The sequence below is a fragment of the Hypanus sabinus genome, chromosome 9 (genome assembly GCF_030144855.1).
Source record: "Hypanus sabinus isolate sHypSab1 chromosome 9, sHypSab1.hap1, whole genome shotgun sequence".
Taxonomy (NCBI): domain Eukaryota; kingdom Metazoa; phylum Chordata; class Chondrichthyes; order Myliobatiformes; family Dasyatidae; genus Hypanus; species Hypanus sabinus.
This window is the reverse complement of record NC_082714.1, coordinates 101,262,352-101,334,440: the sequence shown is the minus strand read 5'-3', so window position 1 is coordinate 101,334,440 and position 72,089 is coordinate 101,262,352. Positions and strand designations below refer to the sequence as shown.

Here is a 72,089-nt window from a genome sequence, read left to right as displayed (position 1 = left end):
TAAGGTGCAGAGCATAGAAGATTACACCACAGGAATAGCCTCTTCAGCCCATGATGTTTGTGCTGACCATGATGCTAGGTTAAACTACACACCTGCCTAATGTGGCCTGCGTCCATTCCTGCTCATGGGTTTGACTGAACACCTCATAAAAATTATGTGTTTGATTGTTGAATGCAATTAAATGCATTATTTGTTATTTTCTGCTTCCCGTGCTCTGGGGAATTTGGAGGATGGTACAAGTGGACTGGGGAAAATGGAGAGTGTTATTCCCTTGTTCAACTAAGGATGTGGTCAGCATTTACAGGCAGTCAGCTCTAAGTGTGAGAAAGCTTTCAGATACATTGCATTGATGAAGGTCCATGAAAGATTTATGATAAAAAGGTTCATGGGATAAGGGACACAAAGATTAATTAGATACTCCGAGACCAATGGAAAACTGAGTAGGGATTTGATAAGTGCTTAAAATGATGAGTGTCTGAATAGAAATGATAGTGGGAAGAAGCTTCCTTTGTTAGAGATCACAAGCGTAAAATGAGGGGGAAGAAAATTAACGGTGATATGAACATATTTCATTGCATGTGTTTGGAGTCTGGTGGAGATGGTAGAGACAGGAATTGTGCTCTTCTCAAAGGAAATGGATAAACGTGATAAAGGAAGAAAATGTAAAGAAATGGAGGAAGAGGTTGAGGTAGAACACGTCGGTCTGGGAGATAGCTAGAGTGAACTCAATAGGCTACGTGGCCTCCTTCTCTGCTATAACCAATGTTTAATACTCTGAGCCCAATTTGTGCAGTTTTTGTGCTTAATCTGTACTTCCCAGTGTTTGGTGATTCATTGCAAATTCACACCTGAGTTACATTAGGTGAGCAGGTGGTCAGAACAGAGACTGAGATTAACAAATAGACCTGTCAAATCTTTGTTGAGTTCAGTATATAGCATAGCTACACAAGACCATATGTTAAAAAATACAATGAAATGATTAATAAGCAAATTGATCCAATGGTACATACATATTTAATAAAGATATTTAGTCAATATAAATGCTTAATTGTTAATTGTTCTGCACATGTGGTTAACTCAATGGCCTTTAGAAAACAAGATATCCAAAAATACTCCAAAAGGTACTTTTGCCGAATAGAAGGGGACTTTTGGAGCATTCATGGAGAAGGTTATGGTTGCTCAAAAGATAAGGGAAACAAGTGGTGATGTTTTGGGGATATTCATTTTACCAGGGAATACATATTTTTAGCCTTACAGAGTGTTAGAAACATAGAAACATAGAAAACCTGCAGCAAATACAGGCCCTTCAGCCCACAAAGCTGTACCGAACATGTCCCTACCTTAGAACTACCTAGGCTTTACCTATAGCCCTCTATTTTTCTAAGCTCCATGCAGCCATCCAAGAGTCTCTTAAAATAAACTATAGTTTCTGCCTCCACCACTTTCACTGGCAGCCCATTCCACACACTCACCACTCTCAGCGTAAAAAACTTACCCCTGACATCTCCTCTGTACCTACATCCAAACGCCTTAAAACTGTAAACACGAGGAAATGTGCAGATGCTGGAAATTCAAACAACACACACAAAATGCTGGTGGAACACAGCAGGCCAGGCAACATCTGTAGGCCTGAAACGTTGACAGTGCTTCTTCCTATAAATGTTGCCTGGCCTGCTGTGTTCCACCAGCATTTTGTGTGTGTTGTTACCTTAAAATTGTGCCCTCTCATGCTAGCCATTTCAGCCCTGGCAATAAGCCTCTGGTTATCCACACGATCAATGCCTCTGTATGCCTTCTGAACCACAGAGTCAACCTGCGTAGCAGCTTTGAGTGTCTTATGGACGCGAACCCCAAGATCCCTCTGATCCTCCACACTGCCTAGAGTCTTGCCATTAGTGTTATACTCTGCCATCATACTTGACCTACCAAAATGAACCACATCACACTTTTCTGGGTTGAACTCCATCTGCCACTCTCAAACCACTTTTGCATCCTATCAATATCCCATTGTAGCCTCTGACAGCCCGCCACACTATCCATAACACCCCCAACATTTATGTTATCAGCAAATTTACTAACCCATCCCTCCACTTCCTCATCCAGGTCATTTATAAAAATCACAAAGATGAGGGAAGCAAATCTCCCCAGGGCTTGACGGAGTGCATCCCTGGAGTTTGTGTGAGGCTAGAGAGAAAATTGTGAAAATATCTTCTTCATCATTAACTCCGGCAAAGTTCCTGAAGACTGGAGGGTGGTTAATGTCCCATTGCTTTATAAAGGTAGCAATGGCAAGCAGGAAGTTACAAGGCAGTTAGCCTGACAGCAGTGGTGAGCAAGTTAATGGAGGGAATTCTGAAGGACAGGATACCAGTGTTGGGATAGCCAGAGTCTGATTAGGAGGAATCAGCTTTGCTTTGTGCAAGAGAAGTCATGCTTGTTTTTTTTTAAAGTTAACTGTAAAGGTAGATAACATAGGCAGTGAATGTTGTCTATTTGGACTTTAGTAAGGCCTTTGACAGGATGTCACATGGTAGGTTGTTCTGAAAGGTAGGTTACATGGAATCCAGGGAGAACTAGTAAAGTTGATTCAAAATTGTCCCAGAAGTAGGAAGTAGAGGGTGGTGGTTAAAAGTCATTTCTCAAATTGGGGGCAGGTGACTGGTGGTGTGTCATAGGGGCTAATGTTAGAACCTAAACATTCATAGTTTATATAAATTATCTGGCTGCACATACTCAAGACTTGATCAGTAAGTATGTAGGTAACACAAAATTAGGAGGTGTGTTAATGATGAAGGAAAGTTATCATAGGTTACAAGTGGGTTCTTGGTCAGTTAGGCAGTAAGCCAAGAAGTGGTAAATCAAGATTAATGTGATGTGGGGCATTTTAGAAAGTTAAATCAGAGCAGGCTTTGCCTATAAGTAGTAGGACAATTTTGGAGTGGAATGGAAGAGAGGAGTACAAGTGCATAGTTCATTGAAAGTGGCGTCACAGGGTGGGATTCAAAGGGTTATGTGCTGAATGTGGGAAATTGGGACTAGCTGGGTGAGCACAGTGATTAACATGGACTTAGGATCTCTATTCCTGACAACATCCTTATAAACCTATGTGGACCTGTCCATTTCTGTCCGTTGATGCTTCCTGGCTCAGCAGGTCATGTTGCACCCCTAAAGAGAATTGAACAGCAATTTTTTTGGATCAAGATATTCAACTATCCGTTTCCCTTTTTCAATGTTTAATGACCCATTGAGTTCCTTTAGCTCTTTTTTTGGTTGCTCCAGATTCCAGAATCTGTAGTCCCTTGTGACTACAGTAAGAACACACTGAATCCCACACCACAACAAAGCAACCAATACCACAGTACAAGATCATTATGAACATTCACCCTGTTGGTACCACACTGCAGGTTTCAAATTGACTTGTGTAAGTTGTTTTCCTTCCTTGCTGCCAGTAACTCCATGTCATTGCCATCTTCACAAAGCTCTCAAGGAGAAGGTGCTCAGTGTCCTTTTGGTGAAGTTACTTCCGTTGGGAGAGGGAGTTCCAAGGCTCAGACTCAGGGATGGTGAAGGAACAGTGATGGAGGTCTTGGGGTTTCAGTGACACTGAAGCCCTTTTCCTTCTTTGGTGATAGTGTCTCTAGCAAAGGGAGGTGCAGGAACTGCATAAATCAGTAGGTGAGTAATTGTTGTTTGTTTTCTAGACGAGATACAATTCAGTTATTCTGTACTGATGGTGGAAGGAACGACTGTTTAGAACCCTTGATGAAATGCCAATTAAATGGGCCTCTTCACCCTGAGTGCATTCATCTTCTTGGGAGATGTTGAAGTTGCATTCATTCGGGCAAGTGGGAATTCTTCCATCATGCTTCTGCCCTGCAATTTTTGAATTTGAAACTACTTGCTGTGACAAAGTGCTGGCTGGGTGTGGCTGCATGCAGAGACAGTTACACTTGTTGAGAAGTTGCAAGTAAAAATGAATATTCTGCAGTCTTTAGAGAACTTCCTGATTTTATGATGGAGTAAAAAAGTCAACAATTGAAATGACAGGTCATTAACTTGAAACTAACTCTTTTTCTCTCTCCAGAGATGCTGCCTGACAGTGAGTATTTCTAGGATTTTATGCCTGTGTTTCAGGTTTCCAGCAGTGCTTTATTACTGAATTATTGTCGGCTCATGTATTTTTTTAGCTGGCTTTGTGATACGAAGGCTTTGTTTTATAACTAGATTGATTTCCAGAGGCCAGATAAATTTAGTTTCATCCCCATAATGCCAGGTGTTTTTGTTTTATAGTTCACTTAATTAAACTATTATGCAATTGAAAAAAACACTGAGCATGAAATTACTGGATTGTCATAAAAACAAAATTACAGATTCACAGATGTTTTGTGCTTGTCGGGGGGAAGGGGATTCTGTCAACTTCATCTTTATGTTGAGTCACAGAATCAACAGAGCTATACACAGAAACAGGCCCTTCAGCCCAACTCATCTGTGCCAGCCAAGCTGCCTAACTGGCCTAGCCCCATTGCCCTGAGTTTGTCCCATGTCCCCTAAGCCTTTCCTATCCATGTACCATCCTCTTTTGAATGTGACTCCAGAGCAACCATCTCCGCTTTAGTAACACATGCAGAAAGAAGGAAGATCTCAGCAGGTCAGGCAGTATCTACAGAGGGTAATGAGTAGTTGACATTTTGCGCCAGGATCTTTCATCCAGACTCATTTGGGTATTGACTGCATTCTGAAGAAGTCTATTTACCTACACAGGGCAACTTGAAATGGACATAAATTCTAGCTGAGCCAATGATGCCCACAATGCATGAATGAATAAGTTGTGTTTACTTAAAATAAACCCTATATCTTTCTCTGTCATTTCTTAGATGTGTTACATACCCCGTAACTGGGTGTCTTACCAGCAAAGATAGAAGTGTCCGTTGGAGTCTGGTGATACTATTTTCAACAATATTTATTAGCAAAATATACAAAATAATATCAATGCGAATATACAGAGAATATACATTAGCAATACTAAACCTAAAAGTGCAGGTATAATAATAATCACTAATGAAACAATTGTCAGATGGAAATATAAAGTTCAATTCAGTTCATGCAGGCTGCGGCAGATGTTTGTTGATGTGTTGCAGTTGTTGGAGAGAGAGAGAGAGAGAGAGAGAGAGAGAGAATGTGTGAACAGTAACATTGATTATCTTGCCAACCTTCCTTTACGATGTTGATCCATCGATGCATTGTTGTTGTGGCCATTCACGTATGACCCCTCCGTCCTTTAGCTAGACCGTTCTTCCGTGGTGGACTCATCACCCAGGCAAGGGTGGACACACACACAAGCCCCCACCAGTCTTGCTACAAAACACTATGAGTTAAAATGTACCGACTCTTCGTTCGGTCTCCAATTTCCCACCCTGTCTCGTGAGGGTTCTGATGCTACTAGCATTTCTCCTGGTGTGTCTGAGGGGTGTTACCCCACACCACACTTTTAGCCCCACTCATGGGGTGTAGTGTTCTCACTCGGCATGTAAGATAACGCTGAACTAAACACCGAGGTAAACCGTTGTTAATGAAGACAGGGTCACAGTAAGATTAACTGTTTATTGCTCACTCTTCCACATTAACGTACAGTGAAAACTGTTGATAAAACAATACAAGATTTGTACAGCATTTGTTTCCTTCTTGATATTACATTTACATCATAAATACTTGCAAAAGTAAAACTACAACTTCTACATTACATTAAAGTGCAGCATACAGTCAGAATCTACCTACGCTATTGACTGCTTTAAATACACTTCAACACAAACTATCCGCAACTCTTTAACTAACGAAAACATAAACCTTATCGACTGTCGTTACTTTTAACGGAATCGGTGTTAACATTTTAATTCAACATTTTGACTATCTCATGAACTTACGGCGTTGTCTCACTATGTTTCTAATGCGTAGAAGACAACTTTTCTTGTGCTCGCACATTTCAGCCCCCACCTTCCCGTTTCTCCAAACCGGTATTTTCCCACAGGACGCGGCAAAACCAGATGTGACGTCATCACTTGCCTTGATATATCACAGACAACGGATTTATTTTAAACAATCCTAACTTTAACTAGAATGCTAACAAACGACTTACTAAGCGAAAATATTATAAACTAAATAACTGCCATAAAGGCAACACATGGGGTTTCAGGTGTCAATCAGGTTGGGATGATGTAACCCATCAAACTAGCACACTCTGGTTGCCCCCTGAGGAGTTTCAATGAATAGAACAGTACTAAGTAAACAATCCTTCTCCACAAGACAATAGCAGTACATCAATGGCTTTTGTTTGTAGGAGAAGTTCCACCTTAGCTGTGTCTCTCTCTCATTCTCTTTCATGAGCTGTTATCAACAACAACTGCCCTGGCAGATTTCCTTTGTCTCTCTTACTTCCTTGATAACAGCATCAAAATAGTAGCGATTTGCGATTCTCCAAAGGGGGGGGGGGGCATGGGCGATTCTGCACCCTTCTGCACATCAGAGTTGTTCATCCTTTGTAACACCCCCATCCTTCTAAGAATTTTCACCAAAGGGGAAAATTAACTAATACGGAGTCTTACAGAATTACAGAATCTAGCACAATACAAAAGAGTTTTTAACTACAGAGTAATACAGATATACATTCAACTTAGCATCTAAACAGTTAGCGATTACATTGTCATTTCCTTTAATATCTTAATATCTTGTACCTTAATAAATTCCTGTAGTATCAGACTCCAATTTGATAACCACCTATTTTTATTCCTTTTCTTCAGCAAAAACAAAACTAAAGGGTCGTGACCTTAAGTATATATTACAAAATGTGAACCAATACATGTGTGATTATTCTGTAGTACATTACAAAAGTTTATGCAAATACTAATCTTTATTTTACTTTTAATCTCAACAGTCAATCTTCCATGGTGTTGTCTTTATTATTTACATGCTTTGTCGAAATCCCTCAAAACCAGATCCTGTTATTTAAAGTGGCATTTTGTCAACCTTTGCCTCTTTTCCACTTAACTCTCACGTGGTTAGATTGCTCACCAGTGTGGAATAGGCTTTCACACACTCCTTTCATAGGAGTTATTTTATCAACAATGTTTTCCAAACTTAGCCCATCTTCTGAACTTCCACATAATTCTTTATTTTTAAGCAAGTCATTAGTTTTATCTTCAGGACCCTTCATTCTATTAGTTTTCAGTTTAACATCTGCAAGTTGTTTACCTTTAAATTCCAAAACAAACTGTACTTGATTCACAGGCACCTTGTTAACAAGCCATTTTTCCTTCAGCCTGGTTACTGCTTCTGAAACCAATCCGGACTTTAAATTTTCTTTATTCAATTTAGGAACTACACTTTTCCCTTCTCCTTTAATAATAATAATATTCACATCACCAGCCCCCATATCCTCACTAACTTTTAACACACCTTCCAACACAAACAACTGGGATTTCTCACTTTCCACTGGTACCAAGGTTAACCCTTTCTTCACTGAACCAAGTCCATCTGACCCAAAAGGACTGCATTCCTTTTCAACTAAATCAGATACCTCAGACCTTTCCTGAGTTTCATTACTAGGTTCAGTACCATGTGCATCCACATCTTGAACACATTCAAATGGGACATCTGTCTCTTCCAGGCTTTCAATACCCGTACCCTTTTCAAATTCTAAGTTCCCCTGATCCTCTCAGTTACTCTCTGGGCAACTCCCATCCAGAGTAAACTCAACCCTATGGGTTAAAACAATTTCATCTCTAACCCAGCAGACTCCTTCAAGGTAACGGCATCCTTTTCATCTAGGACTGCCCTTATATCATTATCGGGAACACATTTCAATTTTTCAACTTCTTCAAACAGTTCCGTCAAGCCAGACAGATCATCCATGTCCAACCCTGGACCCTCTAACTGCCTTATCTGTTTCTCATCTTTACTCCGTTCCTCTATACATTACCTCCTGGTTAAGGGTCGGTCTACCTCCTCTCCTTTACTCTTTTTCACCTCCCTATTCTCCGTTTTACCATCCCCTAACCCCTCTTGGTACAGGGTTGGTAAAAACGTCTCAGCCAAATTGACACTGGACTGATTTAAACTGGTCTCTTTCTCAGCTGCCTTTCTCGACATGCTGTGAGTGATCACACATGCGGTATAGGTCTTGGAATCTAGGGGCGGGTCCTCAACACTTACAGGCTTGCTCTTCAGCTTCACAGCTGAACACACGTCACTACCTGCTAAAACATTACCAAGAAGGACGTCCACGCTGTCTCTGGGTAATTCTGACCGTACCCCTATTTCAACTGGTCCAGATACCAGGTCACAATTTATAATGATCCCATGCAAAGGTACAGCTTCTATCCCTTTTCCTATTCCTCTCAAAACTACCTCTCTAGTCTCAGGACCAAAATCTAGTACCTTACTGAGAATCAATGACTGCTCAGCTCCAGTGTCTCTCCAGATCCGCACTGGAACTGGGGTTCCTCTCTCTTTCACAGACATGCTCCCTTCTGAAATAAATTTCTCACGCTCCTCTCGTATTTTATCTACCTGGGCCTTTCTTGTCGATTTGCTGATCGACACAATACACCCTGTAGGGACTGCTGCTTTCCCTTTTCCTGTCTCCTTCCTCGGAGCAAAGCACTTAGATGCAATATGACCAACCTTTCCACAATTAAAACAGGTCAAGCCAGGAACCCTCCTGCCAGCCTGCCTTTCTTCCTCCTTACCTTTACCACTAGCTCCTGGCTTATTTTCTACCTCAGCCGGTGGGCTTTCTCTACTGTCCTTATGCTCTTTCAGGTAACTCTTATTCAAGGAAAAGGGTCAGGGCATATTCATCTGCGAACCTGGCAAAAATTCGGATATCATCCGAAACACAACCTTTAACTTCCTCAATCAGAATTAACTCTCTGAAACGATGGAAATCCTCCTCCACCCTTTCTGCTGCACTCCAACGATCCAAGAGCACACCCTTCTCATAGGCAAACTCTGCATACGTCTGATTCCACACTTACTTTAAATCTCTGAACTTCTGTCTATGTCCCTCAGGTACCAACTCGTAGGCCTGAAGGATAGCCTGTTTTACTTCCTTGTAATTCTCAGACTTCTCCACAGACAACGCCACATATGCCCTTTGTGCCTTCCCTTTTAACACACTTTGTAACAATGCCACCCACTGATTCACTGCCACCTTTTCAAAATGCAAGAAATAACTATCAACATCTGTCTCCTTGAACGGAGGTACTAACCTAAACCTACTAACATTAAACTTCTCCTCTTGGTCTGCCCCTGGGACTCTTCTCTCTTGCTTTAACTTCTCCATTTCCAGCTCATGCTGCCTCTGTTTCTCCTTCTCCTTTTCAGCTCTTTCTTTCTCCTTTTCCTCTGCTTCCAGCTGTTTTAACCTAAATTCATGCTCCCTCTGTTTCTCTTTCTCCTGTACCTGGAGCTCATACACCCTTTTCTTCTGTTCCAACCTTAATTTTTCCCACGCTAACTGAGCCGTCCCAGTAGCTGTTATCTTTTCAGGGATATGTCCGAATACCTCAGCCAAAAACACATCCTTCTCAATATAATACTGAGTTATGGCCCTCCGCATCTCCCACTTTTTCATTGACGACTTCACGTTTGTGAGATTTAATCCTTTCGCAATATTTACCAAGTCCGTCTTTGTGGCATCCTCTAGCGCCTTCAAAGTCGGGTTTTGTGTAAATTCGTCTACGTCCATCTTTGCTGGTTTCCCGTCTGGTTACCCATGTAACCAGATCAGCCCTCCGTCCTTTACCTAGACCATTCTTCTGTGGTGGACTCGTCACCCAAGCAAGGGTGGACACACACACGCCCCCACCGGTCTCGCTACAAAACACTGTGAGTTAAAATTAACCGACCCTTCATTCGGTCTCCGATCGCCCACCCTGTCTCGTGGGGGTTCTGATGCTCACTAGCATTTTTCCTGGTGCGTCTGAGGGGTGTTACCCCAGACCTCAGTTTTATCCCCACTCATGGGGTCTCAGGTGTCAATCAGTTTGGGATGATGTAACCCATCAAACTAGCCCACTCTGGTTGCCCCCTGAGGGGTTTCAATGAATAGAACAGTACCAAGTAAACAATCCTTCTCCACAAGACAATAGCAGTAAATCAATGGCTTTTGTCAGTAGGAGACATTCCATCTTAGCTGTGTCTCTCTCTCATTCTCTTTCATGATCTGTTATCAACAACAACTGCCCTGGAAGATTTCCTTTGTCTCTCTTACTTCCTTGATAACAGCGTCGAAATAGTAGCGATTTGCAATTCTCCAAAAGGGGGGGGGGGGCATGGGCGATTCTGCACCCTTCTGCCCATCAGAGCTGTTCATCCTTTGTAACAGGTGCAAAACCATACAAACTTTTAGCTAGCTGCAACATGCAGACATTTCAAGTTGTTAAATGAATGCCAGTGGCAATTTCAATTGATCTTCAAGTTTTAAAATATTTCTGGACTATCAAATATATTCCTGTTTAGTTAGTGAACTTAAGCCTTCTAAAAGGCAAATGAAACATAGAAACAAAGAAATATAGAAAACCTACAGCACCTACAGCTTTTTCCCCACAAAGCTGTGCCGAACATGTCCCTGCCTTAGAACTTCCTAGCCTTTACCCATAGCCCTCTATTTCTCTAAGCTCCATGTATCCATCCAGGAATCTCTCAAAAGACCCTATAGTTTCACCTCCACCACCACCGCCAGCAGCCCATTCCATGCACTCACCGCTCTCTGCGTAAAAAAAACCTACCCTAACATCTCCTTTGTACCTATTTCAAAGCACCTTAAAACTATGACCTCTTGTGCTAGCCGTTTCAGCCCTGGGGAAAAGTCTCTGACTATCCACACAATCAATGCCTCTCATTATCTTGTACACCTCTATCAGGTCACCTCTCATCCTCGTTGCTCTGAGGACAAAAGGCTGAGTTTACTTAATCTATTCTCATAAGGCATGCTCCCCAATCCAGGCAACATCCTTGTAAATCTCTTCTGCACCCTTTCTACTGTTTCCACGTCCTTCCTGTAGTGAGGTTACCAGAATTGAGCACAGTACACCAAGTGGGGTCTGACCAGTGGCCTATATAGCTGTAACATTACCTCTCAGTTCCTAAACTCAATCCCACAATTGCTGAAGGCCAATGCACCATATGCCTTCTTAACCACACAGTCAACCTGCGTAGCAACTTTGAGCCTCCTATGGACTCAAACCCCAAGATCCCTCTGATCCTCCACACTGCCAAGAGTCTTACCATTAATATTATATTCTGCCATCATATTTGACCTACCGAAATGACATAAGAAGTCACCCACAATTTAGGACACTGAAATGATTGAATATGCACTACCTGTTTTTAATTATTCTTGTTCAGAAAGATAAGTCCAGTTAATATTACAAGGCAAATAATTATCCATGAGTCACCACCTCATCTTGCTAAGTCAACTTGGTGACCTATCTGCTTAGCATAATAATAGCATTCTGGGGCTGTTATCTCAGCAAGGGATATTTAAAATATTGATTCAAAAATGTGTCTAAAACAGATGGAGCTCCCTTTATTTTTGTCTAAGCAATGTGCTTTTTAATGATGCTCACATACCGTGCAGCCAACTTGTTCTACTAGCTCTGTATAGAAAGTGAATGATGTCCCCTTATTTACAAGTGAGGAAGCAGGTTTCATCTGTATTAAACATAACAAAGGTAGAAATAATTCTTCAACCATACAGGCACAAATTGATCGCACTCCAACATGTATGGATGGATAGCATCGATGGACTATTTAAAATCTGTAGCCTTTAATAAAAGTATTACATTTACAATTCCCAAGCTGAATTGCTTTTCTTGTGTCTGATGCATAGAAGTCACTCCCCATATTATTGGTTGGATGAAAGTTCAAATTCCTTGGGAGAAGGGGATTAAGTAGAAGATTGAGGAACAATTAATTAAACTGTCCATTAACTAATTCGATTGTAGCTACAATCCCATAAAACAACAACCTAATTGTGAATTATTAACTTTGTAATTAGAGCATACTTTATCTGAAGATCTTTGTTATGATACTAATTAACATTTGCTACTTAACGTAGTTCAAATAGTACATTGATTACAGACTACACTGGTTAACAGTAATGCAATATTGCTACATGATAATAACTAATAAATAAAATTATACCAGGAATTTGCAACTTATCTTACTGCAGAGGAAGCAGAAACAATATTTTCTTCCACCACCAGCCCACCAAGGATGGCCAAGAAAACAGGTAAAGGAAGCACGTCCTTCAGTAGTGCTCATTGTGTAGACTGCCAGCATTCTCGACTTCTCACATCCATGGGCACTGTTCTAACCTGTGTCATCTTATGTAATGGGATGTCAGATCATTATAGTCCGTTGCAGCTTCGCATTGGGAAGGCTGACAAACATATCGGTCAACAGAACTTCCTGCAGATTAGTCTAAATGCAATGACCCTTGGTACAGAACCAATTCTCCTGACTTTGGAAGCATAATTTTTGGTAGCTGAACTGGGATATCATTGTATTTGGCAACAGCTCTTGTCATGGGCTGGGTTGATCAGACCCAACAATTCAAGAGTCCAGAAGACATGGTAATAAGTGTACAAATACAACATAAGCTTAATTTATTATTATGAAAATAGAAAACACAAATAAACCACACTAAATACTATGTAGGAATGTCACAAAAGGTTTCTACAAAGATCTTAGGGCTCAACATTCTCGGTCACCCCTTGATTGCTGCCATTGTTGGGAAAACTCCAAATTCTGACTCACTCATAAAACCACCCCTTGGTCCAAGGCACTGGTCACAATTTTTGGTCCAGGTGAAGCCCAATGAACCCAGGGAAGGTACACCAATGAATGCAAGTTCCACAAGTGCATAGAAACACACAGAGACTCGTGCTATTAGTTCAACCTGGTTTCTTCCATTTAAACAACACATGTTCATTAACACAGTGTTCAGTATACCCTTCTAAATCAATTAGACTTTACAGTGGTTACTCAGCCATTAATCCACCACTGTTTTCAACACAACATTCCTTTAAACTTATAAAGAACATTAAAGTTACATACGAGGAGGTGATTGATAAGTTTGTGGCCTAAGCTAGAAGGAGTCAGTTTTAGAAAACCTAGCACATTTATTTTTCAACATAGTCCCCTACTACATTTACACACTTAGTCCAGTAGTTGTGGAACATAGGGATCCTGGACCTCCAGAAAGTGTTCACAGGTGGATGATTGATAAGTTTGTGGCCTAAGGTAGAAGGAGACGAGTTATACAGCTCTCATTACATGCACATGCAGTTCAACTCTTTGAGTGATTATGCAGAAAGTGTGAAGTTAATAACTCATCAGGGGTGATTGATAAGTTCATGGCCTAAGGTAGGAGTTATTAACTTATCAAAGGTGTAGCCATGGGCACCTGCATGGGTCCCAGTTACGCCTGCCTTTTTGTTGGCTTTGTGGAACAGTCCATGTTCCAAGCCTATCCGTCCCCTTCTTTTCCTTCGCTACATCGACAACTGCATTGGTGCTGCCTCCTGCACGCGTGCTGAGCTCGTTGACTTCATTAACTTTGCCTCCAACTTTCACCCTGCCCTCAAATTTACCTGGTCCATTTCTGACACCTCCCTCCCACTTCTTGATCTTTCTGTCTCCACCTCCGGAGACAGCCTAACTACTGATATCTACTATAAGCCTACAGACTCTCACAGCTACCTGGACTATTCCTCTTCCCACCCTGTCTCTTGCAAAAATGCTATTCCCTTCTCACAATTCCTCTGTCTCCACCGCATCTGCTCTCAGGATGAGGCTTTTCATTCCAGGACGAAGGAGATGTTTGCTTTTTTTAAACAAAGGGGCTTCCCTTCTTCCACCATTAGCTCTGCTCTCAAATGCATCTCTCCCATTTCCCGTACATCTGCCCCCACCCATCCGCCCACTGCCCACTCGGGATAAGGTCCCCCTTGTCCTCACCTACTACACCACCAGCCTCCAGGTCCAACGTATAATTCTCCATAACTTCCGCCACCTCCAACGGGATCCCACTACCAAGCACATCTTTCCCTCCCTCCCCTTTTTCTGCTTTCAGCAGGGATCGCTCCCTATGTGACTCCCTTGTCCACTCGTCCCCCCATCACTTCCCACTGATCTCCCTCGTGGCACTTATCTTTGTAAATGGAACAAGTGCTACACCTGCCCTTACACTTCCTCCCTCACCACCATTCAGGGCCCCAGACAGTCCTTCCAGGTGAGGCGACACTTCACCTGTGAGTCGGCTGGTGTGGTATACTGCGTCCGGTGCTCCCAATGTGGCCTTTTATATATTGGTGAAACCCAACGCAGACTGGGAGACCATTTCACTGAACACCTATGCTCTGTCCGCCAGAGAAAGCAGGATCTCCCAGTGGCCACATAATTTAATTCCAGGTCCCATTCCCATTCTGATATGTCTATCTACGGCCTCCTCTACTGTCAAGATGAAGCCACACTCAGGTTGGAGGAACAACACCTTATATACTGGCTGGGTAGCCTCCAACCTGATGGCATGAACACTGACTTCTCTAACTTCTGTTAATGCCCCCCCCTCCCCTTCTTATCCCATCCCTGATATATTTAGATTTTTTCCCCCCTCCCTTTTTTTCTTTCTCTCTCTGCCCATCACTCTGCCTGTACACCATCTCCCTCTGGAGATCCCCTCCCCCTTTCTTTCTCCCTCAGCCTTCCGTCCCATGATCCTTTCCCTTCTCTAGCTCTGTATCCCTTTTGCCAATCAACTGTCAGCTTCACCCCCCCCCCCACCCCGGTCTTCTCCTATCATTTTGCATTTTCCCTACCCCCTCCTACTTTCAAATCTCTTACTATCTTTTCTTTCAGTTAGTCCTGACGAAGGGTCTCAGCCCGAAACGTCGACAGTGCTTCTCCCTATAGATACTGCCTGGCCTGCTGTGTTCCACCAGCATTTTGTGTGTGTATAACTCATCTCCTTCTACCTTAGGCCACAAACTTATCAATCACCCATCTGTGGACACTTTCTGGAGGTCCAAGATCCGTGTGCTCCATGACCACTGGACTAAGGGTGTATATACAGAAAAAATAAATGAGCTAAGTTTTCTAAAATTGACTCCTTCTACCTTAGACCACAAAGTTATTAATCACTGCTCGTATAAGAGAGCAGCCCGAGTGCAAAAAGGAATCCATCAAGCCAACTTGATAGATAATAGAAAGATTTTATTAAGCTAGTTCTCAAAGTGGCCAATAGTCATCAATAGACATCCTCACATTAATGGTGTCTGAGTTTATGAAAGTATCCACCTGCTATCAACAAACATTAGACCTTAACTAACAAACACTATTTACATTGTACAGAAACTTTACATACTGCGAGCCCAAAAAGAGTTAAATTATCTTTTTGAACCATTCAGACATTCATTCAATGTTTTACGACATTTAATTGTAATGCCCTTGTTAAGACTTTTAGTCACTATGTTGTAGGTATCTCATTTTAGCAGTTCTGTAAGGGCAGTCTGTTCTGCTTTTAGCCTGTTTGGGTTTGAGCTGAGATAAGTGGCTCTGTTGTTCAACTTCTGAATGTGGTGTGAGTCAGTCAATGTGGTGGAATTTGGAAGAAGGTTCTAGAAAATGTTGGACGGGGAGTTTTTGTGAGGGATACTGGTGTGAATCGAGGTCTTTGCTGGTGGGAGCTGGGAGAAGACGGGGAAAAGATGGCTGAGGATGCCGTTCCTGTTGCACAAGGTGCTTTGTGCAGATGAATAGCTTCAGGGAAGAAGAAGCAATACTGCCGTAGGAGAGCCCATTTGTTTGAGGTGGATTTCAAGCGACCTTTGGAAGGTGCAATGTGTATGTCGAAAACAACAGATTCTGGAAGATTTGAGCTCCACTGTGCAGATGTGACTGTTTAAGTATAATGTTTTTTTCTCTTTCCTTTAAAACAGATTGCTTAAGTGAACATGCTTAAATGTACTCTTTATAATTGTGTGCAGTGAACAATCTGTTATTTTTTACTGATGGGCGATTGCTGGGGGCAGAAAATAACACAGCATTCACACAAACTGGGGTTTAGGTGGGTTAGACATTCCAACCTCACGGGTTCAGCAGGACCAAAGTTGTATACGCCCTAGATGTACAAAGCCTAAGAAAGATGGGTTTCTCGCCGTGGAGTCCTGTGGCTGGTAGCGAGTTGTATTTGCAGAGACACCCAGTAGAATGGGGTTTCCTAATATAACAACTCTGTTCCCCGCATGAAAGTCTCGGCCTTTCTCATGCTGCCATTTGTCTGCCAACCTTCAGGCAGGTAAATTCATAGTCCTCTTGACTGGCCTGCGTTTTTACTCAGGTTTATATTATCTAAACATACAGGCTTTAAAAAAAGGCTGAAAGGGTTTAGTCGTAATAAACTGAGCTTGTCTGTTTCTTTTAGGTTGAGAAGCGGCATCCTGATTGTCCGTGCTGAACTTATTAACTCTTCATGAACCACTTTCCCTAACATAAATGTGAAGGATTTGGTGATTTGTTAAGAAAAGCAATGATATATGCTCTGCATTCAATACATTTGAGGTATGGTTACTGTTGTGTTTGTAACAGTACAGGCTATCCCTATATTATCAATGTTTGATTTAAGGAAGACTGTACAAGTGAACAAGATCCAGTAATATTATCAGAAGTCTGATATACAGCATTTATGTGTTCCTATAAATGGCAGAATTTGTTACCTCTCTGTTTCGGTACTTTTACCAATTGCTTTTTGTATCTATCTGTTGTGCTTTTGATGCCATTCATCACATTACTATGGTTACTGTTTTGGGTGTATTATGGGTATTTTCCAACTTAAGGATAAAATGGACTTATAGACAACTGTAGAATGGTGCCCATTTGTTACCGGAGGATGGTCTGTTTTGCTATTTGATGCACTGTTAAGTCCCATTCAACACCTAGTTTTATTAACATTTTATATAGTTTCATTGAACCTTCTGCACTCAACAGAGGTGATAGATGGGGCTCATCTTAATGTCTCTTTGGTAAAAACAACAGTACTATCCCCTTGCTCTCTCAGTACTGAACTGGAAGGTCAACCCAAATAGGATCCATAAATAACACAACACATCACATTTAGTTCATCATTAAACCCAAAATGCAGCAGAGTCACATCCCATCAGCATTTCTCAAACTAAATTTGCTAATTCCAAATTGGATGGGCTATAACCACAGGTGATTCAAATCATTCAAAATATTTGCAATAAATTGTGAATGATCTGATGGACAGACAAATCTATGCTTATAGATTTTTGTAAAACGATTGATACATTTTGCTCTATTCAGTCTGACAGTGGCTTAATGTGTTGTGGAGATGGGTTAGCATGGGTGTCGTGGAAATATGTCTTTTGTAAAAATATAAACTTTAATGTCCAAACTCGCGAATGGTCCACAAACTCAGCAAGGAATATTTTACTTTTAGAAGCTATCTAAAATTGCAAAAAGACCTAGTTTGATAAAAACCACAACAAATGAAGTCTTCTAGTTTCAAAACACTCTGACTAAGCCTTTTTCATGATCTATTTGTTTAATTACTTCATTGGATGCAAAGCTCTGTGTTGAGGTATATTATCTTACATAAGGCACCTCCTTACCAAAGTAGCTCTACATGATGGGAAACTGGAATATCAGGAAGAGAATGGAACACTTAATGGTTCAAACCTACTGAACTGATCAATCAGCTGACAGCTGATCACTCAATTCCACAAACTTACTAAACATGCTTTCTCTCTGCCTACCTTTCAAACTTAGTTTTTATCTATAGGTCTAAATGATCTCTCCCATTCTAAGACAGACTTCTTCCTGATTCTGCTTCTGAACAGCCGAACTGTAAATTTAAGGTAATGCTCTTAATGCACCCACTAGCAGAAGCAGCGTTTCTCTAAACATTCTAATGGATCCACTTCTGCAGAGAAATAAAATCTATGAAGTTAAATATAAATAATATGAAACAGTCCATCAAACTAAGTGATTTTCAAAAAGGCTTATTAGTGGTGAAAACTACTTTATGGAGATGAGTTGTTTTACAAACTGCTGTGACTGTATATTATAACATTGAATTATCCTCTAAATTCATTTTGAATGTATGCTGTCTTCCTCCATCTATCACCCACTTTCTGCTTGCTAGCATTCATTGTCGTCAAGTGACAGCAGAAGATTGATCCTTGCCATTCATTGATGTCAATTCACCCTCCAATGACCTCCATAACAACATAAAGGGAGAGGTATGAGTTATCACTATGAGTAATAATTGCTGATGATTTTCTCTTCCAATGTTAGTTAGGCTACAGTTGGAGTTTCATGTAAATTTCTGGTGTCCGCAATATAAAAAGATTACGTTAGATGGAGCACATAGGAGATTTGCCAAAATGTTGCCTGAATTGGAGGACTTCAGTGCTAGGGAGAGGCTGGGATTTTTTTCTCTGGAGTATGAGGGCTGACTAGGCAGAGATATATGAAATTACTAGAGGCATTGGTATGATAGGTAGTCCAAATCTTGTTCCCATGGTAGGAATATTAAAAACAGGAGGGCATAGGGTTAATGTGAAAGGACGGAGTTTTAACGGTGGTTTGAGGGGAAAGGTTTGTTTTACACAGAGAGTGGCTGAGACCTGGAACTTGATGCAGAAAGAAGTACTGGTATCAGATAGAATAGTTACTTTTAATGGAGATTTAGACAGACATTTAAGCAGGTAAGTCATAGAAGAAAATGAGCAAACATTGACATGATGGGCTAAAGGGCTAATTTCTGAGGTACGACTTTATGCCTCTATACTTTGCTTTGTTAATTTTTCATTCATATAAATAAAGAGACATAAACTTTGCCAGTCTGCTTCTGATGAAGACCTTGCTGGTGACCTCTAGCACTGTGTCAGGTGTGCAGTAAATCCCACCTGGTAATGCTATTTTTATGATAACATGAGCCTCATGAGAGCCTGCCCATTAGCTGAAGTGCCCTATTGAATCATCTTAACACATTGCTATCACTGGAGGGAAAGGCAAAGAAGAGATTTTCAGAGTTCAACTGCAAGTACAGAAACTACGAGTCAGAAAACAGTCAAAATCACTGACACATTGTAGAATGACAATAGTAGAAAAGGTGTCCATTTGGCCTATCATGTCTGTTCTAAGTCAAAAGAGCTGATTCTGACAAATCTATCCAAATATTGATTGAAATTTGTCTTTTACGAGTTATACTTAAATTTGCTTAATTTCCTCATGTAGGAAAAGGTAAATCACACCAGAAATTAGGTCAGGAAAACAAAGGGCAGCCTTTGGTCAACACCAGCAGTGAAAGACTGCCTTTATATACTGCCTATACCATAAAATCCCCCAAGTTGTGATACTGAAGGCGAAAAATTCATGGTACCCAGGAAGAGAAGTTAGGAGAACTGGGAGTCAACAATTTGGTCAGATGTAAAGTTGAAGGAGTTCCTTAAAGGAGGAGACTGAGGAAGAGAGGAGCCTGCTTATTATAGATCAAAGTCACAGTTCCCTTGCTAGCATGCTTCTGAGGGAACTTTGCAACTTTTTTCTGTGTTTAAAGTTCTATACAAGTGCTATTGTAGTTAACCAGCAAAGTTTCTGTCTCCTTATTTATAGGAATGAAAAATTTATGGGAATGATAAACGCAAGGTGATGAAGGCAAGGGTTAAGTGGTGATAACAAACCAACAATTTTGGAATGTGGGTCATACAGGACACAGATATAACTTGACTTTGAAACAGAATAGAGACCTTGTAACAGCTGCATAAAGTCAACAGCCTTGTTGGAATTTTAGCCTCAAGGTAAATCAGAGGTAATGGTGAGATTTTATGGAACATTTGTTTCACTTTCCTTGAACACTATGAATTCATTACTTCTTCTTGCTGCAATGGAATATCTTGGCACTGGAGAGGACAGAGTGTTCTGAGGACTGCACTTTGGAGCTTTGCAATTGAATCTGGGGGGTGGAGGAAGCCAGAATCACCTTCAAGTGTAGATACCACCCATGTGAAGCTGATCCTTTCATTTCACCAGGGAGAACTGACCCACCATTCAAAAGTTCCAAGAATGTACAGAAAAAAAGAGCACTGCTTGTTGTGACACTGTCATGCAATTGGGGTCACTTATTCCAGTTATTACTCAGTTGTTCAGAATGTTATCATGAGTCTGCCATGTGGAAACATGATCAAATTTTTCCCGGAATTTCAAATATGACCCAACTTAAATATGACTATGACTCTCTCTCTCTGTCTGTCACTAATGTCCTTGGGCCTTTGGTAATGAAGATTATTGCATTAAATAATTCAATAAAAAGGCAGCAAAAAATGTCAGATGTTATTATTAGCCAAAACAAATGAACCACAACTAACCATCAAGCATTTAATGATCTCTACAAACAATGTTGGTGGAGGTGAGGTGGAGGGAGGGATTTGACTTGAGTGGGGAATGGGCATACAAGGAATTATTTGCCACAAAGTTCAGTGGTGGCCAGGTCACTGGGTATTTAAGGCAGAAGTTGATAGGTTCTAAACTGGTGATCGGGTTAAGGGTTATGTTAGGAGAAGGTTGGATGGCAGACCAAATGAAAGTGCTAAGTGGACTGTGCTCCAAGGTCATATGGTCTTATGGTGAGGAAGGAAGAAGGGGGAGGTGGCAGTTTCTTCCTGCTTTTGAAAGTATACCTAGCTTAATTTTAAAAAGAGGGCATTAGCTGAGATGCTCATCTGAAAATGGCAATTCTCATATCAAATTATTCTGCTTCTGGGTTATTCTCCGGTTCCTTTAATCAGAATCTGTCAGGCCTCTGGCATTATACTCCTTTTTGCCTATTTCAAATATCGGAATTGGAATTGGTAATTGATTCATTATTGTATCGAAATACAGGGAAAAGCGTAGTTTTGCTTGTCATCCATTGAACATTTCAGAACTTAAGTACTTTGAAATCAAACACATGAAAGCCAATAATGGAATGCACAATATAATATGAAATAGTGTGACACAAGATATAGTTCTGATGCAGGGTTTTGACCCAAAACATTGGCAATCCTTTTCACTCATTGGTGCTTCTTGTTCCACTGAAGTCCACCATCAGATGCCTTGTTCTTCAAAGGTTTCACTGGTTTCAAAAGTACATTTAATGTCAGAAAAATGTATACAATATACAGTACATCCTGGAACTCTTTTCCTTGGCAACCATCCACAAAAACAGAGGAGTGCCCCAAAGAATGAATGACAGTTAAATCTTAGAACCCCAAAGCCCCCCACGTGTAAGCAGCAACAAAGCACTGATACACCCTCCTCCACAAGCAAATAAAGCATCGCACCCCCCCCCCACCAAGCACTCAAGTGTGCAGCAAACCATCAATAAAGACACAGACTTGCAGTACCCCAAAGGCTACTCATTCACACGGTAATTCGACATTCCACAGGCTCTCTCTCCCTCCCTAATAAGGGAAAAAGAGGTGTCCCTGTTTCACAGTAAGAGGGGAAGCATAATAAACAACTCACTGATTTATGATGTTAATAGTCTGTTGAATCGCTTTTTCTGAGCTGCGTGCCCAAAGAACTCGGGTCTCTGGGCACACAGCCAGCAGCCAGCTCACTGCTTTCGATCATCCGTGCACTCCCACAACACACAAAATGGCGGCACCGACCTCGAGTCTGCCCGCCTCCAGAGCCACGAAATCCCAGAATCCTGAAGGTGCGCTAGTCTTCTTAGCCGTGTCCTTGGTATATCGAATAGCAGCCAGTCGTGAGACACTGAGAGCCGGTCCCATTCCCGCGAAGAACCAAAGTCAGCACAGCGTATCATAGAGCAGATACAGTACAGCATATTTATACAGCCATCCCATGACAGGATAACATAAAACTAAGAAACAGAAAAAAAACTTCTAATTTAAATTTAAATTAACATACAACCAAAATTGATCTCATGCATCTTGCACTTCTCACTGTTAATTCTTCCCAACAAAAGGCAGTGAGATGTGTCAACAGAGTTCATCTAGAGAAGGCTGGTTTCCCCAATGGACTGAGCTGTGTCCACAACTCTCCATTTTCTTGCAGTCACGGGCAGAGCATTTGACATACCAATCTGTGCTATACCCGGGCAGTATACTTTCTATGGTGCATCTATCAGTGTTGGCGAGGGTCAATGGGCACATTCTGTATTTTCTTAGCCCTCTGAGAAATTAGAGGAGCTGATAAGTTTTCTTGTCCACGATGTCTAAGTGCAATTGGTGATGGTCGCATCTAGGAACTTGAAGCTCTCAACCATTTCTACCTCAGCACCATTGATGCATGTGCTGTGCTCTGCTTCTTGAAGTCCCATACCATGACTTGTCACTTTCCCGATGTGATTCAGTATAAATATATATAATCATTATGGACCAGGGGTTTATTTGCTACCTCTCACATTCTACCTTAAATATAATTATCTCCATTTATAATTCCTCCTTCTAATTTTACCTTCTATGTCAGCTACCGGATAGTCCAAAATAACTCAACTTAAACTATTAGTAAAACGATGTGACTTAGTACCAGAGCTGACATGGTCAATACCAACCAGACATTGATGGTAATGTTACAAACAGAAGGACCAGCATTGATATGAGATTAACTCTTTTAAGCAGCATTGGTAGTAAGAAACTGGAATGCACTGACAGATCATACAGAGTTTTCAAATTCCATAACCTAAGTCAGAAGGAATTGGATAAATATTCGGAGGGGTGAAAACTTCAGCAATATGGGGAAAATAGATTTATTTTGAAGGAGATGATGCAGATTTGAACAAGTGCAGTACAAATCTGGATCCCATCCCACAAATGCTAATAAAACAAGACCAATAAAATTGCAAGCAAATATTAATATATCCCTTCAAAAAAAAGGTTATTTTGGGTCTTGGAGCAAAATGGAGGGAATTCTCATTGTTACCATCAGGAAGGATGTACAGAAGCCTAAAGGCACACACTCAGTAATTCAGGAACAGCTTCTTTACCTCTGCCATCCTATTTCTAAATGGATATTAAACTTATGAACACTACCTCACTACTTTTATATTTGTTTTATTTGTACCACTTATTTTAACATAATTATTTTATACATATTTACTATAATATAGTTTTTTCTCTATATTTTTTATGATTGTATGGCTGCCATAAGTTTAACTAAATTTCAGGACATATGCTAGTGATATTAAACCTGATTCTGATAATTCAATGCCAGATGGGCCACAAAAGGCTGAGAGTTTGCTTTTCGACATTTGTAGTAACTGTACAATGACGTTAAGATGGGAGATGAATGCTAAATCCCTTCACGGATTTCAACCGGCTCATACTATATTTCTGGCAATGTGGCTTGCGTATCAAAGATGTGTTGACTATGCTGCTGGAATGGTCAAAAAAGTAATCAGTGATCAAAGAACAAACTGGCAATCATCCACTTTCTGTTGTTATATGGCTTGAATTCTGTTCAGCCAAGGGTGTCCAGCACAGAACCAACAGGGTATTGAAAATTAATGACTTGCTGATGTTGGCTGAATTGATTCTTCTTATCTTCAAATGTCAAGTGGCAAAGATTCCAACACGATACATACACACACAGTGAAAGTATAATCTTCTAATCAAAATACTTTGAAATGCTGGTTTAGAAAAACAGGAGCTACTGCTTCACAGCATTACTCAGTCTTGATCTTTTAAATACAAAGTGCATTTCATAGTAAACTGTGTATGAATTTGAATTTACTGGAAACTTTCCTTTCATTTACCATGATCATATATCTATCCTGCCAGTCAAGAAAGGACAAATGTTGTGTGGTGGTGCAAAACAACGACAATGTATTGATCTAACTGCCAATAGAATGTTGCTGAAGTGTGTAATTTGTTCGGTGAAGAGCAGACCGTGACCGTCATTTGACTGAACAATACAAGTCAGTTAATTGATGTATGGTTCAGTAGTTTGATGGTTTTCTAGTCAAATGATTATTGCTGAGCGCACAACTTATGTTTAGAGAGATAGAACAGATATGACAGTTTCAAACCCTGTGTTTTTTGAAAACTATTGATAGTGAATGATTGTCAGAATTCTTATGTCCATTTGAAAGCTAGAACAACCTGGTCCAACATAATTGCATCCTGTTTCTATTTTCTTCAATCAAAACTAACTCTTGAATTACATATCATACAATCAGGAGATTAACAGCTATGGGTATTTTGTTTCAAATATTTCCTGTAATGTATATATTTATCTCTTTTAGAGCAATTACCCCCCCACACCCCTTTGCACTACGTATTGACCTGCTGTCTACATATGTGCAGTGTTTTTTTTCTCTCTCTCTCTCTCTCTCTCTCTCTCTCTCTCTGCAATGTGAATACAGCAATTATAGCTAACTTTCGTGTGCATGTACTGATCTAATATATATGTAGTTGGCAACAAGGACAAACTTGAATATCAGTAATTATCACTAACTGCACTGACAGTTACGGGTCAAGATAGCTAGAGTTACACAGCACAAGAAAGCCTTCGCGGATAGTACCAAAGGAATATGAAAGTAACAATGGAAGGCACACTTAATTTAAAGTGAAAATTTACATGGTGATGGCTTCAGTCAGGAAAATTGATGAATTTGTTAGCACTAATAAAGGCTGGGAGTCATATATTAAGGGTTGAACTGTATTGTAACGTGAACAATGTGGAGAAACAAAAGAAAGCCCCTACACTTATTAGCTTAATGGGTGCAAGAACGTATTGTCACTTATGCAACCTTGTAACCCCTGAAAACCCAGCAAACATGATGTTCAATGAAATTGTTACACTTCTACAAAAATCACTTGAGCACTAAACCACTGGCAATAGCTGAGGTATTTAGATTTTACAAAAGGAACCAGTCAAAAGATGAAAGCATTTCTGAACACATTGCAGAACTCTGCAAACTTTCCCAATACTGTGACATTCGAAATGGACTTTCTGAAGTATTAAGTGATAAGCTTGTATGTGGCATGCATAATCAAAGCACTCACAAGAAGCTACTGTCCAAAAGAGACCTAACCTTAGAATGGGCATTAATCATTGCAATATCATTAGAGGCTGCACCAAAGGATGCAGCAGAACTACTAAAAAGGAGGTTAGAATGCGAAATGCACAAAATGTCCTAGAATGGTGCAAAAAGCCAGAAATGTTATCGATGTGGCAAATTTTCCAATGATGCAAATGACTGTTGGTTCAATGAAAAAGTTTGCAGGATGTGTCACAGACAAGATCACATAGAGAAAGTGTGCAAGTCAGACAAAAAGCACAACCAAAGAGAGAAAAAACACACACAAAACTAAGCAAATGTATAAAGTGACTGAATGTGAAGCAGATGACACATAGTCTGATGGGAGTGTGCTGCAAAGCCCAGAATTCCATAGTATTGCTGTAGTATATCAGAGTAGATGAGTCCAGTGTAAGACTGAAAATGGGGCTGGATACAGGGTCAGCTTTGTTCATAATTCCAGAGGCTGACTACAACAGACTGTTTTCTAAGATATCATTAGAGAAGACCTTAGTATTGCTAAAGACTTACACAGGCGAGCAAGTGTCTCCCAAAGGCAAACCGAAAGTAAATGCAACATATAGAGGCAAAACACAACAGTTAGAGTTTTATGTATTTGAAGGTGGCGAGCCAGCACTTTTTGGAGGTGAATGAATGAGCAAAATCCAACTAGACTGGCACTCAGTCAAAGCTCTCAGTGTGACATCAACAGACAAAGGCCGCTGAAATGGGAGAACTAACCAGAGACTGGCACAGCTGCTTAATGCTAATGGGAAGGTGTTTGAGAAGGGATCAGTAAACTCAAAGGCAGGAAGGCCAGAATTGAACTGGGTGAAACAGAAACACCAAGTTTCCATGATGTGCACCCAGTGCTTTACGCACTACTTCCTAAAGTGGACGCTGAACTGCAGAGCTTGGAGGCATGTGGAATTCTTTCCAAGGTTGTGTGGAGTGATTGGGCCATGCCCATTGTCCCGGTAATCAGAAAAGGGATAGCCAGAGCTTTCGCCATGTGGGGATTTCAAAGTGAGCATCAACCCAGGACAATATCTGAGTAGTTTTAAGGGTGCTTTTGGTCTCTTTTTATTATTTATTCCATAGTGGGATTGTATCAATGGTTCAAAACAGGCTACTAGTCTGGTAACCTAATCAACCTGCTACCATACCTGCTTAAATCCGTTCTTAGTGTTGATCTCTGAACAATGCTGGGACCTCACCAGCGAGATTCTGTTAGAAGAAAAGTGTAATCCAGAACAAGCTTGATCCTTTGCTAAAGAGCTCTATACCTGGAAAGGTCCTCCCCTATCTTATTGGGATCTTGGGTTGAGAAGGGAATCCGAAAAACAGCACAGAATGGCTGAAAATCTTTGACAACTAGTTATCAACAACAATCAGAAAATGAACCCAGTATCTTTAAAATTAAAGTAAAAACAAAATTCTCACTAACCAAACTGCTCAAAACAATTAAAAATCAAAATACAGTGGATTCCAGTTAATTCAATCATCAGTTCATCAGGGCAATTACTTATTGGGGACTACTCTTAAAGAACAAAAACTGAAGGAGAAAATAGCCAGGATTTCCTTAGTTTATTTGGGCACTGTGCCACTTAATTGGGACAGGGGACTGTTGGCAAAGTTTCTATGCTCTTCATAATCTTATAAACATTTAGAAGGCATTCCTCAGCCTCTTTTGCTGCATGAAATCTAGTCCCAAACTATGTAGTCTGTCCTTAAAACTCAAGCCCCTCAATCTCAGCAGCATACCTGTGGATCCTTTCTGCATAGTTTTATCTTAGTCACATCCTTTCTGTAGCTGGATGACCAGAACTGAACACAACACTCCAAGTGTGGCCCAGCCACTGTCATGTACAACTGTATATGAGGTCTCATGCAGCAGCCTGCATTTACAGGTTACTGCCTGCCAGTGAATAGTGGTGTTCCAAAAGGTTCATTATTGAGTCTGCTTCTTTTCACATAGTATACCAATGATTCGAATGATGAAACTGATGGCTTTGTGGCCAGGTTTGCAGACTATACACAGATAGGTGGAGGGGCAGGTAGTGATGGGGAAGAAGGGAGTCTCTGGATGGACTTAGACAGATTAGGAGAATGGATAAAGAAGTGGTGGAAGGAATATAGTTTAAGGAAGAGTAAGGCCACGCACTTGGGAGAAAAAATAAAGGCCTAGGTTTTTTTATAAAATGGGAGAAAGTTCAAAAATCGGAGGTGCAGATAGGCTTGTCCTTGTGCAGAATTCCCTAAAGGTTAACTTGCTGGTTGAGTGAGTGGTAAGGAAGGTAAATGCAATGCTACATTTATTTTGAAAGGAGTAGAACATGAGCTAGGATGTGATGCCAAGGCTTTATAAGGCATTGCTCATGAAGTCTTGTGAACAGTTTTGGGTCCCTTATACAAGAAAAGATCTGCTGGCATTGGAGAGGGGGCAGACAAAATTCATGAGATTGAATCCAGGAATGAAAGGGTTAACTGGTGAGTGGGCCTCTACTGGTTGCAGATTAGAAGAATGATGGGAGGGAGTGAGGATCTCATTGGAATATTTTGAATATTGAAAAGCTTAGAATAGATGTGGAGAGGGTGTTTCCTTTAGTTGGTGAGTTTAGAGCCACAGAGCACAGCCTCAGAATAGTGGGATGTCCATTTAGAACAGAAATAAGGACGAATTTCTTAGTCAGAGGGTGATGATTCTGTCGAATCCATTACCATGGAGGGCTATGGAGGCTAAGTCATTGAGTATGTTTAAAGTGGATGTTGATATGTTCTTGATTAGTCAGGGTGTCAAAGGTTACTGGAAGAAGGCAGGAAATTGGGGTTGAGAGGAATATTAAATCAGCCATGCTGGAGTTGTGGTAAACTATGTATACCTGTCTGGACACGGCCCCCCCCCCCCCCACCACCCGCTGACTGCTCCTGTGGAATGCTATCCAGAAGCCATGGTGACCCGCTGGCTTAACAGCTGTGTCACGAGTCCGCAGCATTGCACTGTGTCCGGGTGAATAAAACTCTAAGTGCTGCCTGTGTCAAACAGGCAGCTAGTCCTGTGCCCCTCCACCAGGATGTCCATCATTGACCTTGCGAGCTGGTGTGGTGCGCTTTGGTCAAGGGTCACGGAGGCCAGAGTTGCATCGCTGTCTTGGTGCCCGCTAAGCACCCATGGGTTGGAGGCGAGGCGAGGTGGCGCCGACAAAGATGGCCGCCTCTATGCCTCGCACGCGGCGGGCAAGCAAGATGGCAGCAACCCCCATGCCTCGCACACAGCGGGCAGGTAAGATGGAGGCAACCAAGATGCTGACCTCCATGCCTTGCACACGGCGCTGCTTGACCCCGCTCGTGGTTTGGACTTACAGGACTTGGCGAAGTGGCCCTTCTTTCCGCAGCTGTAGCAGGTCACTTCTCGGGTCGGGCAGTGTTTTCGGGGGTGTTTTTCGAGTCTGCAGAAGTAACACTGCGCAGACTTGTGACTGGCAGCAGCTGAGGTCGATTCGCCGGTGGGTTGTGGGGACTTCACGGACTCGCGACTGGCAGCAGCCGAGGCCGATTCGCCGGTGGGTTGCGGGGTCTGCGGCGTCCACGAAGCTGGCGGGAGATTGCGCGCCTGGACAGTGTCAGTGTTGCGCAGAGCAGCCTCCAGCGTGTCGCCCAGCTCGATCACCAAATGTAAGGTAAGATTGGCGTGTTCCAGCAGCCGCTGGCATACGTACACTGACCTGATCCCCGTAACAAAGGCATCTCTTACTAGCAGCTCTGCATGCTGTTCCGCCGTCAGTCCCCTGCAGTCGCAGGCCCGTATGAGTGTCTGTAGGGCCTGGACAAACTCAGCGCTCGACTCTCCCGCCCGCTGCTGCCATGTTGCTAAGTGATGTCTTGTTTTATCAGTGTTCACCGGCCGCAGGTATTGTCTTTTGAGGGCGTCCAGTGCCCCTTGGTAGGTCGGCAGGTTCCTGATCAGGGAGTAGATCCGCGGACTGACCCTGGAGAAGAGAACTCTGTGCATCGTGGCAGACTCGGTCACTCAAATCTCCTCCAGGTACGATTCGAAGCATGCCAGCCAGTTCAAAAGCGACGCCAGCTTCTGGAGATTGAGGGTCAATATCCAATCTGTCAGGTCATAAAACTTGTTCCATGTTTTAAATCTCTGTTAATAAAATTGATGCACCATCAATAACTCCAGGAGACTGGAAGAGAACGATAGGCTTTTATTAACAGCGAAAAAGGGACCACGACCATGTCGAGACTGAAGGAGGAGCACTGCCCCCAATCGCCTTTATACAGGGGTCTGTGGGAGGAGCCACAGGAGCAGTCAGTGGGTGGTGGGGCGTGTCCATACAGGTGTACATTGTTTACCATTGAAAGGTTTCACCTACTTCATGCGAACCCCCAGTATGCCTACGTGATCTTACCCGATGGGCGGGAGGACACTATCTCCATCCGCGACCTGGCACCAGCAGGAGCACCAGACCCCTACCCTGAATGCTCCATGATGACTATGAACCCCGTACCCACCGATGTATATACCCACGAGACACCTACCCATGGGATACCGTGCACACTAAGCCCTACACTGACTACTCCCAACCCCACATGAGGGGTTTCTGATGCCTAACGGGCTGGCACCTCCAGTCAGGCCAGGGTCAGCACAATCAACGTCACCGGTGCTCCTTAGATCACAGCAATGGACTCGGCCACCTGATAGACTCAACCTGTAAATGTACTTGTCAGAAACTTCACCCATGGGGACTCTCTTTTAAAACAAAGGGGGGAGGGGTGAATGTGGTAAACTATGTATACCTGTCTGGATACACACCCCACCCCCGCTGACTGCTCCTGTGGCTCCACCCACAGACCCCTGTATAAAGGCGATTGGGGGCAGTGCTCCTCCCTCAGTCTCAACATGGTCGTGGACCCTTTTTTGCTGTTAATAACAGCCTATCATTCACTTCCAGTCTCCTAGAGTTATTGATGGTGCATCAGGAATGGCAGAGCAAACTCAATGGGCCCAGTGACTTAATTCTGCTGCTATGTCTTATGGCCTTTTGAACACATTGTTATCCACTATGAGTGGTGCTCCAAGCCAACAGAGGCTACAGCTGTCAGCACCTCCAGTTTGGTTTCAGGGAGATAGGTGCATGGCTTACAATCTTGTTGAGTCATATAGCACAGAAACAGGCTCTTTGGCCTAATTATTCCATCCCAACCAAGATTCCCATTTAATCTAGTCCCATTTTTCTGTGCTTGGTGTATATTCCTCTAAACATTTCTTATCCAAGTCCAAGTACCTCTCAAATCTCATCCACGTACATTTTAATTTTTTTTTAAATGTACCTGCCTCAACTATTTCCTAAGGTTACTCAGTCTTGTACTGATTATCCTCTGGCTGAATAAATTGTCCTTCAGGTTCATATTAAATCTATCTTTGGTCTTCTTAAACCTAAAGGTTAAACACAAGCTTTATTTGTCATATATACATTGAAAGATGTTGATAAAAGCATCACCTGCATCAAAGCAAGTCAGTGAGGATTGCTACTGTTCTTCTGGAAAGAACATGGCAATGCCCACAACTCACTAACCTTCATTGTACATACTTTGAAATTGGGAGAAAATTGGAACATCCAGAAGAAACCCACGCAGTCATGGGAAATCTGTACAAGCTCTTTACAGATAGTAGCATAAAGTGAACCACAATCTAATCGCTGGCTTTGTAATAGTGTTATGCTAATCCCTGCACTACCGTGAACCTATGCACTCTAGTTCTTGGTTGCCTATTGTGAGATCAAGAATGCATCTTATTGGTCTTCTGTATGATAAAATAGACGTTTGACCTTGCACTCTACTTGGTTCTTATGGTCCTGCTTCTTACTGCTTTCCTGCACTGCACTTTCTTTGTAAGTGTAACACTCTATTCCACATTCTGTTATAGCTTTTTTTTCACTAGCACAATGCACTGATGCGACAAAATGTACTGTACGAATGGCATGCAAAATTTGCGCTGTATATTGATAGACGTGACAATGATAAACCAATTTACCAATATCTGCCTCCCAAACCTTTGCTCCCTGCCGTGCTCCACTTGTGTGAATGACTGAAGTAATAGTTGTATGTCATTCATTGCTGTGGGGATTGATACTCTTCCTTGTGGATGAGAAGATAGATGGACAAATCACCTGCATGGTACATGGTGATACTTGTAGCATCAGCTACAATGCTGCTAATGCTGGTTGCCTCTTCCAAACTGCATCAGCCTGTGGCCTTTGCTCCAGAGTTCTCTGCCGTGCCCTGAGCTCAGATCTTTGCTGCACAGCAGATAATTCCATCCCACTGATTTGTGCCTGGAAGGTATGAGAGTTTAGAACAGTTTTCATATTGAATTGTACTCTCTATACTGTAAAGGCAACAGGATAATGTCTTGAACATTGAGAAGGGGCAATTTTTCTTCATAACAGGATGAACATGCAAAATCTTTCAAGAGAAAGAAAGTGACTAAGCTGATGAATTGAAACAAGGCTGGGTCAGGTTTGAAGGGTGACATAAGCAGCTATTAAACAGGAAGATAACAATTTGTTCCTGAAGTGTTTGATTATTATTGGATATACTTTATAAATGGAATATTCTGTATTTCTATTCAGACAGTTGTCAGTCCATTTCAAGAGTTAATCAAAAATAGCATTAGCCAGTTTTAATGTAACTCTCATAGTCAATGTTGCTTTAGCAGTGGAAAAGCCTTCTAATCTCTCTCTCATTTGAGGTTCATCTACTTTGTACTTATATCTTCTAGTCCTGTGATCACAGTTCAAAAATATAATCTCATTACATTTAAATTACCCATTCCTTTCTGCATTTTAAAGGCATGAACCATGCCCAGTTTGAATGTTTCTTTTCCTCAGAGAACAAATCTAATTTTGCCAGCTTACTCTCATAAAATAACATTTCCAGTCCTGGAATTATCCTTTTCTTTTCATTGGTACGATATGCCTTTGCAAGTAAGCCACACAAATTTTATAGATATTGTCTTATTAGCATTAGTCTTCTGAATCGCTGGCCATGCACTAACTGCATAAATAATCTCTGTCTATTTATCCACCACTGCATCTATCACTTTGTATAAATCAAAGCACACAGGGATGATAACTTGTGTATTCGGTTCTGCTTTTAATTTGAACAACTTCAAGCATACTCACCATCAAGTAACTTTTCTTATAGTCTTTCCATCTTACTTTTGAACATTAATCGATGAACAATCATTCCAGAGTGTTCCCAGCTCAGTGTCCATCTATGTTTCCCTGTTGATAGAAGTCACTGCAAGGGTGCTTTCAATTGGTTTTCTTACTTGCAGAGCTCCTGACAAACCCCCGTGTATGAGAAGAGCTTAGCATTCTGCTACTTCAATTATTTGTATCAGCAGTTGTACATTCACTGGTAATGTTAGTGATTGATCACTGTAGTGGCCAATCGATGAATGTTAGTTTTATGTGTCTAAGGTTGTATGAGGTTAGTAAGAAGAGTTTTAAAACAGTCCACGTAGCCATCGAGCAGCATAGGTCTGCAATGATATTGTAAAACTGATGTGGCCAGAATGGGGGGAGCTCAGAAGATTTTGGAGGGCCACACCAGGGGACACAGCTAACACCCATCTACAAGGCCTTCAGTGGTAGGTGATAACTTCACCTGGTGCTCAACAGTGAAGCACCTCAAGAGCAAGCAGTGATGCCACAAAAGGACACAGAACCATTTCTGAGGGTGCTAACCAAGGGAGTGAAGGTGACACTGGCACCACTTGATGTAGGAGACTAACCTTGGTGAAGAGCAGAGAACTCTGTACACCAAGATCCCAGTGAAGGCACCTGTCACCTCCTGAAGTGTACCAGGAAATATTTGAAGCTCAGTATAGATAGTTAGAGCACAAGTTAAGCACTGTATGACTATCAGTGTGTGTATCAAGTTGTGTTTACATCGGGATCTGACTATTTCCTCTCATTTGCCTTGAAAGTATAATACATCTGTGTAAAACCTATTTAAAGGGATATTGGTGAAAGTGCCAACAAAGTTTAGAATCAACACTAATGTTCTAAAAGCAGCTGGTCAAATTTAAGATAATAAAATTTCAATGATAAATGCAGATGTATACAAGCAACTCACAGGGAATGAGGAGTTAAAGTCTGAGGTAACAAAAATACTCTCTCCTTTTTAATTTCCATTTGTCTCTAATGGCAAGGTGATATTAGGACACATTTTAAACTCACTATTGATTTGTTTTTACCTTACATAATAAATATTACTGCAATGTAAAAACACAGTATGTAAATTTCAATTTCTTACAATAATAACAACATGCTTGGACAGCATCATTAATCAAATTAGTTAGCTCTGAACACTTCATTGGAGTTTGATCAAAGTTCCCCACTGTGTTACAGCATACAGAATGTTTGGTCAATGAGGTAGGACTTAATCAATATGTAAAGATGTGGAGAGGTATATGAAGATAATTCCTTAGGTGGCTGAAGGAACAGAGTGATAGAAACTGAAGTTATGCAGGAGATCGTGAATGAAGGAGTGTGGAGGTTGTAGGAGTTGCATGATTGCAGGAGGTTACAGAGAAAAGGAGGTATTGGGACAGTTATGCTGCTGTGCTACCCAATGGACATTGTACTTCCCAGTAAGTGCTGACAATATAGGTAAACCTTGGCTCCTGAGTTGGAAGAGTACTCTTGAATGTCAAATTACATTTTTGAACATCATTTCAAGTTAGTGCTTGAAAAACTCAAGCAAGGGCTTACATATCCATTGACCAAGAGGACGAATAATTGGAACTAGGGCAACATTCCTTTCACTTATAAATACCCAACCATGCCTCTCTTGCACACACCACTATTTCTCATGCATGCCTGAACAGCTCCCTTGCATGCATCAATATCTCCAGTGCATTCCCCAGTATTGTTTGTGTGGGCCCCAGTATTGCTTGTGCAGGTCCCAGTATCACTAGTGCATTCTCCCAAAGCCCCCCTCATGACTTATTATCACTTTTGCATCCCTCAGTATCACTCTCGTATATCTCAGTATAAATATTGCATGCCCCAGAGTCATCCTTCCATATTCCCCACAATCTTCCACAAGGTGCTGTGAGCAGGATTCAGGGATTCATAAAGTCAATGGACTGCAGTCTGCTGAGGACTGAAACGAGTAAACCCTAAATCTATCTGCAAATATCAAAATAATTGAATTGACAGCTAAATACAACCTGGACCGGTTACTTTATTGTGAATCAGCCATTCAATGAATTCCATTCAGTAGTTAACAAGGATTTCTGTACAACACTCATTCTTATTTTTAAAAAAAATCAATGCAGCCCCTGCAGCAATTTGAGTTACCGGAGGCACAGCCTTTCATATTGCGGAAAAAAAACTCTCACTGCATCAGGCAGTAAATAAGAAGAAAGTGCAGATCTTCGTAACAAAAAATATAAACAGAAAATGTTGGAGTAACTCAACAGGTCAGGCAGCATCTATGAAAAAGAGAAGGTAGGGGAGAACAAAGGGTGGAATAAAGGGAATATCTGTAATAGAGTTGTCAGTTCCGATGATGTTGATCCTGAGGTTCTTCAGAAGTCAATAATGAGACATAAATCCTAGTGGTTATGCAATTTTAATTGTTACAAGAGCGAAGAAAGGAAGTAATGGATGTCTCACACTCAGACTAGAGATAAACAACACATTCCAGTGATAACAATTAACCTATTAAATAGTCAATTTCAAGAGAAGTCACTTCTGTCGCAGAAAAATATCCCAGAAGTTTCTTGAAAAGTACAGAATCAGCTATATTACAATTACTGGAAAACTTACTGAACAATTGCAGGTATGCAATGTAGGAGATGATAAAGTAATTGTAAACAAGCAGAGCAAAATTAAATTGCAAGAAAGATACAAGAAAAATAACAATTCTACACCCAAATCAAACAGGGTGAACTAATGTGGCAGCAGAGGAGTACTTAAACTGTGAATTGTGTTTTCGTGTTGTACAACTTGAATTGAATTGAATTGACTTTATTTCTTATCTCCTTCACGTACGTGAGGAGTAAAAATCTTTATGTTACGTCTCCGTCTAAATGAGCAATATGCAATCATAGTAATTTATAATAAATAAAACAGTCAGTGTAATATAGAGTACATTCAAATCAGCATGAATTAAGCAGTCTGATGGCCTGGTGGAAGAAGCTGTCCCAGAGCCTGTTGGTCCTGGCTTTTATGCTGCGGTACTGTTTCTTGGATGGTAGCAAATGGAATAGATGGTGGTTGGAGTGACTCAAGTCCCCGTTGACCCTACGGGCTCCTTTTATACACCTGTCCTTGTAAATATCTTGTATCATGAGAAATTCACACCTACAGATGCACCGGGCTATCCGCACCACTCTCTGCAGAGTCCTGCGATTAAGGGAGGAACAGTTCCCGTACCAGGCAGTGATGCAGCCTGTTGGAATGCTTTCAATTGTGCCCCTGTAGAAAGTTCTTAGGATTTGGGGACCCATACCAAACTTCCTCAACCGTCTGAGGTGAAAGAGGTGCTTTTGTGTCTTTTTCACCACACAGCGGATCTAGGCAGACCATGTGAGGTCCTTGGTGACGTGGATGCTGAGGAACTTGAAGTTGTTTACCCTCTCAACCCCAGATCCATTGATGTCAATAAGGGTTAGTTTGTCTCCGTTCCTCCTGTAATCTGCAACCAGCTCTTTTGTTTTGCAACTATGAACGAGAGGTTGCTTTCTTGACACCACGGTGTCAGAGAGAATACTTCTTCCCTGCAGACCACCTCATTATTGTTTGAGATAAGGTCAAGATTAGAGCTGTGGGTAGTGACACAGTCACGGGTATATGGGGTGTAAAGGAGGGGACTCAGTACACAGCCCTGAAGGGCTCCTGTATTGAGAGTCAGAGGGGTAGAGGTAAAGGAACCCACTCTTACCAGCTGCCAGCAATCTGACAGAAAGTTCAGAATCCAGCTGCAGAAGACAGGGTTAAGGCTGAGGTCTATGAATTTCTTTTCAAACCTGGATGGAACTATGGTGTTGAATGCTGAACTATTGTCCAAGAACAGCATTCTCACATAAGCATCCTTCTTCTGTAATGTAAATAGAAGAGAATCTGCAGTTGCTGGAATTCTTGAGCAATACACTTAAAATGCTAAAGAAACTGCATGTGTCAGGCAACATCAATGGAGGGATAGACAATCACTGTTTCAGGCTGAAACCCTTCATCAGGTCCTGATGAATGTTCTTGACCTGAAACGTCAGCTGTTCATTTCTCTCCATAGATGCTGCCTGACTTGCTGTGTTTCTCCACTATTTTTGTATGTTCTTTAATGTACAGCTGTCTGACTTACAGAAACGTGCACAGCAGGCTACAGAATACAGACGAAAAAGTTGAATTAGAGGCTGGGTAGGTGAAAGTAATCACCTCGAATGCAAATAGAAAGAATGAGTTATCAAAAGTTCAATACCAAATCCTGCAGTTTACAATGTGACCAGGCAGATGATGTGGTGTTGTTCCTTGATTTTGTGTTGGGTTTCATTGTGGGGGGGGGGGGTTACAGACAGAGAGATTAGATTAGGAGTGGGATGGGGAAATAACGTGGCAATGGGAAACTCAGGATCACTCAAGGTTGGTTTCTGCATTGTGTTGGGTTCTAGAGACTAACTCTTTCTCTTTCCCTTTCTATCAGAGCTGCTTCTTTCCCAGCTTTTCTGGTTTTATCCCAGACAGCTGGATTTGAATCTTGTCACATTTTGAGTTATGACGTATTAAAATTCATTCTCCTCATTCCCATTGCCCTTTCTGTGAGCTTTAACTTGCCATAAAAGACAATTTCCTCTTGTTTAGAGAAAACCTATTTAAAAAAATAATATAAAAGATGGCATTTGTGTTTTCTTAAGTCATTTGTTGAGATTGCTTGAATTTTAATCAGAACTTCAATTTGCAGTAGGTGGATGGAGATAATTGAGTGAACTAATTGAACGGTGGAACAGGCTCAAATGGCTAACTAGCTTTCCCATTCCTACACAGAGCACTCTCCAATCACCCTTCATTTAACAACGAATAAACTATCGTGCTGGCACATTACTCACACTCTGTTATTCCTACTATTAATGCATTTAAGATTTGCATAGCATTAAATTGACTTGAAATGCAATTGCATTTGTCAGAACTGCAATATAATCTTGGGCTATGTAAGTAGCAACGATCCGTATATGCAGCTATTTTGGAATGCATTTGTATTCCTGCCACAGATTCAGGTCTTCCAGCATTCAAAAGAACAGATGCTGCTTCCTCTAATAGTTTCCCCAAGAGGGATGATGGGTAGCCCTCCTAGAGGATAAGGATGCTCAGATGTTTCCCATTGCTCAGGTATCATTTGCTTGGACCTTGTGAAGTTCCACCCAGACAATCATCAAAACCCTTATTGTTCTGTGTGTGCCAACCATCCAGAACGAGGAGGAGGATTCTGGATCTGCTCCAGAATAACCACCAAAGACCAGCAGGATTACAGGGATTTGCCTAAGTGACGCGCTGTTTGAGATTGTACACCAGTTGTATGCTGAGTAAATGAAATCCATTTTAGTTCATGCAGGCAGAGTTTGTAAAAAGGGAATACAGTGCAACGTACATACAGACTGTCACAACCATAAAGAGCTTTACAATCAGTTCATACCCTCATTCTTGTCCTTCTGTGTAGCCTCCACAGAGGCAATGGAATCAATCTCTCTTTATAACACAGACCTTGAAGGAACCAGTTACACTGAAGTTAAGCGTTGCAATCCCAATGCATTGCTGTCCTTGTTCTGCTCTGGGGTGACAGTTTTATAGCTGCAATTCTTAGCGCACAATCTCCTTATTGGATTGTAGACACCTCAAGCAATGCCTGGCCCATGGTGATTCAACTCATCCCAAAATCTAGCCCACTCCCCTTGGCATCTGTGTTTTCTCCCAGTCAGGCTTGATTTCTGACAGAAATTCAACATATGTCTGGAAGTAATTTGGTTTAGTAAAGGATTTTTATGTCAATAATTGAGTTCTTTAGTACATCAATTGTACAGAATCTTCAACTAGGACATTCAGGACTGAAATGAGGAGGAATTGGTCAGAGGTTGGTGAATCTCTTCACTGGAGTGGAGATTCAGTTGCTGAGTTTATCAAAAAAACATTTGACAGGTTTCAGGACGTTAAGGGAATTGAGGGGTATGGGGATAGAAAAGTGTCAGAAGTCTACTCTGAATCTGATCCACTCCTGTAACCCTCAATTCCCTTAATATCTGTTCCTATGTCTTATGCTACCTTTCATACTGTCGGGTCCATTCAGCAATAATCCGTCATGATTGACTAGTTATAAACAGGTGATCTCAGAAGAGCTTGCCTACATCGTCACTCTCAACAAAACCTGTTCCTTATTCTCATCCTCTTCTTCCACTTTGTAATTTCATTCATCTCCATTTTGACTGTGATGACACCGTTGTGTCCTGGTCCCTCAGTAGTTCTACCAGCACAGTTGGTTGCCATGGCTTTGGCAGCCCTGATTTCATATTACAAAGACACATGAGTTGGTAGGTGAAGCGGGCAATGTAAATTGTCCTTCATATGTAAGTAAATGGAAGAATATGGGACAGCACATGCAAATGTGTGGAGAAAAAAATTGCTCAACTCACCATTGAGACATCATAAATCAGTTCAAGTAGTTTAAATAATTGCAAAAAATGCTTCAAAATAACTAAAATATCTATTGCAATTATATACACAAGAATATTAATGAACAACTAAATTAGTAACTCTGTCTGAGATTACAAGAAACTTCTCACTGACTCAGTAAAGCAGCCAACACAATCAAAGACCTTTTCCATCTTGGATATTCTCTCCTGCCATCTTATTTTGGGTGGAAGATACAAAGCAGGTACCCTACCAGGCTCAGGTACAGCTCTTATCCCACTGTTATAGGACTATTGAATGGAGTAATAAGATTGATTCTTGACCTTAAAACCTATCTCATCATAGTTTTCTATCTTATTGTCTGTCTGCACTGTATCTTCTCTGTAAATTTAACACTATATTAGAACATAAAACATCACAGAACAACACAGACCTTTCAGCCTATGGTGATGTATCTGTCTTTTAACCTACTGTAAGATCAATATAACCCTTCCTTTCCACATTACATTCAATTTTATATTATCCATATACCTATCTTAAATGCCCCAAATGTATCTGCATCTACCACCACCTCAGTAGGGTGTTCCAAGCACTGATCAGTCTCTGTATAAAGACCTTACCTCTGAATTCCCCCTATACTTTCTTGTGATCACATGGAAGTTATGAGACCTCATATTAGCCATCTCCACCCTGTCCACTCTATCAATGCCACATCACCTGATACATCTCCATCAAGTCACCACTCATCCTCCTTCTCTCCAAAGTGAAAAAGCATAGCTCACACAGCCTTTCTCATAAGACATGCTCTCTAATCCAGGCAGCATCTTGTTAAATCACCTCTGCACACTCTTTAAATCTTTCACTGTCCTTCCTATAATGAGGAGACCAGAACTGAACGCAATACTCCAAGTGTGGTCTAACCAGATTTTTATATTGCTGCAACATCAAATAGCATAACTTCTCTATTTTAAAAGAAACTTTGTTCATAATAAATATATATGTGGAAGAATAAACAGTAAAAAAACTTTTCATATTAATGATCAGTGTTAACTTATTCTTTAAGATAGCACAGTTGCCTTTCATGTGCACTTTTGGAATGATACACCAATTTAAGCATTGGGGGGCTTCGACATCCTACTCAGCCCCTCCAAATGTGCTAATAGAAGGAGCCTATGCTGTGGTCCTTCCCAACAGAGCCTTCCCATTGGCTGCACTGAGCTTCAGTGCATCCCTCTGTACCTACTTACCCAGCCTTGAATGTCCCAGTAGCATTCTCTTACAAACATCTTTCTGTGCTGGAAGGCCAGCAAGTTTCTGGCCATGTGTTCACATAATTGCAATACAATCTCAGAATCAGGTTTATTATCACTGGCATGTGACGTGAAATGTGTTAACTTAACAGCAGTAGTTCAATGCCATACATAGTATAGAAGAAAAAATAATAGTAAATAAATCTTATTCAGCATACTTTATACAGTACCTGTATATGTATATTGAATAGATGAAAATCGCGCAAAAAACAGAAATGCTATATATTTTAAAAAGTGAAGTAGTGTCCAAGGATTCAATGGCCATTTAGGAATTGGATGGCAGAAGGGAAGAAGCTGTTCCTGAATTGCTGAGTGTGTGCCTTCAGGTTTCAGTACATCCTACCTGATGGTAACAGTGAGAAAAGGGCATGCCCTGGGTGCTGGAGGTCCTTAATAATGGATGCTGCCTTATTGAGACACCGCTCCTTGAAGATGTGCTGGGTACATTGTAAGCTAGTACCCAAGATGGAGCTGACTAAATTTTCAGCCCTTTGCAGCTTTTTTCGGCCCTATGCATCCAGTACGGAAAGGTTCAACCAGGATTCCATGAAATAAAAGAAACACGCGGTCCTAATGTCCCTCTGATTCAGCACCCTAGCTCTACGATCATCAATTTTATTCACCAGAGAGAGCATGTTTTCCAGCAAGATAGTCGGTATTGGGAGTTTAAAATCCATTTCCTTAAATGCACTTGTAACCCTGATCTACAGCCACGGTTCCTCCTTGGGTGCTTCTGTCTACAGTCAAAGTTGTTCCCACTATTTTTAAGCAGTGATATTCATTTAAACGCATTAAGACATCTTTGTTGACTGTACTGACCTTGGATGCTGTTGTGCTTTTTAGCTGTATCAGGCTGAAACAAGAAACTTTAATCGCATCCATTGAGAATACAGCTGCTGCTCGAGTCGCCCCAAGGAGTCCCGGTTAGTAACTGAATTACTAATTACTGACAATTTGATTTGCCCTGTAATAACTGGTGAGACTCATCATAATGAGTACAGCCATTCATCCCTTCAATTTGCAAACTGCCAATGAATAGTTTTTTTTTCCAGTATGCACAGGGAAATGGATCTGGGTTTGTTTCAGTCCTACTGCACCTTTAACCCTTGCAGAAAGGTTTGGATATCACTGAGTCATCAAAGCTGGATTCACAGGAGCAGATGCACATCTTCTCAAAAATGACAACAAAGTGTGAGGAGTACTTGCCACATCAGAGACCACGTGCAGAAGGAGAAAGACTGGAAGAATAAGAAAACAAGTAACTTTGAAGAAGCAGAGAGGGGAAGAGGTGGGGAGTACAGAAGGCATACCTGTCATAGGGAGGAGTGTGAGGTTGTCCATCTGATGGAATGCTTTCAGTTCCATCCAGTTAATTGGCTGGAGAGAAAAAAAAAAGACTACAAAGAAGATGTTGGAACTCTGAGCCTTGGAACACAGCAGTTGCTGGAAAGCTGAAAAAAATGAGAATGTTGGAAATAGTCAACTGCTCAGACAACATCTGTGCAGGGTGAAGATGTTTGAGCTTACCTCAGAATTATTTGATTTTAATGCAGACAGGAAAAACAGGTTTCCCAAAATCACTGAGTTCAGTATTGCAATATACCCAGATAGAAGATGTGGTGTTGTTCCTTGAACTTTATTTGATTTTCATGGAGATATTGCAGGAAATCAAAGGTAAAATAGGCAAAGCGGGAATGGAAAGCGGCCAGTGACTGAGTGGGCAGTGAAGGAGTGGAGCTTTGAGGCTTTGGCTTGAGAGGTTTTGGCAGTTTTGGCAGTTGGATTGTGCAATCAAGTCAATCAAGATTTGAATAGCTCAGTTTCAGCAGGAATCAATTGGTTGGGCAATCAAGATTTGAATAGTTCAGACTCAAAAGAAAGCAGCTGATTGGGCAATTGTAAATTGAAAAGCTCAAACAAATAAACAGAGGGGTAGCTCAAGCAGAGCAGGCAGTGGAGAGTGGCCAATGAGTGAGTGGAGCTTTGAGGCTTTGGCTTGAGGAGCATCGGCGAGAAGAGGCGGAGGACGTGCTTGCTCCCAGTGAGGTAAGGCTGGGTAAGTTTCTTTAATTAATTTAATTAACTTAGGAGTTGGTAATGGAGGCAGTAGATAGAGCAGTCCAGTGCTCCGTTTGCAGTGTTTGTGAAGTCAGGGCGAGCACAATTGTCTCTAATGAGTACGCCTGCAAAAGGTGCATCAAGCTGCAGCTCCTGTCAAACTGAGTTAGGGAACTGGAGCTGGATGAACTTCGGATCATTCGGGAGGCAGAGGTAGTAATAGATCAGAGTTTCAGGGAGACAGTCAGCCATAAAAGTCAGGAGACAGGTAACTAGGTGACTGTCAGGAAAGGAAAGGGAACTAGCCAGAAAGAGCAGAGTGTCCCTGTAACCATTCCAATCAACAATAAGTATACCATTTTGGATACTGTTGGTGGGGATGACCTACCAGGGACAAACTGTAGTGGTAGCATCTCTGCAACTGAGGCTGGACCCTCAGTTCAGAAAGGAAGGAGGGAAAAGAGGAGAGCAGTAGTGATAGGTGATTCGGTAGTTAGGGGGACAGATAAGAGGTTCTGTGAGAGAGGTCAAGAATCCCAGATGGTCTGTTGCCTCTCTGGTTCCAGGGTCTGCGATATCTCGGATCAAGTTCTCGGTATTCTCAGGGAGATGGTGAGCAGCCAGATGTTGTGGGGATCAATGACATAGATTAGAGTAGGGATGAAGTCCTGAAGAAGGAAAAGAAAGAAAGTTGGGAAAGAAGTTAAAAAGCAGGACCTCAAAGGTGGTAATCTTGGGATTGTTGCCTGTGCCAGGAGACAGAGAGGTTATGAACAGGAAGTTATGGCAGATGAATGCGTGGCTGAAGAGTTGGTGCAGGGGACAGGTGTTCAGATTTCTGGATCACAGGAATCACTTCTGGGGAAAGTCTAACCTGTATGAAAAGGAGAGGCTGCATCTGAACTGGAAAGGGGCCAATATCCAGGTTTTCTAGAGCTGTTGTGGAGGGTTTAAACTAGTTTGGCAGGGGGGGTGGAAATCAGAATGTGAGTGCAGAGATTAGGGTAGAGGACAAGGACATCATGCTATGTGTTCTGAGTTGGTGAGGAAGGACAGGCAGGTGACAAAACATAAATGTAGCCAGTTAGAGGAGTTGAAATGTGTCTATTTCAACACTAGGAGTATTGGGAATAAAGGGGATGAACTTAAAGTATGCATTAGTATGTGGAACTACCATGTTGTGCCCTTACTGAAACTTGGCTGGAGGAAGGGCAGGACTGGCTGATGCAGGTACTGGGGTTTAGGTGTTTTATCAGAAACAGGATGGGAGGTAGAAAAGGGGGGGGAGTGGCATTATTGGTCAGGAATAGTATCATGGCTATAGAAAGGGAGGACTTTCCAGAAGGTGTGTCTACTGAGTCGGTGTGGGTGCAAGTCAGAAATAGGAAGGAATCAATCACTGTGCTGGGAGTAGTCTATAGGCTCCCAAATAGCCCTCGGGACACCGAGGAGCCGATAAGTAGGCAGAGTTTAGAATGGTCCAGGGAATACAGGGTTGTAGTTACGGGTGATTTCAACTTCCCTCATATTGACTGGCACCTCCTGACTGCCAAGGGGATAGGTGGAGCTGAATTTGTCAAGTATGTTCAAGAAGCATTCCTGACACAGTATGTGGACCAGCCAATGAGAGGAGAGGCCACAGTGGATCTAGTTCTGGGTAATGAGCCTGGTCAGGTGGCAGACCTCTTGGTGGGGGAGCATTTTGGTGAGAGTGACCACAACTCCCTTAGCTTCAGCATAGCTATGGAAAAGGATAAAAACAGACAAAATGGGAAAGTGCTTAACTGGGGAAGGGCTAACTATGAAGGGATGAGGCAGGAACTAGCGAGAGTAAATTGGAAACAGATGTTCAAGGGTGAAAGCACAGAAGTAATGTGGAGGAAGTTTAGGGACCACTTGTGCCGGGTTCAGGAGAGGTTTGTCCCACTGAGACAAGGAAAAAATGATAGGAAAAGGGAACCGTGGCTGAAAAACACATGAGGCAACTCATCAAGAGGAAGAAGAAAGCATATGTTAGATATAAGAAGCAGGAAGCAGGAGGGGCTCATGAGAAACATAGGGTAGCCAGGAAGGAGTTTAAGAAGGGACTTGGGAGAGCTCGAAGGGGGCATGAGAAGGCCTTGGCATGTAGGATTAAGGAGAACCCCAAGGCATTCTATGCGTATGTGAAGAACAGAAGGATGACAAGAATGAAGGTGGGGCCACTAAAGGATAAAGAAGGCAACATATGCCTGGAGGCGGAGGAGGTTGGGGAGGTCCTAAATGAATACTTTGCTTCTGTATTCACAAGTGAAAGGGACCTTGATCAGGGTGAGGTTGAAATAGAACAGGCCTGTGTGCTGGACAATGTGGAGATTAAAGAAGAAGAAGTGTTGGATCTTCTTAAAAACATCAAGAAGTCCCTAGAGCCAGATGTGATATACCCCAGGTTGTTTTGGGAAGTGAGAGAAGAGATCGCTGGAGCAGTAGCTATGATCTTTGAATGAAACCTCTCTGGCTGCAGCGAAGATGCCGGAGGATTGGAGAATGGTAAATGTAGTTCCCTTGTTTAAAAATGGTAATAGGGAGAATCCTGTGAACTGTTGAGTCTTATGTTGGTGGTCTGCAAACTATTGGAAAGGATTCTTAAGGATAGGATCTATGAGATTTTGGAGAAGTACAGTCTACTCAAGGATAGTCAACATGGCTTTGTGAAGGGAAGGTCATGCCTCATGAGCCTAATTGAGTTTTTTGAAGAGGTAGCAAAAGAAATTGATGAGGATAGGTCAGTGGATTTGGTCTACATGGATTATAGCAAGGCATTTGACAAGATCCCCCACGAGACACTCATCCAGAAAGTTATGAGGCATGGGATCAGTGGGATCTTGGCTGTTTGGATAAAAAAATGGCTTATAGGAAGAAAGCAGAGGGTAGTAGTGGAAGGAAAATATTCTGCCTGGAGGTCGGTGACTAGTGGAGTGCCGTAGGGATCTGTCCTGGGATCCCTGTTATTTGTGATCTTTATAAATGACCTGGATGAAGAGGCAGAAGGATGAGTAAGTAAGTATGTGGATGACATGGATATTGGAGGAGTTATGGATGGAGCTGTAGGTTGTCGAAGGTTACAAGAGGATATAGACAAGATGCAGAGTTGGGCAGAAAAGTGGAAGATGGAGTTCAATCCGGATAAGTGTGAGGTGATGCATTTTGGAAGGACAAACCAGAAGGCTGAGTACAGGGTTAATGGTTGGTTACTTAAGAGTGTAAATGAATAGAGGGACCTTGGGGTTCAAATCCATACATCCCTCAAGGTCACTGCACAGGTTGATAGGGTAGTTAAGAAGACCTAAGGGATGCTAGGCTTCATTAACAGGGGGATTGAGTTCGAGAGTAGAGATGTCATGTTGCAACTCTACAAATCTCTGGTGAGACCGCACTTAGAATACTGTGTTCTGTTCTGGACACCTCATTTTAGGAAGGATGTGGAAGTTATGGAGAGGGTGCAGAGGAGATTTACCAGGATGTTGCCTGGTTTGGAGAACAAGTCATATGAAGCAAGCCTCGCAGAGCTGGGACTTTTCTCTTTGGAGCGTAAAAGGATGAGAGGGGACTTGATAGAGGTCTACAAGATTATGAGAGGCATAGATAGGGTGGATAGCCAGTACCCGTTTCCCAGGGGATGGATAGCAAACACAAGAGGGCATATGTACAAAGTTAAGGCAGGGAAGTTTAAGGGAGACATCAGGGATAAGTTTTTTTACACAGAGGGTTGTGAGTGCCAGGGATGGTGGTGGAGGCTAAAACATTAGGGGTATTTAAGAGCCTCTTGGACAGGCACATAGATGAAAGAAAAATAGAGGGTTACAGGGTAATGTGGGTTTAGTACTTTTTTTAAGGAACACAACATCGAGGGCTGAAGGGCCTGTACTGTGCTGTAGTATTCTAGTGTTCTAGTGGGACAGAGAGTTAACATGACAGGCAACGGGAACGTTTAGGGTCAGCCTTCCAGATTCAAACAAGACTCTGTACAAAGTAGTCATCAACTTTGATATTTTTAAACAATCTAGCATGGTAACAGACGTTTTTGACTCAAAGAGTCTGTACTACCCAATTACGCCAATGTGACCGATTAACCTACTAACCCATACAGCTTTGAGATTTGGAAGGAAACAGGAGTACACAGAGAAAACCCATGCAGAACGTACAAACTCCTTACAGACAGTGGTGGATTTGAACCTGGGTCTGGCACTGTAAGAGGACAATGCCAATCGCTCTGCTGCCATGCTGCCCTTTTCTGTTTGATCTTATCATGGATTTTGCATTGTGGGTAACAAATGTAATGGATACATCTAGGTAATTGCTGCTTCACCCAGAAGAACTGTTTGTACCCTTGGGTGATAGAAAGAGAAAAATGAAAGGACAGGTTTTGTTTCTCCCATGCACATACTGGAAAGTGTCATGGGAAAGAGGATGGTGGAGATGGAAAAACAAAACAGGGAGTCATGAAGGGAGTGGTCCCTTTTGAATGATGAAAGCCCGGGGGGATGGAAGACGTGCTCAGTGGTTGTAATTCACTGTAGGTTGCAGATATTATGGAAGGTTTGGTGGCATAGGAAACAAAGGCAATGGGGGTCTTATCCTTGCTCTGGCTAAGAGAAATGAGAGTAAGCAAAGAAGTTAGGAAAGGAAGGCTGCATGGTCTCATACAAGGATATACAATGTCTATTATAAGTCAAAGAACTTTCCACTATGTTTCTTTCCTCTATATTTCCCTCAACAGCTACACTCCATTTCCCCATTTCCTGAACCTCCTTCACATCACCTCCGAGTAAATCAGTCCACCCTGAGATATCTTCTTTTTTCTTTAACAATGGCTTTTGCTCTGCCAATGTTACTCAAAGAAAGTCATATAAAATAGTGAAGTTTACTGCATAAGCTGGTGTTGAGGTGTGGAGTATAAAATTTGATGGGGTGGTCTTCCAGAACCAAGAACTCAATGATAACTGGGAAGTTGACCATTCCGAGAGATGCAGCTGATGTTAATGCAGTGTTATGTCTTCTCTGCTGGAGACCCGGATGGCTCAGCTTCAGGAGGAAAAACTCAACATGAGTCTTGTATCTCAGAGGATCTGGGTGTGTGCATCCCATGTACCCAATAATCCTTGTCATCTGAGTAGCCTGTTCTCACAGTCTGCTTGGGTTTACACATAGTTCTGCAACCTAATTATCTGCCCGTTCAGGTGATTACATTTGTGGGATTTAATTATTATTTTTTCTCTACTGTGAAATGTGATTATAAATTTCTTAATTGATGAGGGGCTTAGATAGAGATTACAGCTGGTATCTTTATCCCCATGGTCAAAATATCTACTACGAGAGGACATGCAGTTAAGCATGAAAGGGCAAGTTCAGAAGAGATGTACAGGACAAGCTTTTTCCTGCATGGAGTGGTGGGTGGCTGGAATGTGCTTCCAGTGGTGGAGACAAATATGATAGTGACATATAAGATGCTACTGGATAGGTATATGGATATCCAGGGCATGGGGGTACATGGACCATGTGCAGGCAGAAGAGATTAGGTATCATTAGCTTAAATAGTTTGGCACAATATAGAACATACAGCACAGGATAAGGCCCTTTGTCCCATGATATTACGCTGAACTAATTGAACTGGTGATTAAAAGCCTATCTAAATGAAGCAATTCTGCCTGCACAAGGCCTATATGCCTCAACGACCTCTGTTGCCCTACACATTCCCTCTCCCCTTTAATGAATGCAAGCATTAGATATTTTGCTCTTGGGGAAAACATACCAGCTGCCTGCTCTGTCTATGCCTCTCGTGCTCTTATAAACTTCTATCAGGACTGTCCTCAGCGTCTACTGCTTCTGGAGCAAACTACCCAAACACCTGCTATAACTTATGCCCTCTAACCCAGACGATATTCTGGTAAACCCCTTCTGCAATCTCTTCAAAGCCTCCACATCCTACCTATAACAGGAGGATCAGAAATAGAATGCAATGCTGAAGGGTTTTTCCTTGCTGCTGTTCTGTTCTATGTTCTATGTGTAGAGTAAGACAGATTTGAGTACCCTCTGTCCTTATTGCCAAGTTGTAGGAAACATGATACAAAAATATGGCTTGTATCTCATCATTGGAGTCAGCCCATTCGACAAAGGTCAGGGATTAAATATGGGTTTGTTGTGTGTGACTGTGTTTACATAAATCATTAATTTGGAAGTCCAAAGGAGTGTCTCTTCAAACAAAAAGTGTATGTCAATAAATCTGGCTCCTGGAATTTTTCTAATTAAACCTAGCAATAAACAGCAAGAAAGGATTGTCAAAGTAAACTGCCCCTGAAGCTGTCATACTGTAAAAAGGTTTTTTGAAACTAAGGGAGGATTTATTACTCAATGGATGATGATCTATGAAAGGAGATGAGTGCTTGTTCCGCTGAACAGCTGTCAGCCCCGTGAACGGAGTGTATTCTGTGAACAAAGTTAAAACCTGACAGGTAAAGAACTTTGAAAGTGAACATGACATGTATAATGTCAATTTTTCTGTAACCTGTCAATGGTATAACAGCTCTTATAATTTTATCTTTGCTTGAAACACTTTGTATGCTATTAAGATTCGGGCAGCAAGAAATAACATTACTTCTAGTGAGCGATTTATTTAATGCGCATGTATTGTTTGCTGGAAGTGCTCCTGAGGGACGTGAAGAGGCAGAGGCAGCAGTTCAAAGAGAGAAGGGGCTGGACTGGAGACAAAGTCTGGCAGATTGGAGCCACTAACTTTCTGGAAATCAGCAAGGAGATGGAGAATGTGGGTACAAACTGATTCATGATTGTTTCTGTCTGTCCCTCATGCATACAGTCAAGAGGAAGGGAGGTCAGGGTTGATGATGATACCAATCACCACTGAATTTACCAATATATGGTATCCCTGCCACTCTTACACTGGTAACCACCAGCCAATATTACATTCCTGACTCAGCTGAATGAGGAATTCCCCTCTCCCCCACCCCCCCCAACCCACTTGCAGGTTGTGTCTGCTGAATTCTCTTTCACTGTTGTGCCTGACGCTCTTTCCATACTTAACCTCTTGCTGGGATCTCCGATTTCTGCCATACTTCCCTGCTTATTCTCTCCCCTCCCTCCTTTTCCCAAACACATTTGCCCACTAATAACAAATATTCAGCCGGTTATCTGCCAAGGTCAGAGATAGGTTACATGCAAGGCTAGTAGACTTCTGGAATTTAAACTCATGTTGCACTAGTTTGATAGAAGAGCACACAGATGTGTCAATAAACTCACTTATTTACTCTTTAAAATATTGGAGATAGTCAACACAATGCAAAAAAAACCTAGAATACCAGGCAGTTATTTAACTCCTTACCCAGCCGTCACCCCCCTCCACGGTATACTTCCGTTGGATGGGGTAGTTGTGACATTTCAGGTTGAAAGTCTGAATCACTGTGCCCCTACATGTCATCTTACACCCATTAGCCTCCACATTCAACACATAGGTCATCATAATCGTGAACTATACACAAAGTCCAAGAACAACCTATGGAAGGCTATTTTAAGAGCAACCAAACAATTCCAATTGAATTTAGAGAAGGAATCAGATTCATGTCAACTCTGGCAAGGTTTGCAGCATTACTTCCTACAAAGCTAGACCTAACATCATGAATAGCTGTGACGCTTCACTCCCGGATGAGCTCAACGCCTTTTATGTGCACTCAGGATGGAGGAGTATGTGCACTTTGAAAGGGAAAATAAAGCTCCATCTGTGCAAATCACTGCAGCATCTGGTGACCCTGTGATCTCCATCTCAGAGGAGAGACCTCAAAACATATTTCAAGAGGGTGAATGCCAGCAAGGCTTCAGGTGCTGATGGAGCAGCTGGCAGGGCACTGAAAACCTATGCCAACCAACTGGCAGGAGTGTTGAAGGGCATCTGCAATCTCACTGCTGCAACTGGAGGTTCCCACCTGCTTCAAGAGTGTGGCGATCATACCAGTGCCCAAGAAGAGCAGGGTGAGCTGCCCTCAATAACTATCACCCAGGGGCACTCACATCTACTGTGATGAAGTGCTCTGGGAGGTTTGTCATGGTCAGAAACAACTCCCAGCTATGCAAGAACCTGGTCCTGCTGCAACTTGTCTATCTGTACAATAAGTTTACAGCAGAAGTAATCTCTTTGGTTCTCCACTCAGCCTTCAACACAATCATACCCTCAGTTCTAATCAACAAGCTCCAAACCCTGGGCTTCTGTACCTCCCTCTGCAACTGAAACTTTGACTTCCTCACCAGGAGACCATAGTGTGGGCGGATCAGAAATAACATCTCCTCCTTGCTGGCATTCAACAATGACACATCTCAAGGATGCGTGTTTAGTCCACTGCTCTACTCTCTCTACATTCTTGAGTATGTTGCTAGGCATAGCTCAAATGCTATGTCTAAATTATCTAATGACATAAATATTGTTGGCAATTTTTGATGGTGCTGAGAAGGTGTACAGGAGCTGGTTGAGTGGCGTTGCAACAACATCCTTGCACACAACATCAGTAAGACCAAGGAATTGATCATGAAGGGGAAGTTGAGGGAACACACACCAGTCCTCATTGAGGGTTCAACAATGGAAAGGGTAAGCAGTTTCAGGTTCCTGGGTATCAATGTCTCTAAAAATTCATCCTGGGCCCAATATATTGACTTGATTACAAACAAAGCACAACAGTAACTGCATTTCAATAGGAATTTGCAGAGACTTCATATGTCACTAAAGACTTTAGGAAATTATTACATATGTACCCTGGAGACCATTCCAACTGGTTGCATCTCCATATGCAATGTCAATGCCACTACACAGGATCAGAAAAAGCTGTAGAAAGTTGGAAACTCAGCCAGCTCTATCATGGGAACGAGCCTCCTCAATACAAAGGATACCTTTGAATGGCAACGCATCAAAAAAGGCAGCATCCATCATTAGGTGCCCCTACATTGTTCTCGTGCAGGTGTAGAAACTCTGAACTAAATACCAAATTAAACCAAAGTCAATGAAGACAGGATGGCAGTAAGATTAACCATTTACTGTTCACTCTTCCACATTAACATATGGTGAAAACTGTTGATAAAACAATACAAAATATATACAGTATTTGTTTCCTTCTTGGCATCACATTTACATCATAAATACTTGTAAAAGTAAAATTACAACAAACTATATTAAAGTCTCATTAAAGTACAACATACAGTCAGAATCTACCTACACCATCAACGGCTTTAGACACACTTCAACAAAAAACTTTCCAGCAACACTTTCAATAGCACAAGAAAATAAACTTTATCAAGCGTCATTACTTTTAACAGAATCAGTGTTAACATTTTTACTTCAACATATTGACTGTCATATGACCTTACGGCGTTGCTTCTATGATGTTTCTTAGTGCGTAGAAATGGAACTTTTCTCACGTTGATCCTGCACACACAATCCCCTGCCTTCCCGTTTCTCCAAACCGGTATTTACCCACAAGACGAGGCGAAACCAGGTGTGACGTCATCACATGCCGCGATACATCACAGACAAGGAATTTACCTTCAACAACTGCAACTTAGTTATCAACCTGAACTTTAACCAGAAAATAGTTACAAACGAAGTACTAAAGAAAAATGTAATAAAGCTAAATAAATGCCTTAAGGGCAACACAGCCCCGCATCACCCAGAATATGACCACTTCTCATTGCTACCATCAAGGAGGAGGTACAGGAGCATGAAGACACACTCTCGATGTTTCAGGAACAAATCTCTTTGCCTCCACCATTTGATTTCTGAATGGACATTGAACCAATGAACACAATCGCCAGTTATTTTTACTCTCTGTTTGCACTACTTATTTAATTTAATATATTATACATGCATATTTCAATTTATAGCTTTTTTAAAAATAATGTATTGCAATATACTGGGGCCACAAAACAACAAATTTCTCTACAAATGCCATTAATAATAAACCTGATTCTGATTCTGACTCGCACCCCTTTTCTGCTAGTTCCAACAGGATCCCAATGCTAATCACATTTTTCTCTTCCCACTCCTTTCCATGTTCCACATGGTCCACTCTCTCTGTGACTCCACAGTCTTCTCAACCCTCCCCATCCTCTCCTGAATTTCCCGGCACTTTCCCCTTGCATCCTTTGGAGATATAATACCTGTCCTTTCACCTCCTCCCTCACTACCAGCCACAGACCTAAGCGGCCCTTTCTGGTGAAACAGAGGTTCAACTGCATTTCACCCTACCTGGCTGATTGCATTTAGTGTTCTTCACGTGGCCTCCTCTACATCAGTAAAACAAAGCATATACTATGCAACTATTTTGCAGAACACTTATGGTCTGTCTGCGATGGCTATCTTGAGCTACGGACTTATGTCATTTTAATTCTCCTTCCCAAGACCACACCGGACTGTCTGCCTTTGGCCTTTTCCATTGTTACAGAAAAGTTAACTTCAAATTGGAACAACAACATCTCATATTCCACTTGAGTAGTTTACAACCCAATTGTATGAACATGGTAAGTCCTAATTCAAGGTGACACAAAGTTGCCTGCCCACACAGTTTTCATCTCCCTCTGTTCACCTGTCCCATCACCTACCCCAGCTGGTTCCATCTGCCCATCATTCCCTCCCCATTTGGTTCCACCTATCACCTATCAGTCACTATAACAGAAATGGAAACTATTGCTATTCCTTCATTGTCTCTGAAGCTCCCTTTCCAACAGTGCCAGGCCAACACCTGCACCAGAAGGATTTCTTCAGTTTAAAATGACAGCTCTGCACTAGCTTCTCATGGGCAAATAGGGTTATGAAATAAATGCTGGCTTTCCCAATGATGCAAATTGGAAAAAAAAACTAGAAATCTGCAAAACCTGCAGCAAAAGTGTTTTTTCCATTACACTTCAGATGGAAAAAAAAGCTGTGAGACAGAACATGACAGAGTTGTGAGTGTAATCAGTCAAAACTCTGAGACTCTGCGCCCATTGGGACATGAGGTTGTAGGGCGTGTAATATTGGGAATTTGGTTAACTCAGAGCGAACCAAATTGCTTTATGAAACCAACAAAATTGTGCTGTATCCTTAAGGTTTCCTGAAAGTGGTTGCTGTTTTGGTGAAGCTATTTTTCTACAGATTAAGTGGAAGACACTGCTAGTTAGTTTCTGGGAGTTTTCAAAGGAACAACCAAAGGATAGAACAAATACACACAGTGACTACGTACAAGGAGACACCCACACCCTAAAGAACTAAAGTATAAACCATTGATATGGACAAATCTGAGAACTCACTTGCAGAATGAGCAGTACTTAAGTTTACAATGTTAAGTATCATAACCTTTGTTATTTCTAACTTATTAATACATACGGGGTTTGATTTTTTATTTCAAAAAATAAATTTTACCAATAATAAAAAAATATAAAAGAATAAAGAATAAACAGAGCAAAACTTTTGTATATTCTTAGGTTTATGTGGTCACTTTGCACTCAAATTAACATTTTTGTTCTAATTGTGTTCTTTATTGTAAAAGTTGTGTTTAATTTATGTTTTTTTTCTTATGAGTCCTGCATACTTAATGCTATGTGCCTGTGATGCTGCTGCAAGTTTTTCACTGTACTTGTGCATATGACAATAAATTCCATTTTGACTTTGAAAGCATTTAATAGTGTAACAGCATTTTTAAAAAGCATAGCAGCATTGCTACTCCTGTGGCTCTTTGTGGTGATAGACCATTTCGTTGTCTGAAGGATCTCCCTACCTGACTCAGTCATATACGGTAGTGAAGGGAGCCCAGACTGGTTCTTTCCCACAAAGCCTTTGCATTAGCTGCACCAAGTTTCAGTTCATCCCTCAGCATGTACTCCTCCATCCCGAAATATATCTATCAACAGCATTCCCTCACAGACATCTCATTGTGCTGGAAGATCAAAAGTTATCGGCAGTTCAAAGAGAGTCCATTATCATACTGATGTCCAGTATGTCTGCCTCAGTGTGTATCCCTAGGAATGGCCTGTTAAACAGACTCTCTACTATTACACAGCTGCTCAGGATGATGTATACCAAGAACCCTTACACCTTACTCCATGCCCTCTTGGCAAATCTGTTAAGAGAAGTATGGTCATCTCTTCCCCACCACAGCCATCTCAAAGACATCATCCTGGGGACTTCATGACCAAGCTCAGATCTTGTTGCTCCATTGGACAGGAAGCACCACATACTGCAGGTAAAATGACCATGAAGTTACATGTAATGGAGACAGAGAATTCCAGAAAGTGAAGTGTCAGAGGTAGTCAGTGTAAATTTGAGGGAGAGGTGAAAAATTTAGAAGACTTCAAGACAGTAGCAGTAAGAACACAAAGGGAATTTTATTTAGCCAATTCATTCTATTATATTTGTTAACTTATGTATTTATTTATTTATTGAAAGATTGAGCATGGTAACAGGCCGTTCCAGTTCAATGGGGCTGTGCAGCCCAATTACACACATGTGACCAATTAACTTACTGATACATACACGTTTGGAATGTGGAAGGAAACCGGAGCACCCAGAGGAAACCCACATGGCCAAGCGGGGAATGTACAAAGTCCTTACAGACAGTGGTGAAATTTAACCAGGGTCACTGGTGCTTTAATAGCACCAGTCTGTCTGTAGAAAGTAGGAAAACTCTAAAGAGAAGTTGACAAGTTCTGCCAGGTGTGTAAGAGTGGTAGTGGATTAGTCTTCAGTGAACTTAGCCCATTTGGCCAGTTCTTAGCCCATCTGGGCCTGAAGGAGATTTACAATTCTAGCAAGCATGGCCATCTTCTAGACTAGTGGTTGCCAACCAGTCGATCACGATCAACCGGTCGGTCTTTGAGACTTTCCCAGTAGATCCTGAAAAACAATGAAAAATACGCACCGGGCAGAAAAGACCAGAAGCAAAACCCCGCAACCACAGAATCAACCTCTCCCTACAAACAGCTCTCTGCAGCGGGAGCACCACGACATCACTGTTATCCTAATTGGCAACAACCTATCTTTATAATGCTCACATTTCAACAGTTCTCCGCCATTAAATGCCAACATTCCCCAAATGTAAAGAACTGGGGAACAAAAAACAGTGGTGTCATTAGCTTGCGTACCTCTGAAACTTATACTGGTGTCCCAGTAACAGTTTACCAATATAAAACACCTAAATCACATGGCAGATTCAACATTCAGTTTAACAAAGGAAACTGTCCATTCAAATATTTAGTCTGTCAGGAGGTTAGTGAGGGCACTGTGCTGCAACAGATGAAAATTATTAAATCTAAGTACAGGAGCTGTCTTACTGACAGGCACATCACAGACTTTCTCAGACAGGCTGTCTGTTGTTATGAGCCAAATTTCAGGGAACTAGCAGAAAATATTCAGAATCAGAATCAGACTTTAATTGCCAAGTACCTGTACACATACAAGGAATTTACTTCTGGCAGATGTTGTCTCTCTGCTCATAACAATAATAATGATAAATATAAATGAAAATATAGATTATACATACAAGTAGTGCAATTCAAGTAATAGTTAGCCAACAGTTAACCGGCAGTTAACTGTTCAGCAAAGTGACCGCAGTAGAGAAAAAACTTCTCCTGTGCCTATTAGTCTTAGTCTGGAGGGATGTGAAGCGCCTACCAGACGGAAGCAGTTCAAACAGTCCGTGCGCAGGATGGAAGGAGTCCTTTATGATGTTCCCCGCCCTCTTCTTCAACCTGGAAGAGTACAGGTCCACAATAGAGGGCAGGGAGGCTCCAATGATGCGCTCGGCAGTCCTCACTGTGCGCTGTAGTCTGGTTCTATCCTGCTTGGTGGCAGCTCCAAACCACACAGTGATGGAGGTGCACAGGACAGACTCAGTGACTGCAGTATAGAACTGCAGCAGCAATTCCTGAGGCAGACCATATTTCCTCAAGAGTCGCAGGAAGTACATCCGCTGCTGGGCCTTCTTCAGGATGGAGCTGATGTTCTGCTCCCACTTCAGATCCTGAGTGATGGTGGTTCCCAGGAACCTGAAGTTCTCCACGGTGGACACAGGGCTGCCAAGGACTGTGAGGGGGGACATAACAGGGGGATGTCTCCTGAAATCCACTATCATCTCCTTTGTCTTGAGCGTGTTCAGCTCCAGATTGTTTCGACTGCACCAGAGCACCAGTTGGTCCACCTGCTGTCGATATGCAGACTCATCTCTGTTCTGGATGAGTCCGATGACGGTGGTGCCGTCTGCAAACTTCAAAAGCTTCACATAGGGGTTGGAGGAGGTGCAGTCATTGGTGTAGAGGGAGAACAGCAGTGGAGAGAGGACACACCCCTGGGGGGCGCCGGTGTTGGTGATTCGAGTATCCGAGGTGACCTGTCCCATCCTTACCTGCTGACTTCTGTTGGTCAGGAAGCTGTAAATCCAATCGCAGCCCCAGTCATCACACTGAGTGCAACAGTCAATGTTTATTCATTTAATTCTCGTGTTGAAATAAAATTAAATAATAAAACATAGAATTAAAAGTGTTGTAATGTGAGCATTATAAAAATAAGTAATACCAATTAAGATGTTGTTGTTGTTCATCCTTCAGAGTCGAAGACTACCACAACTTCTGTCAGGTGGAGGGTTTGTGACTGTGGGTCCGGAGGTGACTGGTGAGGCCAATCCAGGCGCTGAAAGCTCGCCCACATGTGGGACATGAGGATAGGTGCTGCAGTGGAAGTGGAGGTAGTTCGAGCCTTACGTACGGCACGTTTCCTGAGCCTCTGTGGTGTGTCTGATTTCTGCTGCAAACGCTCCGTTAGTGGTCCTGCTCCACCAGGTTGGGCAATCCAGAGCAAGACAATGGCAACATAACAGCACTTCCACTACAGAAAGCCGCCTGCAAAGAGAGACTGTTTCTGGGGCTGTGGGGATCCACTTCCAGTCCCTTCTGCCAGGTGCACGTGCATGTGTCTAAACAATTTGGTAGGTCAATCTTCCCTTTCAGTAAGGCCAAGGTAGGGGATCTTGGGTTTATAAAGGTTGGCAACCACTGCCAGAATTATCATCTTGGACAAGAGGAAGCCGGAGTAGAGAAAAAATGATAACAGGAATCAAATAACCTATTCAGCCAATGTCCTGCAAGATTCCTTAAAAATGAGAATACAAGAAATCAGGACCAGGAGCAAACCAATGTGGAATTAAATCCTGTCCTGCTATTCAACACCCAGGCTGATTTAACCCAGGATTCAAACTCTCTTTATTAGTAGCCCACAGCCCACAGCCTACAATTCCCTGAACTTTTGGAAATTTATCTCTCTTCTCTATAAATATCTCTAGTGATGCAACCACCACAATCCTCTTGAGTAGAGAATTCAGAGATATGAAAAAACTTTGTCCTGCCCATTGCCTTGTAAATATGTCCCCTTGATAGTGACTGTCACACCAATGAACACATCAATATCAACTATGTAAACCTCCTTAGAATGTTATATGATTCAATAACTTCACCTTTCACTCTTATGAACTCCAAAGAATACAGGTCCAAGCTGTCCAGCCTCTCTTGGGAGGGCAACACACACGTCCAATAATTAGTCTGGTGAATCTCCTATGGACTGCCTCCAATGTTACTGTAGTATTTCTTTTACATAAAGTGAGCAGAACTGTGCACGGTATTACAGGTGTAGCCTCACCATTACTTTGCACAATTGGAACAAAACCTCCCTTTTTTAAACCCCAACGCCTTCACAAATAAATAATTTTTGACTCTGACTCTAACTTGTGATTCCTGGACAGATCCCTCTGAATTTATATCATTTAGGTATCATGTTAGGTAATAATCTGCCTCTAGTACATGACCTTATGCTTCCCCATATTGAACTCCACTTGCCAGGTTTTCACCCATTCACTCAATCAATCTGTATCCCACTGCAGAATTACAATGTCCTCATCAAAACATACCCTTCCTTCTATTTCTGTGTCATCAGAAAACTGGCTAGCACACATTTGTCAAGGGGAAGACAGCCTCTGACCCAGCCAAACTGAGAAAGCTCATTTGTGTGGAAGTGTTGCCTGGTTACAAATCTGAACCCCAAAATATCAGACAGTACAACATCTGCAATTAAACGACTGAGCTTTATATATCTTAATCTGACAATAGGGTTTGTAAAGAAAATAAAAAGAAAAAAGACCCATTTTAATTAAATAGTCTGATGTGCACATTGGAGTTCATGGATTTGTCCATTTGTTTCCCCATTGACCTCCTCCAAAAATTGCTGACCTTCAGACCCTCGGTCTGAGTCCACTCCATCCATCCACTAGTCTACCAACTCTCTCCACTTGCATCTTCTCTCTTCATCTCTCCCTGACAAAAGACAGCAAAATCCCCGCTCTCAGATCCACAAGAAAGAACAACATGCCTCTCATTGCATGGCGCATATTCCAAACCCCCATTATCTCTAGTCATGAGCCAAACATTGCTGCTCCAGGGAAACCATTACATTAGCAGTGAAACCATATAACGTGTTACACATGTAAACCTCACGCTCACCCCGTCCCTCCAGGTCATTACCAAAAAAAATAATAATAATTAATGTCAGAAACTGATCCCTCAGGTACTCTAGAAGTTACATAGCTCCAGTTTAAAAAAAATCCATTGACTTCAACCCTTTATTTTCCAAGTGACACCAGATTTTAAACCATGTAAACACATTTTCTCCAATACATTGAGCCCCAAAACTTAAGTAGATCTTTGTCAAATGCAATGAGCAAGAGTTGAGTAGACCACAGGACCAAGAAATGAGATATCAGAGTAATATTTCTCCTGGTCGGCAGTGATAGGGCTCAGAGTACATGTTACCTCTCAGCTACAACAATTATGACAGATTATGTGGAACAAGGGAGGATGTTTGATAGAACCAGAGTGTTTCATCAAACATCGCACTTGTTCCATCAGAGCACGCCACTGACACTGAAGGTCTTCATGGTCTGATATGAAACTTCATTAAGTGGTGATTTTTCCTGAGAAACAACTATCAGAAGTCATATAAAAATCACCGAGTATTCAAATAGGTGCCTCGATATCAACAAAACATGCAGAAGTACAGTGATTGTGAATATGAGAAATATTTTTTGTAAAGAGGTGAAATAGGGAGAAATGTATCAGTAATTTATATTAGTAATTTGGGAATGTGATGATGAGTTTTTGATTGCAATTGTTGGAGGTTAAGACATTAATGGTTTAGTAAACAGAGTAAAATTGCAATGCAGAGATTCAGCATCAATTTGGCTTCATGTAATTCTTACAGTGAACATCTGGCTTTACAGAAATGTTAGGGAATTGAACTCAGCAGATGGGAAGTTGTTGGTTACGTTATGCGAAGCACCATGCACAGTGAAAGGGTATAAGGGTACAAATGAGTATTTTATCCACAAATTTCCATCTCATTCAGAAACAGATCTGAGAAAGCATGGCAACAAAGCGGAAAGTAGATCAAATCTTAAGTATCTTTCTATGGAAGCTGGGATACATTTTGTTTTACCCTTGAACTTCTAGAAAGCACATCTAAAAGAATCAGTAATTAGGCAAATGCAGAAGCAATTAGAAGGACCACTCTGTTGGTCTAAAACAGAGGTAGAATGTGCCACATACTAACAGTAATCCAATGGACAGTCCAGGGCCCATTATTGAGGTTTCCTCAGACTGATGCATGAAGAGCATCCTGGAAGTGGAGAACCCTGGGAACGGGTGGAATTGTGGAAACAACAGGAGGAGAACATGGGCATTTTAGCCACGATTATTTAAAATGTGCTGTAGACCATCAAGCTCCAAATTAGGTGGATATGGTATCTGAAAGGATATGACACATGCACTGTGGTTTTATCAGACCTTTACACAACACAAAGGTAGGCAAGAAATACTGTTTTATGTTGGTTGGCAAATCTACTGAATGATTGGTGGATTTCGCATGGAAAGCCAGTATCACCTCAACTGCTTATAAAGAAATACTTTCCCCATGGACTCTTCCAGAGCTGGTAGAATCAGTTCAAGGAGTCGTATCACTGGTATGGCAATGCAAGCAATAGTAAAATTGTTGGAATCATTATTTACAGTTCACAATCCTCTGGAAATGTGGAAAGTCTGAACTGAACAATTAAGGGGAGCTGTAGATGGAAAACCCAAGGAACAGAACTGGCCATCTTCCATCTGTATTGGCTACCTAATCCAGAATGGTGAACTGATCATCAGGAAAGACACGAGAAAGAAATAACCCTACCTTTGTCATCATTCTCAAGTTCAGCATTTGGAGGTCAGACTAGTAAGTTATTTTCAGAGCAGCACACACAAAATACTGGAAGAAATCAGCAGGCCAGGCAGCATCTAGGAGACAAGTACAGTCGATGTTTTGGACTGAAACCCCTCCGGCAAGACCGGAGAAAAAAAACTGAGGAGTTGATTTAAAAGGTGGCGGGAGGGGAGAGGAAAAGTCAAAGTGATGAGGTGAAACCTGGAGGGCAAAAGATGAAGTAAAGAGCTGGGAAGTTGATTGGTGAAATAGCCAGAAGGTCACGGCAGAAAGAAAAGGGGCAGGAGCACCAGAGGGAGGTGATGGGTGGGCAAGGAGATAAGAAGAAAGAGGGAAAAGGGGATGGGAAATAGTGAAGGAGAGGGGGGCGTGGGGGCATTACCTGAGGTTAGAGAAATTGATGTTCATGCCATCAGGTCGGAGGCTACCAAAATGGAATATATGGTGTTGTTACTCCAGCCTAAGTGTGGCCTCAACATGACAGCAGAGGAGGCCATGGATGGAAGTATTAGAATGGGAATGGGAAGTGGAAGTAAAATGGGTGCTTTTTCTGGCAATGGAATGTAGGTGCTTGGCAAAGCAGACTCACTAACTACGTTGGATCTCACTAACATATAGGAGGCCGCAATGAAAGCACTGGACATAGTATATGACCTCAACACACTCGCTGATGAAGTGTCACTTCATCTTGATGGGCTGTTGATAGCGCTAAATGTTAGAGACGGAGGAGGTGTGAGCACAGGTGTAACACATGTTCAACTTCCAGGGATAAGTGCCGGGAGGGAGATCGGTGGGGAGTGACGAATGGACAAGGGAGCTGTGGAGGGATTGATCCCTGTTTAAAGCAGAAAGTGGGGGGAGGGAAAGATGTGCTTGGTGGTGGGATCCCGTTGGAGGTGGTGGAAATTTCAGAGAATTATGTGCTAGACGTGGAGGCTGGTGGGGTGGTAGGTGAGGACAAAAGAAACCCTATCCCTCTTGTGGGTGGTGGGAGGATGGGGTAAGAGCAGATGTGCATGAAATGGAAGAGATGCAGTTGAGGCCAGTGTCGATGGTGGAGGAAGGGAAGCCCTTTCTTTGAAAAGGGAGGACAGCTTCTTCCTCTAGAATGAAAAGTCTCATCCTGAGAGCAGACGTGGTGGAGACGTGGAGGAATTGAGAGAAGGGGATGGCGTTTTTACAAGTAGCAGGGTGGGACGAAGTATAGTCAAGGTAGCCATGAGAATCCGTGGTTTTATAATAGACCGGTGGATAAGCTGTGAACATCTTCAGCTGTTGTAAGGATATAAAATTATGGCTTCATAACAAATTTATGAAAATCTCTCTGAGATCATCGGCTTTGCATATTGGGTACCTCTATCAGAATTAGAGGGGATTTAAAGCAGAGTAAACTTAACTCAGATTGGTTATATTTAATACTATGATGTTAAATAATTCAAGTTACTTGCCACACACCTTAGGGTGTGAACATCTTGAAACACAAGTCTGCAGGTGGATGAATGTTAATTTTACTTGTCTTTCTGTAGGAGCTCGCTGACCTGCTGAGTGTATTTATGACTTTCAAACTTTATTTCTGATTTCTGATTTCCAGCATCTGTAGTTTTTTTTTCACTCTTAGATTACTGCTGAAGTTGCTTTTTTTTCCAAAATAGAAGACATGACTGGCTGCCTTTTGGAGATTCTTTCAGGAACAAGTAAAGGACTTTGCAAGGAGTGTCTCAGGCTCACTAATCTCTGGCTAATAATGTCATCTACATTACAGACAAGGGCAGATCACTGTATCACTCAGCGCTCACCAATTGTGAATACATGCTTGGTGCAGCATCCTAAAAATCCAATGGTATCAGAACCTGGAAAATTGTAATTTGTTGTCATTTGTGGATGAAGTTAGACAAAATTTAATGTATTTCTGTTTATGCTTGTTAAGACTGGAGAAGGAGTTGAGGCCAATTTTAGAGTAATTATTTTACTTAGATCAAGAATAAGACAGTGACTGACAATGGGACAGCAGCGAGAATGGTCACTTGTACACATGGGAACCTAGTTCACCGGACTGGTCACTTCAGTGAGTGGAACCATGTTGCCCTGTTTCCTGACCATGATTATTAATAACAAGTAATACTGGGAATATATCTCAGTTTTAACTACACTGCCTTGCTTCGGAAGGAGATTACACATCGTACTCATCTCATTCTTTATTGTTACTGGTGGTCCCTTCTCTGGCATCTTGGCACAGATCCACCTACTGGCAGTCCCTTCCATTGGAATGACTTTGTTCAGCATGGAGTACACTGCATGCAGCTGACAGTCTGAATCTGACCATGTCTCTATCCCTGCTCCACGCTCCCCATCTGCTCCTCAGACTTTCGATGTTCCCCTCTTGTGCACTAATTGTTAGAGAGAATTTACAGTACAAATTACACTCAGCTTTCCCCCTACATAGGACATTTCTTCTTCTTCCTCATGTTGCTGTCAACCATAATTGCATCCTTGAAAGAATCTTAACAATGCCTGCCTTTTCTGTCTTTTGCCTCACTTTTCTCCACACGGACTTCCTCCTCGTGTGGCAGGATTAAAACTAAAGCCAAACAATGGGTGACCATCCTGAGCCTCTGCTCTGTGACCTGAGTGAGGCCTAGCTGAGCCCACTGGAGCATTTTGAAACACGGACTGCAGAACACGGCTAGACATGCTATGTTAAGTTTACTGTATCATGGAGCTTGCAATTCTCATTGAACTCTGCCAGAGCACTCTGTCAGGAAGGAGAACTTGTTTGTGCATGGGTGAGGTATCACTTGCTCTAAGAAGAGGTGTAAGTGGGGGAGAAAAAAACTGCTCCACACTAATGGAGGGGCTTTGCCATTGGACTGAGTCGTGAGTGGTGTCAGGGACAGAAGGGGAACAAAGGCACTCTGCCTCTGCAGTAGAAACAAGGCCTGTGGCATTTCCTTAGATAAGAATTGCTTTGGTTCCTTTGAGTACTGATTAAATTGATTAGTGCTTTAAAGTCATTGTGCATCCTTTTATTTCTCTCCCTGCTGGAAACAGAATCAAGTGCAACACACCTGTTGACCACCCAGAATTTCTAGCCTGGTTTTAGGTAACCCCACGACCTTACATGCCTCTGTGCACTCTTCCAGAGTTGACCCTCACTCACAAAATGGCCAATTCTTCAAGCTAGACTTTCGGATTCCACAAGCAATCCAATGTCTGATTACAAAATGACTGATGTAAGCAAGCCTCCACTTTGCATGAAATTGAGAAGCAGAATGCAAATTTCACTTGGAATGGTGATGGTATACCTTACTTCACCACAAAATTCCACTAAAATGAATTTTCTTAAGCACTAATGAAATCTACCAGGTACCATCTCTGGAACTGACAAGGTAATGACTTTTTTTAAATTCTCTTTAATGTATTTCATAGTCATAATCTGATGTGATTTGTTAACGCTAGTGAAAATAGATCTTTCACAGGAGATAGACAGTTTTAATATTTAGTGCTTTACTTGGAAGGAATTTAGCTTTAAATCATTGAAAATGACTTAAGAATACACCAAACCATCTTCTAATTTAACATGAGTGCATTAATGAATTTCTGTATAAATTTTGTAGCTTTAGTAAGGAATGATATGTCTAAAAGTGCTTGTACACTTATGTAAAAGGACTTAACAAGGAATTCATTGAGCAATTTATCAGGAAGATGAGTAGGCCATTCATCCCCTCAGGCCTGTTCTACTTAAACTAGTTTTGATCTTCTACTTCAACCTCACTGTGATGACCTATTGACAGGAACCTCTGCACTTGAGCCTAATAACTGTGTAGAAATTATAGTAGGGAACATTGGTGTTCCATTGATAGTGGCAGGGATTAATTATACAAACGTACATGATAATTGTTGTTTTTAAATATGTGTAACTGTGCAGCCAGCACAGAAAGAATGCTAATGAAATTACAGGAGGAGAAGAGGCAAGGCTTCGTAATTGGAATGAATAAGACAGATTTGCTGTACTGAGGTGTCATGTACACATAGAGGGCTCGCAGAAACTGTCAAATAAAGTACCACTGAGTTAACATAATGCAAGATAACACCGGCTTGGTAGTTAATTGGCCTCTGAGGGAGTGGAGTTGCTGTGAATGGGGGATTAATATAGGATCAGTGTAAGTGAATGATTAATAGCTAGTGTGAACTCAATGAAGGGCCTGTTTCCATGATGGGTGACTGTATGTCACCATCCAATTGAACAAGAATTAGAAACAAGAGTTGGCCATCTAGCCCTTTAATCAAACTCTATGTAATGCCCTGGTTCATATTTTTACTATTATGCTGTACGTATTTCATTTAGCAGTTCTGTAAGAGTAGTCTGTTCTGTTTTCAGCTTGTTTGGGTTAGTGTTGAAGATAAGGGATAAGGAGGAATGTGTGCCATCCAATTAGGATGGTAGAGGCTGAAGGGAGGTTTCTCTGGTGAGGGTACACTGAGGTTGGGCTTAGGGCTTTTGTTCAGAGAGAAGAGGTCATAGGATTTGACCCGGAGGGGACTGTGATTTGACGAAGCCAGGGGTGAGATCAATTGAGGATCGGTGAATATGACAAAACTTTGAGCTCCACTTGTGCACAATTAAAGTGGGCCCTTTTCTTTTTTTGTTTTTCTTTACTAACCCTTTAGTTAAGATTCATAAATATTATAATTCCTTAAATCCTATGTAGTGTATTGTCTGTTATTTTGGGGCACTAATCTGTAACAGAGTAGCAAATTACACAGCATCCAGACAAACCAGGGTTTGGCGTGGGACAGTCATCACAATCTTACTAGTTTGGTAGGACTGGAGAATGTCGTTCCTTGTGGTTTCATTGTTGGGGTGTTGGCTGGGAATGATTTTGTTGGATGCTACACAATTGCCCTGTGCTTTGATCCAGAGGGTTGTGTGTTTAAGCCTGTGTTAAACTATTGTCTGGTAAAGTGATTAAGATATGTAGTTATGAACGCTGCAGGGGCTGAGCGGTGATGCAAATCCACGGGGTTACCGGTAACGAATGTGTGTATTGAGTGGGATAGAAATTCATATCCCCAGTGAATTGTTAATTCAAACTTTAAGTACTGTTAAAGCAGTAGGAGCAGTTACGATTATGGAGTGGTGGTTTGATAAAATGGTGGGCGAAGACTTTGTTCTAGTTCAACCTAGCGCTGATGTAACGGCAGTGGAACTGCCTGGTACTATTGGGGCCCTGGGAGAGAGGGTCTGTACTTTCCGGGAGGAGGGGAGTGGGCCGAAACGCAAGCTGAGTCTCCTGTAGCTGGGGTCAGAGACTTCAACGACAGGTTGCTCTCGTTTCTACGGAGCGAGAGGAAGGAGAGGCCTGATTTGAAATGTCTAATGAGCTCCCAGCAAGCAGAGAGATTTGTGAGTTCGTATCAGCCCTTACCTCTCTGACAAATAAATGGCCCAATACACAGGCAGAGGGTCATAGCTATCGAAAGCTGAGAATGTTCTCCAGAATAAAGGGGAAGAGGAGTATGAGACTTGGACGGAGCAGACCTCTCTGATGCTGGATGAGTGGCAGTGCTCTGATGATGTAAAAAGACAGCAATTGGTTGAAAGTTTGAAGGGGCTGACTGCTGCTGTGTAGTGAGATCCGTAAAGACACAGAACCCCTTTGCTACCTCTGCGGGCTACATGCGAGCCCTAGAAAATATGTTTGGCATGATGAGAAGCCGGACAGAGCTTATGATGGGGTTTCAGAACATGTTTCAGGAGAAGAGGGAGAAGACTAGAATGGCAGCAAAATTGCTTTCAGTGTAGAGGGGCCATTCAAATGGTAGAGGTGAATTAATTAATAACGGACTAAATAGCGAAAGACCCCCCACTCCCTCATTTGTTAAGCTGATCAGGGAAGTAAGAGAGGAGGAGAATGCGCCTGAGGCATGGGAGACCTCTGTCAGCGGGGCGCAATCCCTGGTGGTAGCCCCCTGTGCTGAAGTGACCACTGATATCTCACCTCAGGGAGAGGTAAAGCAGCTTGTGGGAGAGATGAGAACTGAGATGTCCCGGTTGTGTGGTGCGACCACCCTGTAGAACAAGGCTGATGGGGAAACGGAACTTCAAAGAGATCGGGCTGCTAGTGACTGGGGTTCTGTGAGAAAGGGAGCAGCTGGAACAGTCTGTTATAACTGTGGTGAAGAGGGACACTTCAGGTGGGAGTATGAATGACAGGAAACCCTTCAGTGAGTGAGCCTCTGGGTACCTAAGCGGAGAGAGATGTTGGGAAACTTAGAAAAGACCCAGTGAGGGAACGGCCTGGCATCTCGGAAGATGTTCCCAGCAGTACATGAAGGAACACCCTACAGCGAAAGACCCTATTTCTGAGGCTTAGTGGGGCTAAACTCCAGTGTATCACTATTGATAGAGGTTATCTACGCTAGAGCCATACTTGACACTGGCTCACAGGTTAAGAGCCATAAATATAAATATAATTCCTTAAATCATATGCGGTGTACTATTTGTTATTTTGGGGCACTAATTTGTAGCAAGGTAGCAAATTACACAGCATCCACACAAACCCAGGTTTGGGGAGGGAGAGCTGTCTCAATCTCACAAGTTTGGTGGGACCAGAGAGTGTCTTCCCTAGATTTACACAGCCAAGGAAACCAAGGGGTGACACTGTGGAGGTATCGTCTGGGATTGATTTCATCGGATGCTGTGGGATTGTCCTGAGCATTGATCCAGAGGATTGTGTATTTAAGCCTGTGTTAAACTATTGTCCTGTAAAGTGTCATCTATCTTTTTTCTTATATTTCTCTATTGCAGTATTACCCAGAACTCTTTCAATACCTGTTTGAATCAGTCTCCATAGCTCAGAAAATGGAGAATTCCAGAAGTTTGTCATCCTCTGAATATCGGCATCTCTCCACCCTTCTGCTCTAAATAATCAATACCTTACTTTGAGTCTGTGACCCAGGTACCAGAATCCTCAGCCAAGGAGATGATTATGTATGCATAAGCATTAACTCAAATAGGTACACAACAGAGACACCAGAAGGCTGGAAATCGGGAGCAATGTACACAGATTGCTGGAGGAACTCAGCAGTTCAGGCAGCATCTATGGAGGGAAATGAACATACTGTGGCGACCCACTTCCCAGTGCACTCGAACCGACTCACAAAGTGGCACCCGCCAGCATTGAGGCAGGTCTCAAAAAGGGCGCCAGGCCTTCTTCACCAGCAAGGGGAAAAGCCCGCACGCGGGACAGGACTGTGAATATGTGCCCCCTACAGCATTCCCGCCCGGAGAGGGCGGGAACAGGAAGGCTTTAAAGCAAGAATGCAAAGTTTGAAAAAATCTCTTTTGCGACTGAAACTTACGACTGTGTGTCGTTATTTCAGCGCTGCGTGTAGCACACCGCTACAATACGACATTTTGAGCTGAGACAGTGCTCACAGCATGCAGAAAGAGGGCAGAAGCCAGAATGAAAGGGTGGTGAGAGACAGAGTAGCCTGAGCTTTAGGGTGATGGGTGGATCCAGGTGAGAGGGGGAAGATAGGTATGTGGGGGAGGGGTGACATGCCAATTGTATGATAAGCAGAACAATTCCCCTGGCCCCCTCAGTCCCCCAATCCCTTTCTGTTTGCCCTTATCCCTCTGGGCCCTTTTAACTTTCGCTTTCCCCTCTTCTGCCCTCATGATCTGCATATCTTCACGCACCCCCCTCTGTTTTCCCACCTTGTTCCCTTTATTCCATGGTTTACTATGCTTTCTTATCTGATTACATTGTTTTGTTCTTTCACCTATCATTTCCCAGCTTCTCACAGCATTCCCACTTCTTGTCCATTCCCATCCACCTAGCTACCTTCCTTCCCCACCTGGTCACCTATCACTCACTAACTTGCACCCCTCCACCTCCCGCACCCTCTTATTTTGTTTTCTACCCTCTTATTTCTAGAGCTGGTGAAGGATCTCAGCCTGAACCACCTGTGTATTCCCCTCCATAGATGCTGCCTGACCTGCTGAGTACCTCCATCATTTTGTGTGCATAAGTGAATAAGGTAATTTGTGCAAGCTCAATATTTCAGCGAGGGAAGTGGGTAGTTTTATGTCCAAGGCCAGAACAGGTGAAATAATCATTGAACCAGCATTATAATGTCCAACGTAGCTTGTTTAAGCCTTCCCAGTCTTTATTGTTGAAGTTGGATATTTTCACTTGGTAAAGCCATCAGTAATTCTGATTGTTTGGAAGTGTGGTTGCTTGACAATGGTGCAACACACAATACGTGTGAGCTGAACTGCTCCACTGTCTAGTGTGTTGCTTGGAAGTGCACATAGTGTATGTTCTTTCCAACAAATCCTGAATCAGGCTACTGTGGAGGCTGAGTTATTGGGTATATTTAAGGCAGAGATTGATAGATTCTTGACTAGTCAAGGCATGAAGGGAGATGGGGAGAAGAAAAGATATTGGGACTGAGAGGGAAAATGGATCAGCCATGATGGAGCAGACTCAATGGTCCAAATGGCCTATTACTGTTCCTATATCTTATGGTCCTTTAACACTCTAGTGCAGAATCTACAATGGGTTGTCTATATATCACCTATTTCCCTAGGCTGCACAATGGATCCATTTGTGAATCTATCCCTGTATTAGCTGACTAATCAGGCTCTGAAAATACTTTTTAAAGTATAGATGGGGATACTTCTGCCACAGGGTGACAATTCCCCTACTTACCATAAGCAAAGACAAAACACATAGCCATGGAATAAAACAACAAATAAGGAATGCTATTTCTTTTTTTTCTGGAACATCAATAAATTGTCTAATTTTAAGTTACACTTTTCTGCTTTGTCTCTTGTGTGTGGAGTAATTGTCCAGGCATGGAACACCAGGCAAGTGCAGCTTGATCAATTCATTAGCTAATTACATTTACTGGATTTTCATGCTCTAAAGTTAACATGTCAGCATTTAATCGATTCAACTAGTTAAAGAAGTAATTGAGGAGATGATAATGGACTCATATTGCTTTTGGCAAAGGATTCATTGATTAGAAGTCCCATTACCCATTTTGTCTGTGCTCCTTCACTGTGATATGTCACATGTAAGGATTAACATCTGCTCAATGTTCCTGAGTTTACAGGTACTGACACTTGTAGGACTTCCTATAATGGCATTTGTATGTCAATGTTTTCTATCAGTGCGTCTATGTGTGTGTAAGTCTTCCTCAGATATCTTGACTATACTTCCTCCCAACCAGTCTTCTGTAAAGACTCCATTCCATTCTCTTGTTTCTGTTGCTCTAACGATACTTCCACAGGTGGGTCTGAAATATCTTCCTTCTTCTTGAACTGTGACTTCCTCACTAGTGGAGTGATCAGAGTCTTCAGCCACATCTTGCCTTTTACATACAGCCCTGTTCCCACTTTCTGTCTTCCGACAGCATTGACAAGGTCCTAGTCTTCCATCTAACCAGCCTTTGCATTCAACCTAACACTTCTGCAAGTTCTGCCACCTTCAACAAGATCCTGTCACCTATTCCCTTCCCCTTCACCATTTCAGCAGAGTTACCCTGCTCTTCTGTATCCATCAGCAACTCCCTGTCTTATGGCACTTTCCCATACAACAGGACATGATGTAATACCTGTTCTTCAACCTTTTCCATTCCTGATATCAAGGGACCCAAAGTGAGCTTTCTCTTGCCTGCCCTTTAATTCCTCATCTCAATCACACTCTCTCCATGAGTGGACTCCTGCAATGTTTAGTGAGGTCCAATGCAAATATACTGAACACTTCACTTTCTGTCAGGTGCATTACATCCTTTAGGATTCATTGTCAAATTCTTCAACTTCTAGTAACTTGCCTTCTCAGTCTGGGTCAGAACTCCCCATTTCTACTGTAAGATGTCCATCTGTGACATTGGCTCAGTTTTTCTCTCTCCATGGCTATAGTTTGACCTGTTGGGCATGTCCTATAGCCCTACTTTTAGCAATTCATTATTCTTAATTGTCCACATTATTACCCTCAAGCTGCCCATTAACCTCTTGACCAGATGATGCCTACATCTCATTTCACAGCACTGCTGGCCTCTGTCACAGGTATTCCTTTTATCCCAGCCATCTCTCGAGCTATCTTCTCTAAACCTTCCCTTTCTATTCCATTTTATCAGTTCTGATGAATGGTCCAGAAATGTTGACTGGCTTGTTGAGAGTTTCCGGCACTTCTTATTTCTATTGTTGTACAAAGATCAACACAAAAATTTAGTAGAGTACAAATCATTTTTAGTTGGCAGCTGAAACGTTGGTAGCAAAGACAGATCTGACTGTGTCCATGTAAGTTTGTGCATGTTTGTATGTATTTTGTGCGTATGTGGATAGGAGTGCATTTGTATTTATGCAATTATGTGGAGGTTTGCTTAGGGGTTGTTAAGTCTGTGCAGGTGTCTGTGATCTACATTCATTTCATTCAAATGACCATGGAATGGAGCTGACATAAATAAAGACATTTAACATTTTCCTTTGGACCTTCAGCAATTTTTATCAACACAGCACAGGGAGTATCTTATATGGATGCTTCACAAGTTGGTATCTCAATTACTCTGCCTGAGGTCACAAAAAGCTGCAGGGGTTTGAGAACCCAGTTCAGCACGTTATGTAAACCACCCTCCACTCAATGGTCTCTGTCTATACTCCTTTCTGCCTCAGTAAAGCAGTGAACATAACCAATGACCTCACCCATCCTCAACATTCCCTCTTCTGTCCTCTGCCATGAGCAGAAGATGCAAAAGCCTGATAGCAGGTACACCAGGCTGAATGAAATATTCTAACCTATTGTTATAAGACTCCTGAATTGACGCTTTACCTTACAATCCACATATATTGGAAGAATTGGATCAGCCCATGATTGAACAGCAGAGCAGACTCAATGGGCTGAATGGACCACTTCTGCTCCTATATCTTATGGTCTTATATATCATAATAGCCTTGTACCTTTTATTGCCTGCCTGCACTCTACTTCCTATGTAACTGGAACACCTTATTCAGCATTCTGTCATTGTTTACAGTTGTAATAGACAATAGACAATAGGTGCAGAAGTAGACCATTCGGCCCCTCAAGTCTGCACCGCCATTCTGAGATCATGGCTGATCATTCACTATCAATACCCAGTCCCTGCCTTGTCCCCATATCCCTTGGTTCCCCTATCCATCAGATATCTATTTAGCTCCTTCTTGAAAGCATCCAGAGAATTGGCCTCCACCGTTTTCCGAGGTAGTGCATTCCACACCTCCACAACTCTCTGGGAGAAGAAGCTCTTCCTCAACTCTGTTTTAAATAACTGACCTCTTATTCTCAATCCATGCCCTCTATTACTGGACTCTCCCAACATCTGGAACATATTTCCTGCCTCAATCCTATCAAATCCTTTAATTATCTTAAACGTTTCAATCAGATCCCCTCTCAATCTCCTCAATTCCAGTGTGTACAAGCCCAATCTCTCCAATCTCTCTGCGTAAGGCAGCCCTGCCATCCCAGGAATCAACCTAGTGAATCTACGCTGCACTTCCTCAATTGCCAGAATGTCCTTCCTTAAACCTGGAGACCAAAACTGTACACAATATTCCAGGT

At 42.0% G+C, this 72,089-nt stretch overlaps 1 long non-coding RNA gene across 3 annotated transcripts; it reads left to right on the top strand.

Annotated features, from left to right (window-relative positions):
• Window positions 1-15,653: 15,653 nt before the first annotated feature.
• On the top strand, window positions 15,654-53,862 carry LOC132399673 (uncharacterized). 3 transcript variants are annotated; one of them, XR_009514037.1, is made up of 4 exons: window positions 15,654-15,953; window positions 16,484-16,620; window positions 18,224-18,320; window positions 40,962-53,862. It is a non-coding gene; the product is annotated as an uncharacterized LOC132399673 (long non-coding RNA). The 3 variants fall into 3 exon arrangements; XR_009514036.1 differs by having other exon boundaries at window positions 15,654-15,959; XR_009514038.1 differs by having other exon boundaries at window positions 15,654-15,965.
• Window positions 53,863-72,089: the final 18,227 nt, after the last annotated feature.